The 66360-nt window shown below is 59.8% G+C and overlaps 6 protein-coding genes across 9 annotated transcripts; 2 read left to right on the forward strand and 4 right to left on the reverse strand.

The window, feature by feature from the left end:
• Window positions 1–672: 672 nt before the first annotated feature.
• LOC123034909 (fetal and adult testis-expressed transcript protein homolog) lies at window positions 673–14161 on the reverse strand. 3 transcript variants are annotated; one of them, XM_044452679.1, is made up of 6 exons: window positions 14025–14161; window positions 7261–7524; window positions 6424–6593; window positions 5766–5851; window positions 2146–2224; window positions 673–1973 (listed from the first exon to the last, which is right to left on the reverse strand). In XM_044452679.1, the coding sequence occupies exons 2-6, from the start codon at window positions 7457–7459 to the stop codon at window positions 1842–1844; spliced, it is 666 nt and encodes a 221-aa protein (XP_044308614.1). In that variant the 5' UTR covers window positions 7460–7524; window positions 14025–14161; the 3' UTR covers window positions 673–1841. The 3 variants fall into 3 exon arrangements, with proteins under 3 accessions (XP_044308614.1, XP_044308613.1, XP_044308615.1); XM_044452678.1 differs by having other exon boundaries at window positions 673–1979; XM_044452680.1 differs by lacking the exons at window positions 673–1973; window positions 2146–2224 and adding an exon at window positions 4400–4682.
• A 3951-nt stretch (window positions 14162–18112) lies between these two features.
• PRRG3 (proline rich and Gla domain 3) lies at window positions 18113–19742 on the reverse strand. Its single transcript, XM_044452706.1, has 2 exons — window positions 19467–19742; window positions 18113–18652 (listed from the first exon to the last, which is right to left on the reverse strand). The coding sequence occupies exons 1-2, from the start codon at window positions 19740–19742 to the stop codon at window positions 18113–18115; spliced, it is 816 nt and encodes a 271-aa protein (XP_044308641.1).
• A 13448-nt stretch (window positions 19743–33190) lies between these two features.
• On the forward strand, window positions 33191–34004 carry CLDN2 (claudin 2). Its single transcript, XM_044452677.1, has one exon. The coding sequence runs from the start codon at window positions 33288–33290 to the stop codon at window positions 33990–33992; it is 705 nt and encodes a 234-aa protein (XP_044308612.1). The 5' UTR covers window positions 33191–33287; the 3' UTR covers window positions 33993–34004.
• Window positions 34005–39055: 5051 nt separating this feature from the next.
• On the reverse strand, window positions 39056–44534 carry RBM41 (RNA binding motif protein 41). 2 transcript variants are annotated; one of them, XM_044452666.1, is made up of 7 exons: window positions 44492–44534; window positions 43489–43605; window positions 42782–42974; window positions 41575–41779; window positions 41132–41448; window positions 40433–40580; window positions 39056–40264 (listed from the first exon to the last, which is right to left on the reverse strand). In XM_044452666.1, exons 1-7 carry the CDS (start codon window positions 44497–44499, stop codon window positions 40131–40133), a joined length of 1122 nt encoding a protein of 373 aa, XP_044308601.1. In that variant the 5' UTR covers window positions 44500–44534; the 3' UTR covers window positions 39056–40130. The 2 variants fall into 2 exon arrangements, with proteins under 2 accessions (XP_044308601.1, XP_044308600.1); XM_044452665.1 differs by lacking the exon at window positions 44492–44534 and adding an exon at window positions 43838–44127.
• Window positions 44535–45208: 674 nt separating this feature from the next.
• On the reverse strand, window positions 45209–53986 carry NUP62CL (nucleoporin 62 C-terminal like). Its single transcript, XM_044452664.1, has 13 exons — window positions 53966–53986; window positions 52789–53116; window positions 51950–52332; window positions 51459–51557; window positions 50600–50731; window positions 50201–50299; window positions 49324–49426; window positions 49007–49151; window positions 48652–48701; window positions 47357–47491; window positions 46716–46827; window positions 45699–45765; window positions 45209–45370 (listed from the first exon to the last, which is right to left on the reverse strand). Exons 2-13 carry the CDS (start codon window positions 53100–53102, stop codon window positions 45279–45281), a joined length of 1731 nt encoding a protein of 576 aa, XP_044308599.1. The 5' UTR covers window positions 53103–53116; window positions 53966–53986; the 3' UTR covers window positions 45209–45278.
• DNAAF6 (dynein axonemal assembly factor 6) lies at window positions 53444–60736 on the forward strand. Its single transcript, XM_044452685.1, has 6 exons — window positions 53444–53696; window positions 54799–54868; window positions 57920–58025; window positions 59162–59258; window positions 59835–59920; window positions 60281–60736. Exons 2-6 carry the CDS (start codon window positions 54799–54801, stop codon window positions 60408–60410), a joined length of 489 nt encoding a protein of 162 aa, XP_044308620.1. The 5' UTR covers window positions 53444–53696; the 3' UTR covers window positions 60411–60736.
• The last annotated feature ends 5624 nt before the right edge of the window (window positions 60737–66360 follow it).

A 66360-nucleotide genomic window follows, 5' to 3' on the forward strand; every position in this document is an offset into this window, starting at 1 on the left:
CCCCCCGCCTGCACGTGCTCAGCCGCCAGCCACTCCTCGCCCCACGTGGGGACAGCGGGGGTGGGGGCGCGGTCGTCCCCCGCTCCCATACTGGATGCCCGAAAGGGCTGCTCCGGGAAGCGGCCTGGTGGAAGATCCCGGACAAACCACGGGAAGGACTTCTTCACGCAGCCACAGAATTCACCCCCAGGAGGTGGGGGCAGGAGGCCACCGAAGCCACGTCCCGGGAGGACAGACCCAGGAGGTGCTGGCGCAGTCCCGTCCTGGCACTGGGCTCCCTGTGGGCATTTGGTTAGCCTCCGTGGGAAATGGTGGCCTGCTGAGGCCTGTGGCAGGACCAGTCGGGACTCTTCGGACGCCCGTCTGGGAGGCCCTCTCCACCCCCCCGCGGACAGCCTCCCCAGGCAAGCTGTGCCCTGCTTCCCCTCGAGGCAGAGTGCGGGGAGCGGAGACGGGCTGACGGGGCGTCCGGCAACAGCAGGGGTCGGCCTCGATGGCCTTCATGGCTACGCCACGATTCTGTGAGGACTTGCTGCTGCTCCCCCGCTGAAGCCACGGGGCAGCGCGCATGTGGTGCTGCGCCCAAGTGAGCTGGGGAACAGGCGGACACACGCTCCCATGCACCCCTGGACTCTGCCCTGCATTTGTGGCAGGCCAACACACACCGGCTGCTTGGGTTAGCAGACATTTATTTTGTTTCCGGACACTCTGGAGTGATCGAACACTGAAAGGCACACAGGACACAACAGCCGCAACCGTGAGGAGGACTTCGCTTGCATTTAGGGCTCATGGGAGCGCCAACAAGATGCAAGTCCGTGGGCTAACGGGGCAGGGAGAAATCTAACGATCAAACAAGCGTGGGGGCCACCTGGCCCTCGCAGCGTCTGGTCCAGGCACAAAGGCTCCCGGGAGATGCTCTAACAGGGAGCCCCCGAGGCACTCCGAACCCACGTGCTTCACTACGGCACCACAGCAGTCTCCTCTCTTGGCCGAACACCTGCTGGCAAGTTGCATGCCAAACCCCCCACAAGCGTGACCGCTCTGGGCAGCCCAGCCCCATCTCTACTGCTGCAGAGGCTGCCAGCCCGGCCATGGCCACCCAAGCCAAACCGCCTCATGGTCTTTCCAAAAGCAGGGGCTGCGGACAGATGGCACACGCAGGCTTCCATCCTAGGCGGAGGCGAGCCCACCGTGGCATCCCTGCTCCCAGGGTTTCTCTGGAGGAGCCCGGCTTTGCTCACTCAGGTCTGCCTGGCACGGCCACTGCCCCAAATGGCCTTTGGCCAAGTCCCGAGTGAAGCAGGTGGCGCCCCTGAAGACCCCTGAAGTTCTGGCTAGTGATGGCATCCACGGCCACGGGAGGTGGCGATGGCCGCCAGTCTGGAAGGTGGGGCAGACTCCTGAGGGAGGGGGCCGCCTGGGGCTCCTGGCCTGGCTGGCCGTGGGCTCCCTCCTTCACCAGAGGTGGCCTGCTGGCACACCCCAGCCGCTGAGGGGCTCGGGCAGGAGGCGGCCTTGCACCCCGCCCGCCGGAGGGCTCCTGGGGGCAGCTGCTTTGCCGCCGGGAGCACGGAGTCCCGGAAGAGTGGAGCTGGAAGGGGCCGCGGGGTCCAGCCGCCTGCTGTTCTAGCCTAGACGGACCTTGAGGCTGAGCGGCGTGGCTTTTCTCGCATTCTTACATCCCTTCCTGCCCAGCCCACCTCCTCTTGTGCTACTGCGAAAGCAGCTATGTCCGTGGGCATCTAAGCAGGGGTCAACGGAGGCCAAAGGCCACGAGCAGGGAGGCCGCAACAGCACCGCTGCCCATGCGGCCTGTCCGGCGGTTGGGCAGGTCGGCTTCCTCATCTCCTCAGCCAAAGCCATGTGCTGAGCAGGCAGGTGGAGAGCAAGGCCGAGTAGAGCAGCAGCTCCTTCTGGTGCCAGGCCACGCGCTGCTCCTCCAGCACCTGCAGCCGCCCAGAAATTCTCGTCAGCTGCACCTCGGAGGAGGGAAAAGCAAGGGGGCAAGTCCGGTGGAGGAAGGAGGACAGACCCCAACCCAGCCCCCTCCCCGCCACCCACTCCCCATGCGCACAGGTGCAGCGCAGCCTCTGCAGGGGAAGGGCTAGGAGGCGGCGCCTCGCGCGGGGTTCTCCTCCTCCCTACCTGCTTCCTCATCACCAAAATCTCTGCCGCACCCAAGTCCTCCAGGGAGCTTCCCAGGGCCGGGCTGGCCTCCCAGGCGCTGACGGGAGAAAGGAAAGGGAGGGGGCTCGGCGTGAGCAGGCACCGCACGGGCAGGGCCTGCAGGAGCCGCAGGCAGGGAAGGGCGGGTGGGAAGGTGGCACTTCACAGCCTGAGGCTAAAGCCCCAGCCCCGTTCCGCGCTCGGAAGCCCCCTGGGTTGGCCGCCGAACCTGCGGGCAGCCTGGCAGTGGCATCGCCACGGAGCACGGCAGGCTAAGCGGGCCCTGCAGGCTGCCCCCCATGCCCACGAGGGCCGCCATGCAGCGGTGCAATGCCAGCGCATGCCAAGCCACCGCTGCATCCGCTGCGCACGGGCTGTGCAGCCGGAGACACCGCCCAGCTCCCCAGACACAAGCAGCGGGCCAGCCAGAGCGGCATGCAGGTGACCCCGGGGCAGCCCCCGCTCGGAGGGGGCAGCCACCCTGTGCCCACCTGGCCACCCCTCCTGCGGAGCAATCGGGCTCAGCCCGTGGGGAACAAGCCCAGCCACTGCAGCCGGGATCCCGCGTCCATCCTTTCCCCAGAGGCTTCCTCCAGACACCAAGTAGACCCAAATTCTGCTACTTTGGGACATAGGAGCCCACACTGGGAAGGAGTCGGAGGGAGGTGCTGCTGCTGGAGAAAAGCAGAAACACATGTTCCACTGAAACGCCGAGACCTCAGCCCATCCTCAGACTTCCAGCCCTGGTGTGCTGATGGCCCGAATTCTTCTGTGTTCACCTGCAAATATCTTCCTTCCACCACTACTGCACACTGATTTCAAAGCAACCTCTTTAAACCAAATGAACTGAAAAAATTAAAAATCAACACATTTTAGAAGCTGTGAGGCCCTAGACATCCAATATATGTGCCAACATGACGTTTTGGTCTTGTTCAAGACACTACCCGAATCTCCTTGGCAGTCTCACTCACCTGCACCCCAGATGGCCAGAGAAATGTATGCAAATGTATGCACTGCACATCAATTCCCACCTTTCCTCACATTGCCAAGGGGAAAGGAAGTCCTGGTCCTCTTTCTTTGCTCTCTGTCTGCCATGTACAAATCTGGAGGGTGAACTTGTTCCATTCTACATTCACCACTAAGGGTTGAGAGGAGCACAGAAGGGGCAACCCAAATGCATGCAGCTGAGAGACGGCGTTGGCACGAGGAGGCGCACCTCATCCAAAGTGGGTCCTCACACTTTCTGCTCAGGAAAAACACCCCTTTCCATTCCAGAGGTCAACAGAGCTCCTCAGCACTTCACAAGCCAGATGAGACGGAAAGGTACATCTTCATATTCTATTTTATTCTTAGCTGTCTCTACTCCAACTATTACCTTTTTCTGCTTTTTCCTTAACATTCCACCCCGTTTCAACTGCCAGAAACTTAAACTTTTGAGCCCCTGTTGCTCTTTAAGGCCTGTCTGTGCACTTTCTTCCAAACCCTGCATTTGCCCTCATTCCTTTCTCCAAACGTTCCTGTCCCACATTCAAATTGTATCAGGCTGAAATGTTAGCCTGTCCCCTCATCTTCTCCTTTACCAGCCACACACACACCTTGCTATGAGCTAAAACTGTGAGGCAAGGTGTCACGCCAATCATCTTCTTTTTGTTGTGAACATGCACACACCAGAAACCGAAACTGTCCTCTTTTGAACGCACACACCTCCTTTTCTGTGCCACTGGCTGCAGGTCGCCTTGCTGTCCTCCTCTGTCTCTGTCTTGCATTAATGTCCTACCAGAGGGTGGACATCACCGTGGCTCAACATCTTTCAAGTTGGTCACTCTAAGCAAAGGTTTGCCTGGGCACCCAAAGTTTAGCATCAAAAGATCCCTCACGATTGTGTTTGGTTGAAGTGTATGTCATATGCATGTCCATGTGAATTACAGCCCATGGCATAGCGTGCTGCGCAGGTGGAACCGTGGCAAATCGGCCTGATGGCACCAGGCAGGCCGAGCTGACATTCAGGAGCAGTGCGTTCCTAGCGATCACCACGCAGAAGCCAGCCAACCCAGCTCTCAGACGCCTGGCACATTTCCCCGATTTCAGGTGGGACCCAGAGCAGAACAGTGGGGCAGGCAAAACTCTCCCGCTTTGGGGGGGGGGGCGCCCAGGGAGTCTGCCCTGCAAGCAAATCCACCACGTGGCAAAAGCGGAGCTGCAAACCTGCTGATGAGCACAGCCAGTGGGGATGGGGGGCGGGGGCGGGGCTGAGCCCAGAGGCTGCCCCAGCACGGCAAGCTGGCACACACACCCGCTGGCAGGAGGGCCTGCGCCGGCCGAGCAAAGCCGAACGGAGTCACCTGAGTCGGGCTGGGCCGGGCTTCCAGAGCAGCTGGCAGAGCTGGTGCCCCAGGAGGCGCAGGGCTCGGAGGACATTCTGCGGGGAGTAGATCCTGCCCTCCGACGGGAATGGAGGGAACTGAGGCGGGGGGCCTGCTCGGCTCCAGCCAGCCAGGGGCACACTGGGCCCCAGCCTGCAGGACACATGGATACAACCTGGAGCCTTGGCACGAGAGGCGGCACGAGCGCTCGCTGGCGTGTTCTGAAAGCCTCTCAGGAAACTATCTTTTCAAAAGCAGTCACAAATCCACCAGACAAATCTTTTGAAGACAAAGCATCCTTTAAAAGGTGAGTGTGCTTTGGCCTGGAGACACAGAAGGCTCCAGCAGACCAGCTGCAGTTTGAAATCGAAGCCGCTTGACCCGGGAGGGAGCCCTCCCCATGGGGAGCCTGCCCCTGTGCGGCAACGCAGGCTGGAAGGACCCTCGGAGGCTGGGCTCCAGGCAGGCCCTGCAGGCCAAGATGCTGCCTCGGCGTCCCTGGGGAGCCCCCAAGCCTCCACCTGCATCTCCAGCAGCAGCAGGCATGCCTCCTCCTATGGCAACCTGGGGCGGGAGCCAAGGACCACCAAGCCACACGGGACCCCTCCCTGCATCCAGACCACCCCCTGCTGATTCTGAAAATCTGCGGCTGCCTGCCTCTCGTGACCCCAGACCTCAGGCGAAGAAGCATCGCTGCTGTTCCTGCACTGAATGCCTGTGTGAGCCAGAAGCTCTTCAGAACCTTTGAAATTGGACCCACTGGCTCCGGCACTGCCCTCTGGAGCGACGGAGAGCGCCCCTGCTCCATCATCCACGCGATGGCTCTTGGGTTCTTGTGTGGCTCCGGGCGGCCCCCAGGGGCCTCGTGCCCCGCTCCCTCTCCCATGCAGCTGCCGATTCCAAGGCCCAGCCCTCTGCCCCAGCACCTGTTCAACCCCAGTGCGGCCAGCCCAGGAACCGCGGCCCGGAACCGCAGTGCAGCTCTCATGGCCAGGCAGGCAGGCGCGGCAGAGCCAGCAGCGCAGGTGGGGCTGGGGCGGGACGTGTTGGCGGGGTCAGCCCTGAGTGAGCAGGCAAGCAGCAACGGAGGGCGCAAGGCCCTTATCCAGCCTGGTACTTCCCACAGAGGCATTGTTTCCTCCTCGTGTGCAAGAAGCTTGCCTTCTGTGGCCCAGGATCCTTTCCACTCGCCTCTTTCTCCTCGCCCCCCAGGAGATTTCAGGCCGCTTCTCTTACCATCCTTGCCTCTGCCTGACTCGGCCCGTGGCCAGCTGAGTGCTCTCCAGCAGCACGCCCTCCTTCTGGGCACCAACTCGGAGTTCCTGCGGGGAGCAAGAGGCAGAGACGGGCTGGCGGGAGGGAGGGCGGGAGCGGGCTCTGCAGGCAGCTCGTGTGTGGGACTCCGAGGCAGCTGGCTTGGGCCCTCTGGAGAAAGGGCTGCTTCCAGCAGGAGCCGGCCGACAGCTGCAAAGAGCCTGCCGGCGTGGGAAGGGCTGAGGCAGGAGGCCGGTAGCCTCACCTGCAAGTTTGCTGCTACCGAGCTGGTCAGCTTTGGGAAAGGAAACTGTTGCGATGCAGGGGCTGTTGCTGGCATGGAGGGCTCACCGCCACTTCTTATTCTAATGCCATGATGCTCTTCCTCCTGCGCCCAGCAAGATGGCCTGCTCCTCTCCCAGAGGATACAACTGGCATTAACTCGGGACTGATTTGCCATGAGAAGATCGTACCCCTGCTGTGCAGAGCATGTCTCTCCTGGGAACCCAACCTCAGTCTGCCCATCTGCGTCTGAGCCCTCTGGCCCCCCCCCCCGCCCGCCTCTGGTGCGGAGAAACAGCTGCCACCACCCCTCCTCTGCCTCCTTCGTCCTGATGCGACGACCCGGGTGACACCATACCGGCAGCTGGTTGCTTCGGTGGGATCCCGAGCAGGGCACAAAGCTCAGGAACGGATGTGCCCCATAAACGGCAGTCTGGGCAGCCGGCTCTAGCGGAGGCTCGCTGACATCCGGCCAGGGCTGCCGGAGCTGGTTCCCCAAGAGAGGGCGGAGCGCGGCGTCCGGCATTTCTGCAGAGGGCAGGTAGGGAAGAGAAGGGTGAGGCGGAGCACGTCCCCGCCAGCCCCACACGAGGAACGGGAAAGGACGGGGCCAGCAGGACTCTCACAGTCACACCTGAAGGGGCTCCTCCAGAACCCAGCTCTGGCACGCCCCTCCTCGGCCCCCCCCCCCACCACTGTGACCTGCCAGAGATTTTGCTGGCAGGCAGAGGATCTGCCCTGCCCTCGAGCCACCAGGCTGGGCCTGACGGCGCCCTCGGACCAGACCTGCACTTCTTGGCTCTCTAGGCAGGATCCGCTCTTGGTGCCGCTCCCCCTTGGCATGAATGCAGAGGCTGCAAACCCACAAGCTGCAGCCCGGCAAAGCGCCGGGCCCCAGTGCCGCTCCCTTGCAGTCCACCTGGCCCAGCTGCGCACCTCGTGTGGGCAGCTCTGTGGAGGCAGCCATGCCCACATGGAGGGCGCGCACCCTCCGGCTGGAGAGGCACCCGCCCGCACGGCCCACAGGAAACCAGAGCCGTGCTGGGCCGGCCACCTCTGCATCCACACTTTGGGGGTGATGAAAGAGTGTCTGCTGCCAGACCTTGCTGCAGGCAGCATCCCCAAAACCTGATGCCGCGTGGAGAACTCAGCTGCCCATCACACCCCGCAAGCCATGCTGGGAACGGCGCTTTACCCGCCAGCAGCAGCCTGTCAGGAACGTGCATCTGAAGGGACGGGCAGAAGTCCTCCAGCATCCTTTCCGCTGGGCCGCCCGCACCAGAGTCCTCTGCCGCCCTCAGCCGCTGGGGGACTCGCATGCCCCTGTCGATGGCCTCGGTGAAGTCCGCACTGCAGGGGGCCTCCTCCAGCAGCGGGCGCCCTGCAGGCCACATGGCCGTCTCTCCCCAAGCCTCAGCAGCAGTGGTGGCAGGAGCCAGGGAAAAACACCTCTTCCTTTCTGCTGGGAAAAGAAGGCACCATCATCATTTTGCTCTCCCTCAGGTGTGCGCGTGTGCTGGGGAGGCAACTCGCCCTTATGGTCTTCACCCCACCTTTCTTCAGCAAAGAAGATGCAGTTCAGCCATCACATCAGAGCGCGGCTACGGCACACGGGGACCAGGATGGGGCCGCTGATGCTTCCGCTCCACTCCACTGGATGGAAACATGGCCCGTGACCGAGCTCTCTCAACCTGCTGGAGGTCGCCTGGCAGGGCTGGGGTTCCCCTCCCGCCATTTCCTTCCTTCCTGGTCCACATGACCAACAGACGGTCAGGCCAGAGCGCAAAGACTCCCAAGCCCTCAGAAGGCCTTCTTCTGAAACGGCAACATGTGCCAAGGCCTCGCATGTCGAACAGGATCAAGCGAGAAGAGTCAGAGCATTGGCGGGGGTGGGGAGGGGGGCTGCTGGGTAGGCAAGCCACAAAACCCATCAGCCTTTGCTTGGTTCATCAGGTAAAAGAAGCAGATACGCAGAGTGGTTCTCCTATGGTTCTCCAGATGGCGGACGACGGCAATCAAAATGGTGCCTGAGCTCTTTTCTGTTCCTTGGGGGAATGGAAGGACTGACTGAGGACCCTCCTCCTCACCCTCCTGCAAGGCATCCTCTCCCGTGGGCCCCTGCTGCAGGTCCAGTGACGCTGGAAGGGGCTGAACATCTTCTGGGTCTTTGTGCAGGACACAGGAAATTATTCTGGTCCAGTGGTACCCCGGCTCACGAACGCCTCAGTTCACAACCAAATCGGGTCATGAGCAGAAATTTCATAAAAATTTTGCCGTAGGTCACGAACTCTGCATTGGGTGGTGAGCGCGCCCGCCTTCCCTGCAGGGATGCGATCACAGTTGTGCTGGGGGGCGGGGGGTAGAGGGCCGTGATTGCGCCCATGCTCCCTGCACAAGCGCGCCTGCACCCGCCTCCCCCCCAGCGCAGCCGCAATTGCGCCTGTCTCCCCGCCCTGCACGATCGCTGGGGGGAGATGGCCGCGATCTTTGTTGTTCTTTGTCACTTCGCTTCATTTTTGTGAGTAAAAAAAACAGTTGCAGAACAGATTAACCTTCTTTACATTGAACCTTATGGGGAAATTGGACTTGGCTCACGACCAGTTTGGGTCACGACCAGAGTCCTGGAACGGATGAAGTTCGTGAGCCGAGGTACCACTGCACCAAGGGCCCCTGGCGCCCTCTGCTGGGCAGATCAGAGGCCACCAAGAGTGGGACGCAGCTAGCGGCAAGGAAGGGGAGCACCCAAGAGCAGCCCACACACCAGCAGCAGCAGGGGCACGAGGACCCCTCCCGAGGCTGCCCTGCACTAGGAACCTGCAAGGAGCCCCCAGGTGGCCACACCTGCGAGGGCTGCCTGCATTACAGGTGGGTGCCAGAAAGTGGAGGCACCCTGTCATTTCTGCCACCAAACACAGCTTGATTCGTGTGTTTTCAGCTGAGACTTTGTGCGGAAGCAGACCATTCTGCAATCTGAAGGCAGACGGCCCCCATGGGCCAAAGGGGCTTCTCTTGGGACAGCTGCACGCTCCAGCAGCGGCAAAGCTGCCACTGTTCATGGGGCTGTCCATGGTGCTAAGCCTGGGTGAGGCCGGGCCCCAGACTATGCACAGTGCCTTAAAGTATGGTGCGGGGTCTGCAGCTGCTCCCACATTGCCACCAGCTCCCCGGGGACTCCCTTCAGCAGACCCTGCAAGAGCCTGGCAGCCGCTGCGGGGAGCCCCGGGGCCACGGCCGGCTCCCTCCAGCCTGGCAACACAGGAGTTCGCCGCTGGTGATCCTCAGCCCCACTGGGGACGAGTGGACTGGAGCGCCCCCTGGCGAAAGCTCTGCGACCGCCAGCCCCCACCTTTGCTCTCCCGAAGGCTCGCGGGCGCCCACTGCCCAGGGACGGCCCTCCCGGCCTCTGTCTGCAGGCCGGACGCAGCCTGGCCCAGCAAAGCCACCAGACTGTGGCAGGGCGGCCTCACCAGGCCACAGAAAGCTGGGTGGAGGGGGACACAAGCCCCCAGGGGAGCAGCAGCTGCAGCTGTGGGACGTGGGCTGGGACCGAGCAGGGAGCAGGACGCCTCTGTCCCTGGCCGATGAATGCCTGCCTCGAACTTCAAGCGGCACAATTCGTTCTTTGCTCCAATTAACTCACTTGTGACATTTTAGGGCCTTCAGATTAATCAAAACTGAAGGGTGGGTGTACCAAGAAAGAAATTCTGATTTGGCAATCCTCTGGCTGGCAGGAAACAAAGACTGGGGTGACAAGAAAAATAACTCTGCATCTCAGAAAGCTGGAAAGGCTTTGAAAAGCAGTGGGGGAGAGCCAAAGAGCAGAGGTGTCTGCCCCTTTGTAGCCTAGGTAGGATGCCGCTGCCCCGTTTTTCAAGCCCTTTTCTGAGCAATTCTCCCTTTTAGCTTCCCCACGTCCTCTTAAGCAGAACGTGTGGTCTCCCCTCATGCACTTCCAAATCCCCCGACTGGGCACCACTCTTTGAGTCCAGCACTTTTCCCAAGCAGAACACGAAATATGCTCGCATGCACTTGGGTCATGGGCACGCAGTGCAGAAAGCAATGACGGCTGTGCGATGCGCTGTCAGCAAGCACATGGCCCGCCAGGACTGGGTGAAGCAGGCTTTGCTGGCAAGGCGGAATCAGTCTGCCATGGCTTGGGATGTGTTGCTCATGGACACCTGGAGATCTCCGGGGAGGGTGAGATGTAATTGCTTGTTTTACCATAATATTTATATGTTGCCCTATTCCCATAGGCTCTGGGCAGTTTACAAGAAATTAAACCAACAGTGAGCAATATTGATAAGGACAACATATCAAATAAAGCAGACCCGAGAACTAATCTGGAAAAGCCTGTTGGAAAAATATATGATTTTAACTCCCTCTTAAAGGTGGGACTTTGGGAATCTGATGCATCTCCCCTGGCAGACCATTCCTCAGCACAGGGGCAACACTGACACCGTGCTCTGAGTAGCTACGGAAGGAGGCTTCGGAAGATTATCCCCAGAGGACCTCAGCCGGGGAGGTGGAATGCATGGGCAAAGGCACTCCTGACAGTATTTTGGACATAAGCTAAGAAGGGCTTTAAAGGTAATTGCCAGCACCTTGGACTGTATCTGGAAATGCCCTGGCAGGCAGTACAAGACAGGTGAGCATCTCCATGATGTCCCGGAGACCAGCCTGGCTGCCCTATTGAGGCAAGCTGCGGCTTCTGGAGCAGGCACTCCGCTAGCCCCAAGCAGCACACAGTGGGAATTACACCTGGAAGTTGCCAGCGCATGCACGGCTGTTTCCAGGCCATTCTCCTCCAGGAAGAGGCACGAAGGACAAATCAGCCGAAACTGACAGCAGGCACTCTTGCCCACAGCTTCTGTCTGAGCTTAATGTCTGAAGGGCCAGGTCAAGTAGCACCCCCAAAGTGCAAACACAGCTTTTCAGCAGAAGTGTGACCCCCACTGGAACAAAGAAACAGAGCAAGTCAGAAGGGGCCTCCCGGGCCATCTAGTCTGACCCCCAGCTCCAGCCAGCTCCGCTCACGACATGCCCACCATGTGCATGTCCAGCCTGTGCTTGAACACCCTCACCAATGGGGCCACCACCTCCCATGGAAGCCCCTTCCATGCCCTTGGGGTCCTGACTGTCAGGAAGTGCTTCCTGGCATCCAAATGGAACCTTGGTTCCTTGAGCTTGGCTCTGTTGGAGCATGTCCTGCCCTTCTCTGCAGGGGAGAACAGGTCTCTACCCACCTCCGTGCGACACCCCTCACAGCCCTATATGATACCAAAAGATCCCGTCTGAGTCTCCTCTTCTCAAGGATGAAAAGACCCACCTCCCTCAGTCTCGCTTCATACAGCTTCCCCTGCAAACCAGCCACCAACCTTGTGGCCCTACACTGCACTGACTCTAACCTAGCTATATCCTTTCTGTAATGAGGGGCCCAAAACTGAGCACAATACTCCAGTTGCGGGTGCACCAGAGTCATACAGAGTGGTAGTAATACCTCCCTCAATCTAGAAGCCACACTTCTGGCTATGCAACCACGGGTGGCATTCGCCCTCTTGACCACCGCATCACACCACTGACTCATGTTTAGCCTGCAGTCAACCAGCACCCCGAGGTCCCTTTCACAAGTGCTGCTCTCCAGCCACTTGTCACCTAACCTGTCTTTATGACCCCCATTCCTGTGCCCCAAATGCAAGACTTTGCACTTTTCCACATTGAACGCCATCCTGTTGTCTCCTGCCCACTTCCATAGTCTGTCCAGATCCTTTTGGATCTAGAGTACCTGCTCCTCAGTTGTGGCCACTGCCCCGGTTTTAGTATCGTCTGCGAATTTGATCAGCAGACTGTTCACCCCTTCTTCCATGTCATTGAGGAAAAGATTAAACAGGATTGGCCTCAGGACAAAGCCCTGGGGGACCCCGCTTGTCACTGACCGCCATCCCAATGATTCTCCACTAATGGTTACCCTCTGCTTTCCGTCAGCCAACCATGCCCTAATCCACCGGACAGTGCATTGGTCTATCCCAAAACTCCTCAATTTCTCAACCGGGATACCATGGGGCACTTTGTCAAAGGCCTTGCTGAAATTCAGGTAAACCACATCCACTGCATCCCCTCCATCTAGCCATCTCGAAACCTTGTCATAGAATCCCACAAGGTTTGTCTGGCAGGTCCTGTTTTTGCGGAAGCCGTGTTGTGTGGCTGCCAGCCTCCCTTCCCTATCTAGCACCGCTAGATCTCTCCCTATAATGAGCCTTTCCATTGTTTTTCCTACAATGGACGTGAGGCTAACCGGTCTGTAATTCCCCATGTCCCTTCTACTACCCTGTTTGAAAATTAGGACCACTGACGCCACCCTCCAGTCCTCTGGAACCTCACCCGTTCTCCACGAGGCCTCAAAAATGGAGGCCAGCGGGCGTGAGAGAACCCCTGCCAACTCTCGAAGTCCTCGGGTGTAACCCGTCAGGGCCTGGTGGCTTTGTAACGTCCAATGCCCTGAGGAGCCCCTTGACTCCTAGGGGGGTGACTCTAATCTGTGCCCCTAAGTCCCTGGAACTGGCTGACACACCTCTAATCCTGGATTTGGAACCTTAACAGGAAACACCTCCATTTCATCTGGATTCAGCTTCAGTTTGTTCTTCCTCATCCAGCCCTTCGCCAACCCCAGGCAGTCATGCAGAGAGGAGACAGGACCCCTAGAAGCCACAGCAGTTGATGAGAGCCAGTGTGGTGTAGTGGTTAAGAGCCTGGGACTGGGACTCAGATGATCTGGGTTCGAGTCCCTGCTCAGCCATGGAGCCAACTGGGTGACTTTGGGCCAGTCACAGACTCTCAGCCCAACCTACCTCACAGGGTGGCTGTTGTGGGGATAAGATGGAGGAGGAGATGTAAGCTGCTTTGAGCCCTTTGTAGGAAAAAGGCAGGATATAAATCGAAATAATAAATAATAATGAGGAGAAGTCGCTCTGGGTGTCATCGGAGGATGTCAAGCACCACTGGCAAGAGCCCGGATCCTTGTGGAACACTGCAGGTACCCTCCTTTTTGGAAGAACAATGGTCTCCATCTGGAACCGACCTAACCACTGCAAAGCACTGCCTCCAATTCCCAACCTTCTCAGACCGTCCAGAAGGATACTATGGTCAGCAGTATCAAAGGCTGCTGAGAACCAACGGGGCACGTGCCCTGTTGGGGCCAGGACCTGCCCAGCCCTGCCAGCGTCTGCGGAACCAAATACGCCTTTGCAGACATTTGCAGGGAGCAGCCGCAGCATAAAAGCCCTCTCGGCACTGCTGCTCTCTGGCACAGCCAGCGACTTGAACCTCTCTCCTGCCTCTCCTGCCCATCCGTTTCCCCTGCTGCCCCTCCTCCCGGGCCCACCTCCTCCCAAACAAGGCTGTCCTTCCAGGACTCGACTCCTGGACTATTTTCATGAACTGGGCTACCCTTCTGTGAAACACTGGACTGTTGTCGGCCCTGACTGTCACCCCAGTCTCGTCTCTACGCCCTGCCTGGGACCAGCGCCTTGGTCCCAGCATTCTGCCCATCCAAGCCTGCCGCCCAGGCCCAGACCTTACACTCCCCCGACAATTCTGAGTTGAAAACTGCCCACCTGGGCAGCCAGAACAGTCTCAGCTCCATGCCCTGCTCTGATGCCAGTTTCAAATGGGTCCAGAAAATCAGGACCACCTAGAGGGGGAGAGATACTGCCTTCCAGATCACCTTGCAGAGAAGGGGCAACTTGGAGACTGGTCTGCAGTAGTTAAGGTCTAGGGCGCTCAGATTAGGTTTCTTAGCCCCCTTCAGGCAGGCAGGGCCCCGCCCTCTCCGAAGGGGACATTCCGCTAAGCCGTAATAGCGCCGAGCTTGCACCCGCGGACTCCCAGCCAAGGGCATGGATGGAAAGGGCGGGTGGTGTTCCTGGCCAGCTCAAGCAGCCTGTCAACGCCATCAGGACTTACAAATTGAAATTGATCCAGGATAATCTGATTCATGGAGCTGCTGGACACCTCTGTGTCGGTCTCGACCTCCACGATTGCATCAAGCTCGGCTCCTATCCAGGAATTTTCATCTGCAAACAAATCTGCAAATGGTTGTTAAAAGCATCCCAGTGAGCAACAGATGGCGCTAAAGCTCGGCAGGGGGCCCTGGGCTTGCGCCAAATCCCACGCGCCCCGAAACAGCTCGGCGGAGCGCGGTTTTGCAGCCGCCAGGCAGCGGGCAGGGGGCGGCGCTGCCGCAAGGCGCCCGCCCGCGGAACTGGGCCCTTCCCGAGGCACGGTCCCTCTCGGCGCCGCAGACACCCGGGGAAGGGCGTCCCTTGCCGGCCGGCGAGCAACCGAGGTCGTCCCGCTGCCGGGCTCCACGCGGCTCAGCAGCAGGCGGCGGCCTCGGTCCGAGGCGGGGTCGGGCGCCGCTGCCTCCGGCGGTGCGGGAAACGGCGGGAGCGGCGCGGCGGCCCTGCTCCGACAGGTGCAGCGCCCCCAAAAGCCGGGCCTGCGCCGGGCGGGGCAGCGGGCGCCGGGGACCGCGCCCCCCCCCCCGCACGGCACGCGCGGGCTCGCGGCGCTCGCTCCCGGAGCGCGCCCCCCCCCCGAACGGGGCTTCTGCACGCACCCGTCAACCGCCACCAGCCGCTCCCGCCCGTGACGTCACCGGGGCCGCCTGTGCCCCCATTGGCCGCCGGCTGCCCCGCCCGCGCTCCCGGGCCCCGCCCTTCGCCGGGCTGGGTTGCTGCGCCGAGCGATTGTGCGCGCAACCCGCGCTGGGCCGCGAAAGGGCATTTCGAAGCCGCGGGGAAAGGGGCCGCCGCCTCTGTAAGCCACTCGCAGGGCTTCGAGGCCGAAATGCGCCATTTAGGCCGGGGCGCAGCTCGGGCCAGCAACCGGGCGCCTCCCAAAGGACCTCCTCCAGAGCGACGGCCTATGGGGCAGAGCCTGCGCCCGAGGCGAAGCTGACACACTGAAACCGTTTGGGTCAGGGGGCTTCTAAAGTACCAGCAACGTGGAGGAAACGTTCCATATGTGACCCACAGCTGAATGCACGGGGCTTTCCAAAATCCAGCTCCTGCCGCAGAATGGCAAATACTTGACTGGATAACTAGAATTAACTTGGGCTGAATAAAAGTCATGCCAAGGAATGAAGAGTTTGGCCACCCCTTTTCCTTGCTTAAGAAAATCAACAGCGATTAAAGCTACCCTGGACATATCTGAGAGTGTCTTGTGTTTTTTTTTAATAAAATGTGTTTTTCACAGAAACAGACCAGATTGTACAGAATAGAAACAATGGGGGGAGCATGAAAACTGAAGACCTGAAGGCCTTTCTGCACCAGTTTTTGGGTGAGCCGTTCATTGCTCACCTTGCTACAGTCAAGGCCTAGTCAGGTAGCAAGGAGGCAGTGGGGATGAAAGGGGAGGGCAGAAACACAGGAGGAAAGGCCAGAGTGCAGCGGCCACAGCGAAGGGGCTGGAGCTGGAAGGGTGCAGCTGAGGGGGCTATGGGAAAGGAACAGCAGGGGCCAGCGGGCATTTGGGAGGTCAGTGGGCTGGGGCCCACTGGAAGGGGAAGGGAGCTGTTTGCTTCCTCTTACTGGCCCCCGGGCCAGCATGGAGGGTGATTAATGCCCGCAGGCGCTCTGGGCAGCTATCCTGCTGCAAAACACGGTGGATCTGTCAGGAGGAGCAAAAGCTGAGGCCCAGCGGAGCAGAGCCATCACTGACAGACTGGGCTGCGCATCTGGGGACCGTGGCATCCCATTTGGAGCCAGTGGGGCGGAGCAGCTCCGTGAGCATCTCCCAGCCGGAGAAAGCCTCTCCCCAGCACTGCCCCATGTCTGTGGTGCCTTCATGAGAGGCTCACCGGGATCATGTCGACGGACTTCCCGTCAAAAATGTCTTAGAACTGTGCCCCACAGGACAGCAGGGGGCTTGGTAAACCTCAAAAAGTGGAGCAAGATCAGCACAGAACATTAGACGGCACAATTCACATTTACAGTCAAACCAGCCCAACCTCTTCCATGGGGAGAGGGCCCACCCTCGCCCACCCTCCCAGCTCAAATACTGGGGAGATCTAGGATTAATCCCACTGCTAGACTGGCTAGACTGGTCTCATGTTTGGATTTGGGAGAAGCTTTGGAAGAATGGAGAGAGCACAAACTGCTGTCTTTGGTTGTTCTCATCTGCTGCTGTTCTGCCCAAAAGGAAAGAAACAAAAGTAACCTGGAGGTGGATATTGAGGCACCGGTGTGCCCTGAAACAGACTGGAGGAGAACTACATGGAGCCTCGAGAGCGTATCTGATGCAGCCCGCTAGAAGAATGGCTGGAAACCCCCTTTCTCACCGGCGCCCGGCATCAGGCATGCTCACGCCCCATCCTCAGTGCCTGCAGACCAAGCGGCTGTCCTCAGGAGCTCTGTGCAGGAGTCTGGGTGACTCCTCGGGGCGGGGGGGGGGGGGGGGATTTCCTCGGTCTTTCCCCTTCCTCCCCTGCTTCTTTATTCAGTGATTTCTTTGTGCTAGTTTTGTGCACTGCCCCCATACCCCCCCCCCCCGTGTTACACGCCGTCTCTTTTGGTTTCAACAAAATGTAGCGATGCGGTAAAGCGGCGCGCACATACACACAGAGGGTGCCTGGCTCTGCTGAAGCACCAGTGAGACACCGGGGGCACACGCTGTGCGGATGGGGGGGGTCCGGGGTGAGCCCTCGATTGCACCAAATCTGCAGCGGCAGCTCCTGCCTGCAGAGGCCCTGCCTGGGGCAAAGGCGCCTCATCTGCGGGCCGGAAAGAATCATCCGCCCGCTGGGCCACGGTCGCGAGGCTCCGGCCCCGCATTCTCGGAACGAGGCCAGCGACCGCGGGGGCATGCCCAGAGCGCGCCAAGGCGGCACGTCGCAGCCGACAAGAGGAGGCAGGTGTGGCGATCTTCCCCTCAGCTAGGAGGCTGCAGGGGGCACTCTGCACGCAGTGGGAGGCGGGGTGGGGGCCCAGCTGCAGCCCAGGCAAGAGCCCCTTCGCCAGAGAAGCCAGTCTGCTCGGGAGCAAAGGGGAAGGCTGCCCATGGGGCAGGCGAGCCGCAGGGGCCTCCAGGCCTCTCTGCCAGCTCCCTTCCGCAGCCGCCTCAGCGCAGGGAGCAGAAGTGCCAGGGGCCCTGCAGGCGAGACCCGGAACATGCAGGGACTTCTAGGCAGAACAGTGGCGGGAAGGACAAGACGTCCTTCCCAAACAGCAAGGCAGAAAGGGGAATGGGCCCATCCAGCAGACCAACTGAGGCAGAGAAGAGCCGATGCCGTCAAGGTCCCACGACCTCCCAGGGCGGCTTCGCTCAATGGACGGCTCAGCCACCGGCAGGGCAGGGCAAAGGTTTCTGGGGGGAGCTTCTGTCTCCCCTGGGGCTGCTTCCAGGCAAATGGCAGCTTTTTGGGGAGGGATGGGCACCCCTGCTGGGGAGCCTTACAGGGGGCTTCCATAGGCACAGCAAGGGAAGGAGGTCTTTCCTGCCTGCTTGTGGAGAGCACTGGAGGAAAGGGGGCTTGGATGGCACCTGCAGCAGCAGGCGGGCAGGGAACAGACGGCCTCATGCTGCTGCAGGTGGCAGCCCACTCCCTTCCTGCCAGGTCAGACCCTCCAGGGAGGCCCGGGCTTCCAGCTCCACCGGAGCACCCTGGGCTCTCAGCCAGAGCAGGTCTGACGTCTGGCAATCAGCCCTCCTGGAGGACACACCCAGGAAGCCCCAGCCACTGAGGTTGCTCATCGCATGGGCAGAGGCGCCCCCTCCTGCCCAGCAGAGCTGCACCCCCTGCTTCCCACAGGCGTCCCAGGGAGGGAGGCCAGGGGTGCCCCCAGGCCCAATCTGCCCGGGCCGGCTGCATCGCCCCATGGGAGGAGAGCGCCAGCTCCCAGTGCCGGTGCCTGGGTGGCCCCGCAGCCTCCCAGCAGGTGGCGGGAGCGGCATCCACAGCGGTTCTCAGGATGTTGGTGAGCGTGGAAAATAAGGCTTCTCTGTGGTGGCCTTGGCTGGCCAAGAGGAAAGTGGGCAGCAGCACCAGACAGCTACTTCGCGGGGGCGGCCGCCGCAGCCGCAATCTCCTCATACACGGGCGGCGAGTCGCTGTAGGAGACGGTGGCCTCTTCCCCACTGCTGCTGCCGCAGTCAGAGTGCCCCGTCACCTCCTCATAGGATGGGGGCGGGGTGGCGCTGGACAGCCTGGACAGGGCCAAGGCAGCATGCTCGGAGGGACAGAGGGCCCAGTCCACCTGGCCCGCGGGCCCCGGGCCCCCCCGGCCCCCCCGGGCCCCTCTGCTGCCAGAGTCCCGCCGGCAGGGAGCCTCGGCCCGGCTGGGCGAGGCCTCGTGGCACACCATCACGCGGGACAGGCTGCAGCCGGCCCTGCTGGCCAGGTAGCGGCTCTGGCCGTAGGAGGGCCGGTGCCGCGTGGCCTTCTGCAGCTGGCACCGCCAGATGATGAACAGGGCGATGATGACCAGCAGTGCCACGCCCAGCAGTGGCACCACCATGTACATGGCGTCAGAGCGGCCCGTGCTGTCGGCCGGGTCCTTGACGGAGTAGGCGTAGCCCTTCCAGAACTCCATCTGCGGGTGGAAGAGAAGAACCGTCAGCCAGGACTGCCCCCCTCTCCGCAGGGCCACAGCCCTTCCGGCCGGGAGGGACGGGGCACCGGGGGCTGCCGCAAATGGCCAAGCGAGGCAAAGCTCTCAGCCAAGCCCGTGCAGCTGCAGCTGCTCCCCGAGGTGCCCCTAGGCCAGAAACGGTGGCGTCACCTCGGCCAAGCGAACAAGTATGCCACCCAAACCCCTCCCCACTGAAAAGCAGCAGCAAGAAGCCAAATCGCCAAACAAAAAACCAGGCGGCCTGCCTTTCCCCCACAGCTAAAAACAGCCCCTCCTGGCCTTTCCGTCTTGGTGTCAGCTCCTTTTTCTTACCAGTCCTCTGGGAATTCCAGTGATCTATCTGTCTGTCTGTCCTTCCGTCCATCCGTCTTTCCTTCCTTCCCTCCTTCCTTCCTTCTGTCTTTCCTAGCTTCTGCAAATCTTCAGCTTCTCCCTAACTGCTCCCTCCTCCTTCCGCATCATGCGGGCAATGGAGCCACCTTTCTATTTCCGCCCAGCACCTGGTCCGTACTGGGCCCATAGCAGAAGTGGGGAGAGTGAACCATGTGGCTCCACACACACAACGAGGAGCCCTGGAACGGAGCCTCGGCCGGCCTCTCGCTGCCAGGCTGCCGCTTTGCTCGCCCAGTGAAGGGGCCGCACCGCTGCCTGGGCACGGCCACTGCAGAGGCCCGGGGGGAAGGGTCGGCCACGGCAGGCCTGATTTTGGGGCGGGGGAGGCATGCTGTGCTCGCTTCCTCCTTGCCTGCTGCCGCTGCCCGGGAATGCCACCTACCGTCTTCTCCTTATTCTCAAACACCTCCTTGACCTCCTCGTAGCTGCAAATCTCCTCCACACACTCCTGCTCGATGGTGCCCTGCCGGAATTCCTCCAGGAAGCCATTGGCTCGAGGGAAGCGCTTCAGCACCGCGTGGGCCTTCTGGGCGGCCAGGAAGGCTGGAACACAGGAACACGCGGCTACCGACAGGCCTCCCCACAGAGGCCGGCGCAGAGCTGGGCTGCCCCAGCAGAGGCCTGTGGAGCCCCTCTGTCTCCCGGGCCTGCTCTCCATGATCTCCTCTCTGCCCAATTCCAGGCCCACCCACCACACCTCGCAGTTAAGCCCACCATGTCAGCCTTAATAAGCCATCCCCAAGTTTACACATAGGGGGAAAGGGGCGTGCCTTCTCAGCTCAAGCCCAGTCAACAAAGTGTGACTGATTTATAGCATCGATTCATCTTCTTACGTTCTCAGTTGCATCTGTTTCTGGCTGGCCACCGACCTGCTTCAAGAGCCTGCCTTTCCTGCCCACAAACTGCTGAGTTCTGAAATTTAGGGAGCCTTGGTGGCCATTTGCCAGAGGCTCCTGCTTCATCCTCAGCCCGCCTTAGAATCCTTTTTCTTCTGCCCCCTGGAAGGGCAAGAAACTTGCTCCTAAAAGGTCGGGACCAGGTGGGGGAATCACTTACTCGCCATGTTATGCCTTCACCCAGTCACTTGAGGATCGCAGCCACCTGTTGGGAAAGGAGCAAGTCAGTCACAGACTCACGACCGATGAAAAGCGCCCCGTTTCTCTTTGATCTCCTTACATGCACACCCCAGTAAGGGCCTCAAGAGCCCAGGCGCCTGCCCCACACTGCTGGCCTGGCAACCTCCTTCCGACTCATGGAAAGCAAAGCAACACCCCAGCCAGCTCTTTGCTCCTCACAACTACTGCAACTGAGAAGCTGCGGTGGCCTGAGTGACTGCCCTTGACATGCCCCAGAGCTCAGCCTTCCCTGGCTGGCACGCAGGAAGAGCGGCCTGCTTTTCGGCCTGGAACTCCAGGCTTTGCCCCACAGATGGTGCCTCTTGCCTCCCTGAGCCCTGGCTGTGTCTTCTGCCGTGCTGCACAGCAGAGGCAAAACTGGGAGTGCGGTCAGGGGCCTCGCAGACGCTTCCATCCAAATGCATGCATACCACAAAAGTCCCCAGCCGGCCCTTGCTCTGCCTCCTGTATCCCCGCTGGTCCCGCAGGAGCAGCCAGCAGCTCAAGATCTTCCCAGCCAGGGGCACTTTCCGAACAGCAGCGCCTGGCCGTGTCTGGCAGCAGCTGTGTGAGCGCCAGAGGCAGACCTGTCCAGTGGCAGGGAGCACACGGACTGCTTCCCGCTGTGCATGATGAGGGCAGCTGCAACGGGAGCGCAGCCAGGGCGTGGAGATCCCCCAAGCCAGCAGAGTGGGCAACACAGCACGACACGGAGAGAGTCGCAGGCACACTCACTCACACCCATCCTTTGCACACACAACGCGGCACCAGCACCATGCCAGCAGTTGGGGAGCGATCGCCCCCCCCCCCACACCTCTCCCTGGCGCTGCCCTTGCAAAAGGGGACCCGCTGCGCCCCACCCACGGCTGGACTCCTGGAGGACCCCCGCGTGCGCCCCCACCACAGGAGCGCCTTCCTCCACCTCCAAAGACACCGCCGCTGCCCCGGGAACGGGTTGCCATGGCAACAGCGAGGCAGGCGTGAGGGATGCAGCGATGGCGAGGCTGCTGACGTCACCCGTCCCACATGCAAAACTGTGGTACCCACTGGCGGCGGGCGGGCGCCCCCCGGGGCACGCGACCCCCCGCGTTGTGAGCCCGGAGAGGGATCCTGGGCGAGCCCCCCACTCCGCGAGGCTCGCGAGACCCCGAGGGGCGCCGAGCGCCGGCGCCAGGGAGGGATTCCCGGGCATCCCGTCGGCCGCGCCCGCGCCGGGCAATCCTGGGAGCGCGTCCGCCGCCGCCCAGCGCCTGCCAGGCAGCAGCGGCCGCGGGAGGTGCCCGGGAGCCCCGGCGGGCCCGCGGCGGGGGCGGAGTGCGCCGCCCCGTGCCCCTTCGGCTCCCGGTAGCAGCCGCCGCCGCAGCCGCCGCCGCAGCCCCGCCAGCACGAGGGCAGCCCGACGGGCACGGCCCCTGCTCGGCGCCCTCACCCTGCCGCCGGGTCCGCTCCGCGATCCTCGTGGCTGCCGGGCAGGTCGGCGCAGTCTCGCCGAAGGGCCGCGCCGAGCGGCGCCCGCCCAAGCCCAAGCCCAAGCCCAAGCCCAAGCCCAGGCTCGGCTCGGCGAAGCAGCCGCCGCCGCCGCCGCCGCGGAAGCCCAGGGGCGGCCGAGCCGCGCGCCCTGCGCGATCACGCCCCTGCTTCATGCCCAATCTCGGAGACAAAGGTGGAGAGGAGGCGGGCCTCCGGCTCGGCATCCAACCTGGGGAGGCGGCGTGCCTCCATCGGCCTCCCTTGCTACCACGTCTTCTGGGGGCTGTAGTGCAGGGCTTGGGGGTCGCCCAGATGAATGCCTCATTCCTAGCTTTCCACGGAAACTGTGGCTGGGTCCACTCGACAAGCCAACTCACACTCAAGGTTGAGAGCGGGTTAAGTGAGGTTCTTGGACTGTGTGAACCCACAAAGAGAACTAACTCATTGCTGGGTTAGGAACCGTGGCTTGTTTGTGATCGACAAACCACGGTTTGCTAGTTCAGTTGGGTTCACACAATGCAAGAACCCACATTTTGGCAACAACTCAGCCCATGCCCAGCCTACACTGAGCCCTGTCTATGTTGTGTCATGTTGTGTGCAGTCACCCATTGTAAAAAGATGTGCAAACGGCTATTTCCGCTAAAACAATGTCAAAAAAATCCACCACCGAGGACTATTTCCCCTAGAAAGAAGGGCATGTGGAAAAGATTCTTGGCCTGGGCGGGGCGGGGCGGGGCGGGGCGGGGGGGGGGGCAGAAGTTTCCAGGCCAACCCCAACCCTTTGAACTCTGTGATTCTGTAATTCCCATCACACCGAAATCCGCAATTCAGGCTCAGATGGTCAGTTTCCTGCAAGGGCGATGAGGTTTATTCACAATTCAACGCATGGATCCACGGGTGCCGAAGACAGAGACCCAGTGCTAGTTCCCTTGGGGTTACACAGAATGCGCAAAAGGGGAGGGAATACAATACTCAGGAGGGCGATTTGGATAGGAAAGCGACTGCATACACGTCACAGCGCCATAAAGAAAAGTTACATTCCACTCTAATTAGATGCCTTTGACAGGCCTTCTAATTTAAAGTTACCTTGAACAGGCTGGCCAAGTTAGGTAAACAGAAAGGTTACGTGTGTGACTGTACAGGGTTAGGGAGGCACTTTGGCAAGCCTGTAAAACACAGCGATGGCACTTTGACGGTTCCCCACTAATGGAGTGGGGCCATTTGGTCTTCACCACCGGACACCGAGGTGTCTTTTGATGTGTTTATGGCAAGGCAGGGGGGCAGGATGGCAAAATCTGTTTTTCTGAGTGCAGCTTTCCCCCCGTTTCTCCATCCCGCCAAACTGCTAAGTGTAACGTGACTCTGCCTGCATCGGAGCCACGCAGTCAGGTAAAGCCACGGCGCGGCCCACTGAAGGCCGCCCCCTCCAGGTGCTTCGTCCACAGGGGCTGCCATCGTGTGAGCACGCCGTGTAACTGACTGAATACTGCAAGGCAGCATAAGGATGGCCACCACACCACTCATGGCAACAGCATCTCTTTCCACGGTGCCTGACCAAAAATGTTATCCCAGCAGTGCATGGGTATAACCGTGGTGCTTTTACTAGGTGGCCTCCTCTGGCCAACCCGTCTTGAGGTGTCTTGGGGCGCCGCGACTGGCAAAAGCTTCCAGCAAGAGATTCCCCTGATGGGGGAGAGAGGCTGCCAGGCCTTTGCAGCGTTGCCCTGGAGGTGCAGACGGCCTGTGCAGGTGAGGGCCATTTGAGCGGAGAAACACAGAAGCAGAGCGAGTCAGAAGGGACCTCCCGGGGCAACCAGTCTGACCCCCGGCTCCAGCCAGCTCTGTTCGTGGCATGCCTACCTGTGCACGTCTGAGAAAGACTAGAATAATTGCTGGCAAGCCCTGCCAGTAACAGCCTCAGTTGGAGAAGCAAGAAAACAATCAAGCCACTTTTACCAGAGTGGAAAGCAAATTATAAAGCATTGAGCTTTTAAAAGTGATGCTCTAAAGAAACAGGTTTGTCTTCTGCAAGTGTTGCAAACCCTGTCCTGGCTTGCCAGCAATGCAATGCCTAACAACTTTGTATGGCAAGTTTCTGTGGTTGAGTGTTGCATGTCTGAAATGCATCAGCTGTTTCACTAAAAACATTGAATACAGATGCTAGCACTCGAATGTCAGGGTGATTTGAGAAAACCCCAACTGGTGGAAGGATGGCACAGAGAAATGAATACCCTACCCCCCTTTTTTGACAATGTCTTCCACCACTGTTTGAACTACTTCTCTGCAGTTGGGCAAGCGCCCTTGGGGAATTCTGTAGTAATTCAGAGATTGGGGACACGGTATCCAGTGCCCTATCCTTCTGTAGGGAAAGCCACGAAAGCCTTCTGGCTAACTCTATAGGTCCCATGGGTGGTTAGAAGGCAAACCTATGTTGTGAAACTGAGTCCAGAGACGCCCTGTAGAGGGTTTTCTCCTGTGGGGTTTTGTATTTGCCAATGTGAGCCATTGAGCTGGGCATATTTGCTGACTTCCATCTTTTGGCCAGCACCAAGTTGTCTTGTACCCATAGTGTGTATTCCAGGCTGTGCCAAGTTGCACTTACCAGCCCCATTTGTGTGAATGATGCACAGCAGTCAGCATCCATATGTGGTTGCCCATCCAGCTGCAGGCCAGGGCCTTTCCAGCTTAGCAAAAACAAAGCCACATGCTAGCCACTGCACCAAACTCTCTCTCTCTCTCTCTCTCTCTCTCTCTCTCTCTCTCTCTCTCTCTCTCTCTCTCTCACACACACACACACACACACACACACACACACACAGAGGGAACCTATTCCAGCTTGTGCCAATTGGCCGTAAGGATGTTGCTAGTCCACCATCATCACCCCAAGTGGTAGAGTGCTTTCAGTGGTGCTTACCTGTAGTGGCTTCACATGGAAATTGTTTTCCCTAGGGACCTGTGGAATCATTTTTAAAAATAAATATGATTTCTTTCCTTTTACTCTCCTTTAGCTGATCTGAGACAGCATGTGCCTGCCCTTCTGTAATCTGCATGTCTGTTTTACCTGGTCCTGGATGGGAATCCAGACCACATCCAGCTTATCTTGATTCATAGATATTACATTCCAGGTTCCTGTGGAGCATAGATCTTTACAGCATCGGACTCTCCTTTCACCACCAGATACATCGGCAACTGAGTGTCCTTTCGGCTTTGACCCAGTCGCCTCATTCTTTCTGGCGCTACTTTCTGGCCAGGGCGGCTTATTTATATTTTATATTGTATAGTTGTATTTTATTTTAATGTATATATTTTAATTGTTACTTTGATGACCTAATTTACTGTTGTAAGCCGCCCCGAGGCTTCGGCGAATGGGGCGGCATAAAAATGTTTTAATAAATACTAGTACTAGCCCTCCGCTCTTCCCCAGTAGCATATTGGACACCTTCCCACCCGAGGGGCTCATCTTCCAGCGTCATATCTTCTTGCCTTTCGGAATTGTCCATGGGGTTTTCATGGCAAGGGTACTGGAGTGGGTTGCCATTTCCTTCTCCAGTGGATCACCTTTTGTGAGAGCTCTCTACTATGGCCTGTCCGTCTTGGGCGGCCCTGCGCGGCGTAGCTCAGAGCTTCACTGAGCTCCGCGAGCCCCTTCGCCACATGATTCCTCAGCCCACCAGATGGCACTATTGCAATATTGTTGACATGCCGCCTTGAGCCAATCAAATGGGTTGGGGAACAGAGGCCACCCCCTGCAGGCACTGGGCCTGTGGGGGGGGGCAGGGGGGCAGGTGGTCATGGAGGGGGTGCCCTCGGTCCTTTGCACCCTCTTTTCAACGTGTTGCCCTCCTCCCTGCCGCTTGGAGTTTGCTGCTCAACAGGGGGGTTTCCGTGGCGTGCACACCCACATTGGGTTGCCTTTGGGCTTGGACTGTCCCTCGCAGGCCTCAACAGTCTTTGTCCTCCCAGCCTTTGTGATGGGCACCCAGACGCTGCTGGGGCAGGAGAGGAAGGAGGGGAGGGGGGCTTCCCTGCCGTGAACCCTGGACCCTGTGCCTGAAGGCCTTCCCTCCCCTCCTCTAGTCATGGGATGCCTTGGAAGAGCCATCGCTCTGTGGGGGACCTAAGGCAGGTTGCGGCTCCTGGGAGACCAGCCCTGGCACCTGGGCCAAGGGACCGCTCCAGCTTTGGGGCCTCCACCTCCGCCTCCCCCCCCCCTCTGCTGTCACTGCCTGGCACCCGGAGGGATCGCTGAGGCTGGCAGTCACCTGCGCTGGAAAGTCCTTCCACAGCTTCTCACCCTCTGCATGCAGGTAGTCAAAGGATTTGGATCTGGGCCAGCAGAGCCTCCAGAGAAGTGCTGAGCCAGGCCGAGCCTCCCCTTCCTGAGGCAGCTGCTGCACAGAGGCAGATGCAGAGGAGCGACAGTGGCAGGGACTCACAGTGGGAGCCCAGGGCTGGGGCCGGGCACGGAGCACCAGCGAGTCAGCCCTGGCTGATGTCAAGAAGTCACTGGGAGATGCATCAGAAGCAAAGAGCAGCTCAGCGTGAGCAGAACTCACAGAAACAGAGCGAGTCAGAAGGGCCCCCCGGGCTGTCTGCTTGGACCCCCGGCTCCAGCCAGCTCCACTCAGGTCATCCCCGGCATGCGCTTGTCCGATCCTTCCTTGAATGCCTCACTGATCTGGCGCCCACCATCTCCCCTGGAATCCCATTCCATCTCCGAAGAGTCCTGACTGCCTGTACTTCCTGACATCCAACCTGAAGCCCAGTTCCTTGAGCTTTGCCTCACTGGACCGCATCCTTTCCTCCATCACAGGAAGAACAGGTCACAGCCCCCTTCTGTGTGACACCCCTTCACATACCTGCATGTTGCAACAGGTTCCCCTGAAAGTCTCCTCTTCTCCAGGCTGAAAATGCCCAGCGCCCTCAAACTCATCACTTGGGACATCCCCCCAGTGCCGCCTCCGTCTTGGTGACCCCACGGCCGGACTGATTCTAGGTTAGCTGACATGAGCTCTGACTTGCAAACAAATTTGACTTAGGGACATTCTCAGGAACGGAACTCGTCTGCACCCCAGGCTGATGCGTGCAGGGGAAGCCTTCGGGTCTTTCTGGCGTGCCCCCACCTGCGGCCTCTGCTCCGTCCCCACACCTTTGCAGGGAAATAACAGGGCCAGGCCAGGCCAGGCCAGGATCCAACTGTGTCAAGAAAATCCTTTTCCTACATTGCAGTCTTGAAAAAACGAAGAAGGGCACAGCTTTGTTTAAATAAATCGTGGTTGAAGTCAATGTGTCACTGAAAGAATTGCAGCCGGGAACATGGGGGGGGGTACAGGTCTCCCACCCACCTCCCTTTTTTCTGTTGAAGGGGGCCCCTGAGACTCGAGAAGAGACTCGAGCTTTGACCCGAGCATTTCTAGCAATGGCTTGAGCCGTGGCGTCAGGGACTTGGACTCCTCACTGCTTGCTCCCGGGCGACTGCCAGCGACAGGACGCTGCCGGAGCCAGCCCAGGTGTATCCCGACATTCGCAACCGAGCGACGCTATGAGGGCAACCTGCACATGCTCGGGGTCTTGCTCCGGAGCAGGATCAGCCAGCAGCTCTGCCGCCGGGGTTCCGTGCGGACGGGCCGGGAGGAGCGCAGCCGCGGCAGCCCGCCGCCCCCGCCCGCCCTGCCGCGCCCCGCCGCGCCGCAGCTCCCGTTCTGGCACCTTCCGAGCCGCCGGCACGAAGCGCGCCCTTTGCCCCCGGCCGCGGCTTCTGTGCAGCGGCGCGCCCGGCGGCGGCCTCTGCAAGCGGCCCCGCGCCAGTCCCGCCCGCGCCGCGAGGAATGCGGCCCGCCGGCCGGGAACAAGCGCCCTTTCAGCCCGGCCGCCTGGCACGGGCGGCGCCGCGGGGCCCAGGGCTCTGGCCGACGGCTCCCCGCGCCGCCTGGAGAGGCCCCGGCGAGCGGGGGTGGGCCCGCCGCGGGCCATCCAGCATCGGGGCGGCATCGCAGGCCTGCCCGTCGCGGGGTCTCCCCAGGCGCCCCATCCCCCGACCTCGCTGCCCTCCCCCCCCCCCCCCCGCGGCGGAAGCGCGCCCGGCCGGCCCCTCCAGCGGGGTCTCCTCGCACCTGCCCTCGCCCGGGCGGCCCCGTGGCCCTGCGCTAGCCAGGTGGGCGGCAGGGCCGCCTGGCAAGGTTCCGGGGAGCCCTCCCGGGCTGGGCGACCCAGCGCTCCGGGCTGTGCTGCATGCAGCCGCCAAGGCAGCCAAGCTTCTGGCCCATTCGTGCCCTGCTGCTCTCGGAGGAGCCAAAGCTCTGGAGCTTCTCCTACCCCCCCCCCGTACCCCCCCCAGCGCAGCTGAGGGGCCTGGGCCAGAGCAGGGGTGCGGTCTCCCTGTCTCAAGCCCTCTGGGCACCCTCTCACCCTGGCTGGCCTTTATAGCAGCCCCCCCTCCTGGGGTGCCCCACTTGAGCTGGGAAGGCACCCCATCTGAATAAGCAGTGGGGCCATGGGGACACCTGGCCAGGCACAGAAGGAGAAGGCCCTTTCTTTGTGAGAAAAGACCAGGGAGGCACGGGGCGGGGGGGGGGGGCTCCAGCGGTGGGATAGTGTGTGGGGAGTGGGTGCACAATCTGGGAAGGTGCTGGGGCACTTGATAGTCCTTCTCACAAAGCTGGGTTACAGAGGAACATTCCTCTGCAACAGCCACCCCCCCCCCGCCAGGAAGAACCCGCTGCTCCCTGCAGATCCAGCCATCGGAGAAGCTGCCCCTGCCCCTGCCCCTGCCCCTGCCCCTGGCCTTTGCGGGGCGCGGGATGTTCAGGAGGCCTCTGTGGCTCACCAGGCTCTTGCTGTGCAGCATAATGAATGTTCACCAAGGGCAGCTCGTGTGCCGGGGGGAGGGGGCTGGTTGAGCTCTGGAACAAACATCAGGGGCAGGCATCTGTGGGGCAAAGAGGAGGTTGGTGAGCTGGGAACCCACTGGTAGGAAGCATCCCAAAGGGGAGCCCTATGGCTAAGGTGGTGGGATAAAAATCCAATAAATAAAAAAGTAGCTAAACAAACACAAGTCCCACACCCCACTTCCTGTCGGCTGGCGCCGCGATCAAGCACGGCGATCACAGCGCGCTCGGCTTTGTGTCTTGCTGATTTTCACTGAGAGCAGGAGCTTGGCCTGACTGAAGCGTCCAGAAATGCCACCCTGGCGTTCTCAGCCCCGCTTCTTGCCAGGGCCTTGAGCACTCTGGAAGCCAGGGCAGTGTGGACCGTGAGGGCCCCTCCTTCCTCAGGGCCACCGCCTGCCCCCTTCCTGAGGGCAACGGCCCACAGGAGCTCCCCTTCCATGTCTCTGCTCCAGCGTTGCCGGAATCCACACCCGTCCTTTGGCGTCATGCTTTGCAGGGCCCAGGTTCCCGTGTCTCTAAAGCAGGCAAATTACAGCAGGTGACATCAGTCCCATGAGAAAGATGGGAGCTGGTGTGGTGCAGCCCTCGCAGTCTTGGGCAGGACCGGGAGGGCCTGCTCCCGGTCGCTGGCAGCCTCAGAGCCCGAGGAGCCCCTGTCCTCCACCCAGGCCTCCTCACGGGGTTGCTCTGGGGATGAAATGGAGAGGAGGAAGAGGGCCGCGGGAGCAACCTTGGATTCCTTGCAGGAAGAGAACAAAGTATTTCATGTAATAAAGAAGTTAATGATAAACACATCAAACCAAGGGCAACAAGAAGTATCCAAAGAGCCAGAACATGCTGTTATAAAAACTGAAGCAGAAATGTTCATATAATGAAAGGTGAGAGTGCCTCTGAGCATGTTGCAAGCCCAGGGCTTGGTTTTCGGTACTGGGGAGCTTCTGCAGAATGGGCTCGGATCCAAATCCAAAGGCTTTTCCTTCTCCGGGGATTATCGGCCACTGGGAAAAAGACCAAAGTGGTGGAGAAATGTGGCAAGTGCACTGAGGCAGGAGACTTTCTCTGCAAGTGCCTCTGTGGGGCCCCTGGGGGCCACGCGGGGGGCAGGCAGCCTCCCTGCCAGCCTCTGGGACGCGCCCAGCCAGCACGGTGTGCCCAGGCATTTGGATCCCTGCGAGCCCGCGGCGCCTTCCGGTCCGCAAGGGAGCTGGCCTGCCTGCATGGAGCCCTGGCTGGAGGGAGGCCCGCGAGGAGGGGCGGCCGTGCAGGGCTTCCTCTCCTTCCCTCGAAACAGCCTGTCCAGCTCCCATCGTTCCGCCCCGTCCCCCATTGCCCTGCGAGTGGCTGCGGCCCCCCAGCACGGAGGCGCGCGCAGGGACTGACTGGAGGCTTCAGCATGCACCACCCTAGCGTGCCACACAGCCACGGCCTCTCCCCGGCTCCATCTTGGTCCGATGGCCGGCCACTGCGGAGGGTCTTTGCCCTGGAAGTGGTTTGCCCCTGCCCGGCACAGGGGGCAGATGCCGAGCCCTCAAAGCACACCGTGGCCCTTCACCCCCCCCCCGAAGCTGCTCTCCTGGCCGGGCGAGTGTGCATGCCGTGCGCACGCGCATGGATGGGCCAGGAGAGGGCTGTTCTGGGACAAAGCTCCTGGCGCAGCCCTCCGAGCCTCCGCCGAGGGGCCTCCCCTGTGCCCGGCCGGGCGCTCAGCGTCCTTCCCTTGCTCCAGGGAAGCCAGAGGAGCCGCCCTCCCTTGCTGGCCACCCACCCCTCCTGCTCAGCCGGGCAGAGTTTCCTGCCACTGCAACACTTCCATGATGCGGGGGGAGCGCTAGGAAAAGGCACCCTAGATCCTCAATCTTTTATAGCCCTTAAAGGGTTTAATTCTGATCTGGACTAAGCCTCTGAACCAAGCAATGATTTGCGGTTGGATTTGGCAAAGCTGCCATGAACGATCAGCAAGCCTGCAGCCCTCGGGGCCAGCCCTCCCCCTGGGGAGGCGCCCTCATCTGCCGCTCCTGGATGCCGGACCCACACAGCCAAGAGCCCGACAGACACCGCCCTGGGGCCACACGGTAAGCATCCTCGGTATGCCATGGCGCCCCAGCTTCTTGTCTGCCCCCCTGCCACCCCTGCCTTGCCCCACCTCCACGGCACCGTTTCCTGGGCTGAAGGCTGGTGGGGCAGTTGACCAGCTGCGCCTGACCCAGCCGAGTGCTGCCTTGCACGGGGCTTTCAGACACGCCAGATGGAGTTCTCCCTCCTGCTTCTGCTTCTCTGCCTGGGGGTCACCTCCTGCCCCCGGCAGGAATTGAGCCGCGTGGCAACACCGACCCAAGGCGTGCCACCGGCCCTCCTTGACCGCAGTTGGAAGGCAGCAGGGGATGGAGGAGGAGGGGACCCCTGGCTTTTGGCCAGCACAGCCCGGTGGAGCCTCCATGCTCAGAGGCGGCAGCTCTGAACACCAGTCGAGGAGGAGGAGGAGGTGTTGCCAAGGAGGGCAGGGGCCCGGCCTGGCTCCTTTCTGCGCCTCCCAGCCTTGCTCTGCCCAGGCAGTGGCGGCGCTGTGGAGGGGGGCCTCTGGGCTCTCTGCCCGTCAGGCAGTGGGCTGGAGGAAGCACAGCCAGCTGCTGTGAGGGAGGCGGCTGGCTCAGAGGAGGGTCCGCAGAGGTTCCTGCTGCACCTTGGCATCTCAGAGCCCTGGACCACACTGCTTTCAGCAGAACACAGCTTCTGCCCCAGCTGGGGGAAGCAAGCTGCTCCCGCCCTTCATCTCCTGCGCCCGGCAGCGCGGGCTGGCCTGAGCAGGGACGGCTTGGCAGGGCAGGCGCTCTGGAGCGCCCGGCCTGGGCCCGGGAGCAGGGCACACGCCCCCTTTGGCCAGTCACCGTTCCTGGCACCCGCATCCTCGGCAGGGCCTCTTCTCCAGGAGCCACGTGAACGAGGGCAGCTGGTGGCCAGCAAAAGGGCCTCTCCGCTGCAGCAGCACACCAAAGACCGTCCCTTCCCCAGGCCTTCCCCACGGCTGGGTTCAGAGGCCAGGTGCCCTGCCTCGCGGAGGAGAGAGCTGGCAGGAGGCAGGCCTCTCTCGGAGGAGCAGTCCAGTCACGGGCTGTTTCAGCGCGCAGAGCGCACAGCCGGGAAGGCGGGCAGGGCTCGGGAGCCATCCCGCTCTCAGCAGGAGCCCGCACAGCTGCCCAGGCGCATGGCTGCCCAGGAGGGTGCGATGCAAGCGGTTTCTAGCTGAAGTGCAGCAATTATTTCGGAACTGGTACCTAGACATATTCACGGGCACATGCACATTGCCAGCCTGTCGCGGGCATCACCGTGTTTGGCAATATCTCAGTGGCTACTGAGATTTCTCTTGTAATGTTTTTCTACTATTATCATTCAGATTTCATCTTTCCCAAGGGATCAAAACACATTAATGAAATCTCAGCATAAAAATACTCAAAAGGAAAATTGCTCAGAATGTTGAGAAACACGGTGAGTCAGAAGCGGTCTCCCAGGCCTCCCAGTCGGACCGCTGGCTCCAGCTGGCTCCGCTCCTGTAATCCCCAACAGGTGGCTGCCCAGTCTTTCCTTGCGCACCCTCACTGATGCCCCCCATGGAAGCCCAGGGTTCAGGGTGCCCCCGCTGCATGGCCAGCAGAACTCCCAGGTCCTGTCCCTGGTGGGAGCCTCTGGCTGCAGGAGCCAGAGGTCGCCTCGGCCTCGGCCTGCACCGCATGGCCCAGACTGGAGGCTCTGGTCCAAAGCTGCATGTGCAGCTCAAGAGAACCTCCACCTGGCCCCAGGAAGATGGCCTGGAGCATCTCAAGAGCAGCTCAGAGATGGCACTTTTGCTCAGAATGCAGCACGGGGGGCAGCCCCCCACTCCTCACCTGACCTGCATTCGCATTCCCGTGTCACATCTAGCTTGGTCTACCCCAGGTCAAGATCTGACGCTAGCGCATCCCGCTGGAATCATGGAGACCAGCCCCGCTGGGAGTGCTGGAACCCGGGACATGGCCCGAGCCCAAGTCGAGCCCCAGGCACATCAAGCCCAGCAATGCTTACCCTCCACCCCTGCCGGAATCTTCCCCAGGGAGGGCCACTGCCAGCCTCCCTGGGAGCAAAGCAAGGCCCTTCCTCGTGCAAGGCCTCTTGCCCAGGGCCCTTCCCCACCCTCTAAGGGGGGCTCATGGGACGGAGCCGCTGGCCGGGCCATGAGGCCAGCATGGCAGTCAGACCTGTGTCCATCACAGGCCTTCTCAGCTCAGCCCTCTCCCTCCCCAGCAGGAGCCAAGGGGCCAGGGCTGAGAACAAGCCAGGGAGGGCTGCGCTCGTGAGCCACCCCCCCCCCCCCAGCCCTGGGCAGCCCCTTGCCCCTCCTTGGTCCAAGACGGCTTCTTTCCCCCCCTTCCCCTTTTTTTGACTTGGGGGGGTTTTATAAATTTTGGCGGGGCGCTTTAGAAAAAAAGGGGGGGGGGGGGGGGTAAAGGGCACTTGGCAGTTATTGGAAATCATCTGTCAATAATTAATCTAGGAGGCTTCCTCCCTCCCACTCGGTCAGTCAAATAACCTCTTCTCCCCCTCATGCCAGCCTACATAAGGACCAGCCGCAAGGGCCCGAGACAGCCAAGGACGCAGGAGGAGAGCGAGACGCTCCTTGTGAGAGAGACAGGTGTCCCGGCTAGGAGGGGGGCCACTGGCCAGGGCGCAGGTGGGAGAGAGCCCCCAGGGAGGAACATGGCCTCGCTCGGCCTGCAGCTCGTCGGCTACCTGCTGGGCTTGCTGGGCTTGCTGGGGACGCTGGTGGCTACGCTGCTGCCCAGGTGGAGGACCAGCTCCTACGTCGGCTCCAGCATCATCACGGCAGTCGGCTTCTCCAAGGGCCTCTGGATGGAGTGTGCCTCCTACAGCACCGGCATCACCCAGTGCGACATTTACAGCTCCCTGCTCAACCTGCCAGCTGACCTGCAAGCCGCCCAAGGGCTGATGTCCGCCTCTGTCGCCGTCTCCCTGCTGGCCGCCGCCGTCTCCGTGGTGGGTATGCGGTGCACCGTCTTCTCGCAGGGCTCCGCCGCCAAGGACAGGCTGGCCGTGCTGGGAGGGGCGGCCTTTGTCCTGGGCGGGCTGCTGTGCTTTGTCCCCGTGGCCTGGAACATCCACGTGGTGCTCCGGGACTTCTACAACCCCGTTGTCCTGGACAGCATGAAGTTTGAACTTGGGGAGGCCTTGTACCTGGGCCTTCTCTCCGCCCTGCTCTCCCTCACCGGGGGCTGCATCCTCTGCACCTCCTGCCCACCCCGGGACCCCCAGGCGGCCTACTACAGCCCTTATCAGGCCCGAGCTGTGGGGAGAAAGGGGGCCCCATCAGCAGCGGCGGCACCTGCCGCCTCTCTGAAGGCCAAGAGTGAGTTCAGCGCCTACAACCTGACCGGCTACGTGTGAGCCCTGCTGGGCTGCCAGAGCGGGCAAGGGAGGTCTGGCTCGCCGGCTACGTGCAGCAGGCAGGCAGGCAGCAGCGCCGTTCCCCAGCCACGCACTCCTGGATCCTTTCCTCGGCCAGCTCCTCAAGCCCCCGTTTCTCCCCCACCTCCAGATAATGCCTCCCGGGCACCACTTGCCGGGCATCTGCCTGGCAACAGCTTCTTCCTGGACCGCTGAGCCACATCCCTCTGACAAATGTGTCCCCCCTCTGGAAGGATGCGCCAAGGCACTTGCCGCCACCTCGTCGTGTGGGTCTGTGGGGGGGGGGCGTGTTTCCTGCCACAACACACAAGACACTGAACACTGAACTTGATGGAGGCCAGCAGGATGCTGCGAAGAGCTGAGCCGAGCCGAGCAGAGCTGGCAGGGCAGAGCTGTGCCTATATGGGGACCCAGTCAAAAAGTGCCAGTCACTGCCAGACTGATCGGGCAACAGAAAACCAGCACCGGGGGGGGGGGGAGGCAGGACCGGGCAGGGCAGGACCTCCTTAACAGTCCCTCGCAGCGCCTGGCAGATGATGCCCAGTCAGGCACCCTCCAGCTGCTGCCAGCCTGTTGGGCCGCGTCCTCCCGGCTTCTCCCAGGGAGAGGAGCCCAGGCAGATGCCCGCCCACCCACCTGGTGCCCAGCAGGCTCCTGGCTTTGAAGAGCAGCACTCGGGGGAGCCAGGCGTGGGCATGCGCTGGCCCTGGCGGATGGAAGCACTCCAAAGAGGGCGCCTGGTGGGGACAGGCAGCCCAGGTGCTCTGCGGAGGTACAAAGAGGCCGCCTCAGGCAAGCGTGCTTGCCGTGGGCTTCAAAGGGGCCCCGAGGGCTGTTGGCCTGGCAGCGCCAGCCTGGAGGGGCGGACAAACCGGAGGGGGCCAAATCTGGGAACTCCGCGGCCTTGCTCAGTGGTGTGAGCCGAGCACAGAACTGGACGCGCTGCCTGCGCCGGCAGGACAGGAGCAGAGCTGCCACAACAGGCGCTTGGAGGCCTGGGGGCGGAAATGCCAGGATGAGGCCAGGCAGTCGGCCGGGTGGGGGACCTGTTCTGCGACCACGACATTTCCTGCCCCCAGTCAAGCAGCCAGCTCTTCACATGGGAGGGTGCAGTGGCATGAAGTCCTGGAGTGGCCACACGTTTCCCCTGAAAGAGGACAGTCCTTTATTTGGAGGGCTGTCCAGTCCCAGTTGGCTTTCAAAATAAATAACCTTTGGGAAGAGGAGCAGGGTGGGTTCTGTCTGTGGCTGCCCCCTGGCCATGGCTCCTGGGCATGCTGGTCACAGGATCACAGGGCTCTGTGCTGCGAGGGATGAACCGTGTTCCCATTTAGATGATAATTCCTAAAATTGCATCAATAGTTATAAAGCAGCCTCTGCACATTAACTGCCAGCCAGTGTCCTCTCTTTCGCATGCTCTGTCAGTGGCCACTTGAACCTTACCTGAAAGTCCTGTTGCCTCTTGTGTATTTACCCCCCACAGGAAATGATTTTGAGTGAACTTCAGCTGGGGCAGGGCAGGCTGAGAGTACAAGCTTTCTAAGGTTTCTCAGCTGTGGAGGAGAGCGGCTTAGCTAGTTGGCAGCTGAGAGGGAGAGGAGAGGGAGAGCAGCTTGGCGCAGGGAAAACGGCCGTTTGAATGGAACTCCTTGGTGCTTAATCTGGGAGTTCACCTCCCCAAAAGAAGGGAGGAGGAGGAAGCTGAGCCGACTGCTTAGGCCTCTGCAGGAGTCCCTCCTTGCAGATCTGCCCAGACAAGGAACTAGATGGCTTTCTGAGCGCTGGGGCTGAACTGGGATTCCCTAAGAAAGCAAACTGGGGCAAGGCACAAAACGGGTAGGGGAAACTACCCTCCCGGGCCTCAGCCTCGCAAGCCAGTTCTACGCTCAGCCATCCAGAGGCTGGGTTGGCGGTCAGCACTGGAGACCCCCGTGCCACCCAGGCGGTCCCGCTTTTCCTTCTGGTTCGCCTGGCTTGGCTCGAGTACCTCGGCGGGCACTCTCACCATCCATCCATCTCCAGCAGGTGCCGCGGCCATGCGAGGCCTTCGCCAGCAACCACGGCACAGGGGCACACGGCATCTTAAATGCCAGACCAATGTATTGTGGCAGAACCTTTCGTGGGCTACAGTCCACACCACCAGCCTCGTAAAGTAGCACCCAGAGCTGCAGGGCCAGGGGAGACCTGGCTCCAGACCCCGCCGCCAATCGCTGACCTCAGCCCGACCTACTTGGCAGGGTTCTTTTGCAGACACGACAAAGAAAGCACGGCAAGCGGCCTTGGGTTCCTTGCAACCGGGAAGAACGGGTGTGGCGGACACGCTGCTGGCAGTGGGGTCAGGGGAGTGGAGGAAAGGCAGGAAGCAAGACGGCACAAATGACGGCCCGGTGCCCGAGTCCAGCTGCGGCACAGCAGGGACGGCACTGAAACGCTGCCGTTTGCTAAGCTGTTAACAGACCAGGCTGAGACGAAGACACGTCAAGAGTGTTGACAATTAAAACATGCTTGGGATTTGGATGATCCATCTGAATTCGTCAGACTGATGCACAGAGGCATTGGTGATGGTGATGGTGATGTCCATCTTTCCAAAGAGGGATTATCAAGTGAAAGAAGAATCGGAGATGAAGCCAATCCAAGTCAAAACATTACTAGAGTGCACCTGGTGCCCGGGAGATGCTTCACCCATGGAGTCTGGTGTGATTTAAGTAGCCCCAGTCCTGCCTCGCCCATGGATGGGGTCGGGGAAAGGCATGGCACACATCTGCTGGCAGAACAAATCGAGCCCAGCTGAGCGAAGGGGAGGCCCGGTGCCGGAAGGGAGGCTGTGGTCAGGGAAGGGCACGGCTTGTGGCCCCAGAGGCAGAGGGCTGGGGGGGGGGCGCCCAGGGAGGGAGGGGCAGCTGCAGGAGCAGTGAAATTGACCTCCACCGGCCGCAGAGGTCAGGCACCTTGCCCGGGGCCACCGCCCGGAGCCCCAGGGCTATGTGGGGCAGCCAGCCAGCGGCCATGGCCACCGATTCCTCTGACTGTGAGCAAGAGCAGCTCCCGCTGCGGAGCCCCCGCCCAGCCCCCCTGAACACCGCCTGGGCGATGCAGGCCCCACGCGCTGTGGGAGGCAGCCCTGGCAGCCCTCTGGGGCACAGGCAGGCAGGGGCCAGCAGCAATCTGAGGCACAGCTGCCAGGCGTGCGAGGCCTGGGGAAGGAGGAGCGGCCCACGGCAATGCAGCGGGCCCCACGCCCCAGGAGCAGCAGTGGCTCCCAACCAGAGCCAGCGATCCTGGGTGGAAGCTCAGGGGCACGGGCAGCCGCAGGGGCCACGGGTCAGGCCAGGCGCATCACACCAGCGGCAGGTGCCCGGCCCGAAGGGCAGTGCCGTCCTAACGGTGGCCTTGGCAAGTGTGGCGCGTCAGGGCCGGAAGGCGGCGCAGCCCAACCTGGGCTTCAGCCAAGGGCCCACCAGAGTGTTGGCCAGAGCTGGGCCGGCCCTGCCCGATGTGGCACTGAGAGGGGGCAAAGCTTGGGAGCTGGCAAAGTGCCCCCCGGTGGCGAGCTCTGTGTGCTGCATGGCATGTGCGCAGGGAGGGCCTGGGCCGTGCAGCCTTGGTGCCACGGGAGCGTCCCAGGGAGGGCCTCTGCCCCAGGATGGCTTGTGCCGGGCGCACCCCCCATTCATGCCGGGGGGGCTGGCAGGGCAGGGCGACAAAGCCAGCTTGCCGCTTGGCACAGTGCCGTCCGTTTGCCCGTCGGATGCCTGCGTGACGTGGGGCTCACAGAGCACCCCAATGAGCGGAACCTCCCTGACAACGCCAGCAGCAGGCAGGGCTGCTGGAGAACGGGGGAAGCCACGGTGCGGCACCGTGCGGAGCCCCTTCCAGACATGCACCGCTCACGCGGGCCTGGCTGCAGCCCTTGATGGCTCTGGGGCAGCAGGAGAGCGGGCGCTGCCAGCATCTGGGGCGACGTCGCTGCCGCAAGGGGGCAGGAAGGGACAACCGGCAAGCAAGCTGCTTCCCCAGGAAAAGCAGCCCTGGCAACCTGAGGGCAGACCTGCTCCTGCCCACTTTGCGCAAAGGGCCGGGCTGGGCCGGGCCGGGCCAGCGGCGGGGGGGGGGGGGAGGAACCACTCTCAGCTCCCCTGGCCCTCCGCTGCCCTCCCCCGCGGGTTCAGTGGGGGACAGCAAAGCCATCAGCGGGAACTGTAATTAAAGCAGGCGGGCGGGCAATCCCTTAATCAGCACACGCGCTGCTCCCTCTCAGAGGCTAAGCGAAAGTTTGCCGGCTGAAGTTAAAAAAGGAAAGTGGAGGAAGGCAGGCCTGGCCAGCTCTGCTTAATCAGATTGGTGGCCCAGCTCCTCTCGCTGCCTCCCCACCGCCGGAAGCCGCTGCTGCAGGAGCAGCGACAGCCCAAGCAGGGCGCAGTCCAGCACCACCAGTCGGACCCGCTGGGGGTTGCAAGGCTCCGGCAGGCAGCACTCATCCTCGGGGCCGGGCCATCCCTGCCCCAGACCCTTTGGGGAGACCCACGGCCCCACTTGGCAGGCAGAGATCTTCAGCAAGGAAGCGGTGCCTGGTCTGAGGCCGAGAGGGGAGGCTGCTCCTCCAGCAAGCAGCAGGCGGCACTTCCTTCGGGGGGACGAACGGGATCCCGGCCCCTCGGCCTGTCCCGGTAGCGACTCTGGCCGTGCCGCCACAGGGGGCCTGGCTGACACTGGCTACTAAGGCCACCAGTGGCTCCAAACAGCCTCCACCTGCCCCCAGGAGCGAGCGGGCCGCTCCCCTCTCCCCAGAGGCAGCTGGAGAACTGCGCCCTAGCAGGCCACCACAGCCCGAGGACGCGGGTTGGCCACTTTGCTAGTGGCCAGCTGCTTCCCATGGCGCATCTCGGGGCCCCTAGGGTGGCGCCGAAGCTCCACACGCCCCTGCCTGGCATCCCCCGTGGCAACCCCGGGTAGCTTGCAAAGGCCTGCCTGAGAGGGGCCGTCGGAAGGGGCTCGGTGGCCCATGAAGAACGCAGCTGTAGCTTTGGCAGTGGCAAAACAACTCATGAGAAGCCCCTCAAACTGCTCCAAGCCACCTAGAGGGGAACATTTTATTCTCGCCACGCAGAACCAGCCCCATTGCAAAGGAAGGTTTCAGCTGTGGCCACGCCAGGAACCCAGCAAACCACCCTTCCCATATCACGCTGTGCAAGCCCTGGTGCAGGGGCCCCAAGCCTCTGCCCAGTTTCACCCTGAACCAGCAGGAGAGTTTATCTGCCCAAACCCTTGAGCCTCACCTAGGAAGAGGCAAAATGAAAAATCTGTGGAGTGAAAAAGCGCAGAAAAGCACCCTCCCAGCCAGTTTCCCTGTTTGGTTCCCTCCTATGCAGTGAAGGTGTCCTGAAAGCAGCCTCAGTCCAGTCCATGTTGACATTTCCCGCATATTCCACTCAAAACGGACCCCCTGAGCTAGAGCCCTGTGCCCCGGGGGAGGCGCCCCAGCTGCAGGCAACAGGACGAAAAGGGCTCCGTGGACATCCATCAGGCACCGTGAAACGGCTCCTCTGGAGTGAGAAGAGTCTGTGGCAGGAGGGCCGGGCTGGCGGCACGAGGCACTGCCCAGAGGAGGGGCAGGTGCGGCAGCTCCCCCTGCACAGGGGTCTGGACGGGCTGCCTCCAAAGCAGGACTGGGGCGTTAGCGCCGCAAAGGGGAACTGCCCGTATCTGCAGCAAGGAAATGTGGGGTCTTTGGGAAAGACACTGACTCAAGACACTGACAGAGCCTCTGCTTGATGAACAAACTGCTCTCAAGGGGAGCGGGGTGACCAGCCGGGCAGGCCAGGGCCGCAGGGCCCCTTCTGCAGCCGCCCACGGCACAAGCAGGATGAGCAGCCCTGGGCCTCCACAGGAGGGGGCGCCCTGGGCTGTCCCCAGCCTCCTCTCGTGGAAGGGCTGAAACAGCCTTCCCAGCAGGGGCCGTTCCCCCTCCCGGGGGTCTGCCTCACAAAGCCACCCTGTGGCTCTCTCTGACCCGAACTCGCAGCCTGCCACTCTGCGCCCGGCTCCCACCAGCCAGGGGGCGCCCGCTGAACCGCGCCTGCTGCTACGGGCCGGCTGCTCCCTGGAGTGCAGTGGAGATCACAGAAGCAGGGCAGGGTCTGCTTCAGCACCGCCAGCCGGCTGCTTGCTCCTCCCGAACTCGATCACAAGAGGTTTCCCCATCAGGAGGAACCCGTTTGCCAGTTCCAGGGCCGCCCGAGCCGTTGCGATACCTGGAAGCAAGCAGAGAAGGGGCCTCAGCCCGGGGCTTGGCCGCGGGAGGGCAGGGCGAAGGAGCCCGGGAGACACGCCTGGGCCCTTCACACTCCAGCCCTGCCCGCAGCAGGAGCGGCCAGTGGGGCCAGGGCTTGGCCATCGGGGACCCTCGGGTGGCCACTCACTGGGGAACGTCAGGAAGGCTTGGCCCCGCATGCGCCCACTCAGCAAGCGGAAGCGGATCTGCGGGCCACCGCACTCCTGGAACCTGGCAAACAAGGAGAGCAGGTCTCGCACCGTCACGTGGCAGCTGAGGTTCTTCAGGTACAGCACCTAACGCACACCAGAGAACACAACGGTCGCCAGGGCCCTCCGTGGGAAGTTGCACCACCAGCCCACTCCCTGACGGTCTGTGCCCCGCAGCCCTCTGTGGCCTCCCCGAGCCGGGTGGCAACAGAGAGAGACGTGGGAAGGAGAGGCCTCACTCTGCCCAAGAGGAGCAGACCTGGTCACCTGGGCTTGGAGGGCCGGCCCATGGCCGCCCAACCCAGGACAGCAGCAGCCCCTCGGCCTTGCGGCGGCGAGTCACCCCACCCGGCACCTCCTTGCAAGCCCCACCGAGAGGAAGGAACGGTCACGCTGGTCTTGCTGCCCTGGAGGCACGTGCAGCAACGGCTCCCAGGGGACTGCAGCCCTTGGGAACCCCCCCAGCCGCTTATCCGCACGCACGCGCCCCGCTCGCGGGACTCCTCCCAGCGGGGTGGCTGCGCCTGCCGCACAGCGCATGAGGTGCAGCAGAAAGGCAGCTCCACGGGCCTGGAGGAAGCCGGCCCACCTCGCGCATCAGCACTCCCAAGACAGTCCAAGAGAGGCGAGGGAGTCACCTGACTTGGCTCTCCGGGGCTGTAGGAGGAAAACCTGGGGATCCTGCGGATTTCCTCCTCCGAGAGGCGGTTCTTGCAGATCTCCTCTTCTGGGACAAATTCCACAGGCTCTGTCACCATCACAGGCCCCAAGGCGGGCGGCTGGGCTGGGTTCTGAGCTGCCGGCGAGCTGCTCCCGCCCCCCCGGGTGGAGGGGCAAAAGCCATGGTCGTGTGGATGGCGGGACTCCGGCATCTCTTGGCTCAGCAGGTCTTGGTACACAGTCTCCAGCTGAGCCACTGGGCCCGTCTCGTGGGCAGTGCTCAGCCTGGTCTCATCTGGGTCACAAAGGAAGCAGAGGGCCCCACTGCAGGTAAGGCGGACCACGCACAAGCCTCCCTTAGCGTCCTCTGGGCCCTGCAGACAATCCCAGGACAACCCTAGGACTCAAGCAGGTCACCTACCCCGGTGATAAAGCATCCTGAGGAAGGAGTGGCGATCTGTGCCCTGGAAGAGTGCATTCTCTATCTCCATTTCACGACGGCTCAGCTGCTTGCTGCCCGCAAAACGCTGCGGCAAGGCAAGGATGCGCTGGCGCTCGGCAATCTTCTCCCGTATGACCTGGATCCTGTCTTGAGTCGCTTCGGGGGCTGCGCCAAGGCCCGAGCTCTGGAGAGAAGCCATGGGAACAGGCCAGCTGCCCACCTGCTGCTGGCATACCCCAGCAAGAGGGGCTATAACCAGAAGCCGCACTCCCTCCCCTCCAGGTGTGCCCTCCAGCTGAAGTTGCACCTGATCAGTTCTTGCTAGAACAGGCACAGACAACACGGAGTCTCCCATAGCCCGGTTTGCTGCCCCCGCTACCTCCTGTTATTGTTCCCCACAGTGGCAGCAGCAAAATTTGTGCCCGGTTTTCAGAGGAGCACAATTGCCTGTGGCAGAGCTGTCTTTCCAGAAGCACAATCCTGCTTGCGAGGACTCCAGGCACCTCAGTCACCTCCAGCATTGTAGCTTCCCCTCGGCTTTCACGCCTCCAGTTCCCTGCATCTTTGGCAGTTACAGGAAGGGTTGGCTCCAGGCCCCCAGTGCCCAGAAATTGCCCACCCCGATCAGTGCCATCCCTCCTCCTCCTCCTTCTTGGGACTGAAGCACATACAATCACCACCATGGACTGGAAAAGCTCTGGGGCCACGTGAAGCTGCACCGCAACCATTTCTACTAAGCTGGCCCAGAGGACAAGCTTTGGGGCTGAGGGGCCCTTCCGGGGCTGCTTGGGCATGCTTCTAGTCCTTGGGCACCAAACTCCAGGTGGGGTCTTGCCCTGGACCAGGTTGTCCAAGCTTCAGGGCTGAGGCTCCAAAAACTGAACTGGAGGCGCCCACCTCACAGGACAGCCTGTAACAGTATTTCTGTGACCAGAATCCCTGCAAGTCCCCAGAATTTGGAGACAACACTCCCACAAGGCCCCCCATCCAGGTCAGCTCCACAGGAACCTTCCTGGTCTGCCATCTCCCCTACACTGCCCTCCATCTCCCCGGCAGCATTTGTTCTTCCAGGCACTTCACACAGCAAGCTCTGCCTGCAGCTGCAATTCACACAGCTCCCCCAGTCAGGCCCCCAGTGAGTTCGGTGGACCTGCCCGCTGGACCTGGCAGCCTCCCGCAGACTCACCTTCTCTGGCATGGCACGGCTCCTCCAGAGGTGGATCTCGGCGTCTGTGAGGCCCAGATCCCGGAGGGCAGCCATCTCCTTGCTGCTCTCCTGCAGCGCCTGGAACTGAGGCAAGCTGCGAGCACCAGCAGCCTCTTCCCCAAAGGGCTTGTACACGGTGGCAGGGGCAAAGCAGCGGCGCTTGGACACACATCTAAACGCAAGGCAAAGCGGCATCAGAACAGAGAACGGAAGCAAGGATCCGGGCAGGAGAACCTCAGCACACGAAGAGGCTCCTGTGCCGAACACCAGAGAGCCATCGCTGCCAGCCAGAGTCAGTCCTGGGCTGGGCAGACTGGGGCCGCCTCAGAGCAAAGCAGTCTCATCCCAGGTCACCAGAGATAGGTGCGAAGAATGCTTCCAGGTGGCTTTCACTGTAGGGACCCCCAAGATGGCTGAGCGCTGGCACGGTGCCTCGGAGCATTCCCAGCCTCTCAGCTTCAGCACCTCCCACTGCTTTACACAAGGGATCACGGAGCGCCAAGAAGGGAAGTGGGGCCGCCCCACCAGCCTAGCTGGAGCACCGTGCAATTTCCCTCTTCCAGCCCCCACGCTTCCTCCTTGCATGCCATGTCTCTTGGGATGCTAAGCCTAGCGGGGGCTGTAAGCGGCTTGGGGAGCCTCTCTGGCTGAAAGGCAAAACAGGAGGCGCAGTCACCAGCACTCACTGCTCAATGGAGACGGATGTGTCAAGCTGATGGTGCAGGAGGCTCTTGAGCTGCCTCTCCCCTTCGGTCTCCAGATCCTCCAGGAGCAGATCATCTGCGCTGAGGCTGCTGCTGACCCTGCAAAGAGCACAAGGGGGAAGGAGGCTGCAGCGGCAGAGCACCTGGAAATGGTCCCCAGGTCCTGGGGGACACCTGCTAGGGTGCTGGTGGGAGTCCTGGGATGCAGGAGAGCAAGGTGGTCTTTCAGCCTGAACCGGGGGGAGCTGCACCTCCTCAGGAATCAAGGCGACCTGTCCTTTTTACACCCACCTTGAAGCCCCCTCCCTGCAGTCTTAACTGCCACCTGTACCTGGAGTGGCTGGCCCACAGTGGCCCCCCAGCTGCGCCATACACTGAGCCCATCTGCCCTGCGACTTGAAAAGGAAATCCCTTCCGCGTCCTCTGGCACTCACGCCACGGCCCCTAAGGACGCAGTCCTATGCAAGTTTAGACATCAGGCCAGCACGAGGTGCCCGACATCCCCCCCGTAGCTGGCTAGGAGTGCCGTAGACCCGCCTGCCTGTCTGGCGTTGCCTGGACTGCTCCTTTGCTTTCGGGACATGCAGGCATTTCTGGGGCAAAAACGTGAGGCTGAAACATGCTTGGAACAGGCAGGGCCACACGCACGACGGCTGGGATGCCGCTGCAGGACGCGCCGGCCGGCCAGCCAGGTGTGCGCCCGGCGGGCCCCGGGAAGCGAGCTCTCGAGCGAGCCCCGCGAATCGCGGCGCCCGAGGCGGGCGGGGCGGAAGGCTCGGGCGGCGACCCGCGCGAGGCCGGCCTCCCCCGCAGCCGCCAGCCGCGCGGGCAGGGTCGCGACGGGCCAAGTGCGCCCGACTCCTCCCCGCGCGCGGCCTGGCCGCCACCGTGCCCAGGGGCTTCCGAAGCGATGCGGGGTCCGCGGTCCCTGACCGGCCCCGCTCCGGCGACTAGCGGGGCAACCTCGCCGCCGCGACCGACTCACCTTCTCATGGCCGTCGCTGCCGCCCCGCCAGACTACACTTCCCTGCACGCTCCGCGCGGCGGCAACGTAGCAGCGGGGTGCGCGAGGGCTGCCGGGAGATGTAGTGCCGGCAGAGGCCCGTGGGGTGCGCGAGGTCTGCTGGGAAGTGTAGTGCTGCACGAGGCCAGCGGCGGAAGCTTGTCCAGGAGCTGGAGGAGTAGCACTTGCGGAGCTCTGGCCCATCCGCGATGGGAGGCCGCAGCCCTTGAAAGCTGGGACTGCAGCAGGGGCACCCTTGTTCCCTCGCAGGGGGGAAAGATGCTCTGTGGTGTGGGCAAGAGCACCCTCCACCCTGCTGTTGCAGGAAGGTCAAGGAAAGGCAAATGCGCACACAGGCAGGGGCTTGTGAGGAATGGGGGAAACCGAAGACCCAATACCTTTTGTGGGAGGGAAGGTTAGGTAGGGGAGAGGCCTGCAAGGGGCCACTGCCACTGGGGCTGCTTAGGTAGAGCAGACACGCAGCTGTCCCATCTCCCAGTGTCTGACGAACCAATTGGGCCAAACCACTTAAACACCAAAAGCAGGACTGCCTGCCTCAAGAGATGAGGGAGCCATGGCGCCCAGGAGAGGGCACAGCCCTGCCTGAACACGAACTCTGCAACACAGCTCTGGACGGGATTGCAAAAAACACTCAGCCCTTTATTTTACTATGTAAAAGGAGGCAATGTGTTACAACTGTTGCCATATATTTGCACATCAACATGTTTATTTTTAGAATTGAGGTGTGGTTAACTTCAGGTGGTCAGCCTTAGTCAAAAGTAATCCGGAAGCTGCGCTCTTGTTCTTTGCGCCGGCTTTCACAAACTTTGGTCACTTCCTCGACCTTCCTCTGCAGCAGAGCTAAAGGCAAAACCCAAGGACAGCGTCAAAGACACAGGCCTGATGAGCCCAGCGACACACAGCTCTGGCGCGAGGAGAGCTTGCCAGGAGATGCTGCCTTGCTTCCGACCCTCGCTGCAGCGCAACAGACGCGCACCATCCTCCATCCGCAGAAGCCTCCCGCAGCCCAACGCCCACACAAGGCGGGCTGCTGCTTTACCCACTGCTTCCCCACTGACTGCAGGGCCATCAAGGCTGATTGGGCTGGCCCCAGGGTCGCGTTTTCTTCAAGCCGCCCCCTCCAAATTGCTGGAAGCAACACACAGGAACAACGCGCAGTGACTAATACCTGAATTCTGATCAATCCACTGGAGGGAGTCCATGTGTGCATTCAGAATTTTGCAGATCTGCTGAAGCTGTGTGCAAAGGGGAAAGGGTCTCATGAGTCCCCAGCACTGGCAACTGCTCCACACTGTTGTTGCTGCCTTCAAGCCTCAGGAGGCGCCTCCAGTACAGTGCAGTGCTGCTCCCAGACCCCTTGCACTGCACTCTAAAATTCATGCTCGCTCGCTCGCTCGCTCGCTCTCTCTCTATTTAGCCGACTTATATGCCACCCCATTCGCCTAAGCCTCGGGGCGGCGTAGGGTTAGGGTCAGGAAAAGCTCACACCTGGATGTACGGAATGCACACGGTGATGTGGCAGCAAGAAACTGGCCAGGAGCCAACTGCTTCGGGGTGTACCAGGTCAGGGCTCTCTGAAGAAGCAGTCGAACTACTCCCAGCACCACGAACAACAGGAGAGCACGTGAAGTACCAGGTAGCTGGAGTGTGGAACTAGTCTGGGCAGGCTTGGCACAGTACTCCCTCTCCTCCTCAAAGCCACTGAAGGCACAGTGGCCCTTCCTGACTCAAGGGCCAGCTGAGATGGGCATGGGAGGCAATCAAGTGGTGGAAGGGGAGGGAGGTGCCCGGCAGGCCAGGTCAACGAGCACCGCAGGCCAGGTCAACGAGCACCGCAACCTCCTCGCCCCTTCGGGAACATGTGGAAACCAAGCATGGAGCAAGCACAGTGCAGACAGGCACCTTCCTCGAGCTCCTGAGGTCGCCAGAACTGCCCGTGGCCACAGGCCCAGGCCGAAGGGTGGGGGTGTGGCTAGACCAGCAGCTGGAGCTGAGGTCCCCCCTTGCTTCCTGTGAGCAAAGCAGGCCGGCAATGCAGGGGCCGACTCCCGGGGCCAGGGAAGTCTTCCGTGACAGAACTGCTGGAGGAGGACACAGCGGCAAAGAGCTACCTCTCGGGAGAAAGGCGGGCGGGGGGAGGCCTGTTCGGAAGGAAAGTGCGACACAGCCCACAGGCTGGACTCACAGGGTCACTCGTGTCAGCAGGGCCACCAGATGTATTCAGGTGCTCGATGATATCTTTCAGGTCTTGGGCCATGCGCTTCAGCTGTGCATCAATGTTTTCAGCTAGCTTGTACCTGAGACACAGGATCAACAAGGCCCATGAATGCCAGCCAGGCCGGCCTGTCAGTCCTGCCTTCCAAGGACCCAAGCAAAGGGGAGCCGTGCAGCCCCACAAGGGCACCTTCCACCCTCTTCCACGGAGAGGGCAGAAAGTGGCTGGGCCTCTGAGCCGAGACACGGTCCAATTTGAAAAGAAAGGGAAGCATCGCAATACCCTGCCTGCATGAAGGACTGAGGAGGCCCACCTTTAGGAGGCATCACGCGTAGCTCAGACAGACCTGTGTATGTCAGAGCACCAAGGCCGAAGGGCCTACGGCAGCCCAAGCTCAGGTGCAATACCTGCCCCTCCCATATCCCAAAGCTGCCTTCCATCAGTCTCCGAAGTCTGCTTTCCCTTCAGAGCAGCACCATGAAGCAAGCCATGTTTCCCAGCCACCAGTACACGGCCCCAGACTTTGCTAAGGGTGGCAGCCCGCCCGGGCAAGAAGAACGCCCTTCCTCCATCTTTGTCACCAGGCCTGGCCTGTTCAATCATCCGCTTACGTCTTCTCCCGCTCCTCATCAGCATGCTGCAAGTAGATGGTGCCGCTCTGTTCCTTCACAGACTCCTCCAAAGGGACCAGCAGGTCTTCCAGCTCCTTTTGCTGGGACAAAATAAAATCCAGTTCTTGGTCTAGCCTGCAGGGAAAGGAGGGAGTCAAGCTGGGAAGGGCAGCCCTGGCACACCTGCCTCTCTGCCAGCCAGATGAAGCAGGCAGTTACATTTGGGGCTTCCCAGAAGAACTTCATGGCCTGCATCAAACAAGACCCATTCCACCCCACAGGATCACAAGAACGAAGATGCAGAACAAATTCAAGCCAGACAGAATTCCCCGGAAGTAGAAATCCCAGGAAGCCCAATTAGAATTCCCTGGAGGTTTATTTATTTATTATCGTGAGCCGCCCCGAGGCTTCAGCAAATGGGACGGCATAGAAGCTTCCTAAATAAATAAAAAATAAATAAATAAATAAAGGCTTTGCATCACATCCAGGGCACATGGTTCACGGGGGCTCAAACCCTCATACAACTAAAGGGAGCTCTGGAGCCGACAGCGGAAACAAAAGGCCACTCGGTGCTCTGTCGGCTTTCCAAGGCCAAGTCTGAGCACTGTGCACGTCTTGCTACAGAAAGAGCAGCCAGCTCGCCTTCCCCACTCCAGCACACCAGGCACGAACCACTGAGTGCTCCAGAGATGGAGGGCAGCGCTTCAGTGATGCTCAACTGGCCACTGCACCCGCCGGGCATCTCACTCCAGGCCTCACCCTAAAGCAGCTGCCTGACGGCAGTTGCAGCCTTGGCCGAGGCCGGCTCCTTGGCACAGCCAGCCCTACTTCAGAGAGGCTGTTTCAGCCAGAGCACACAGAGACCCCAGCCAGGCTGGTCAAGCTGAGTCCACCACCCCACCAAGCAGGAGCTGATGCTTCCCGAGGGCAACCCTGGAGAAATCAGGCTCATGTGGGATCAACAGGTCCCAGCCCATGCATCGGAGTGCTATTTTGTCCTGGCCAGTCTCTTTCGGGAAGAGAATTTTTCATGAACAGAGAATTTAGGAGCTGGGGATGGGAAGGTGCCTTTTAATGTCACAGCCTTGGGGGGAAATTGGTCAAGAGCAGCCTACCAGCAGAGGGCCACATCCCTCCCTCCTTCCCACCGCCACTCGCACGCACGCGTGTACACAGGCTTCCCTGTGCCCCGCTCCACGCCTTGCCGCTCAGCAGGACAAGAGGGGCACGAACTGCGAGACACAGGTAGGCAGCAAGGCCACCCATCCACCAAAGGCACGGGCCGTCCCCCTTACCTCTTCTGATCCAACTTCACTTTCTCCACTTCTCGATGCAGAGATGTGATCTGCAAGACAGAGGCAGGGCCATCTCCTCACTGCCAGCGTAAGGGAAAAGGCAGCGTGATCCAGGCAGGTCCCAGCAACAAAAGGGGCCCAGGGAGAAGCAGCAGAAGCAGGGGCTGGGTGTCTTGTAACGGCACAATGCGGCACCTGCTTTTTGACTTGCTGTCAACGCACGTGACCGGAGCACTGACCCCACACAGGCCTGGGTGCAGCTGAGAAACCCGCAAGCTTTGATCCTCACAAGCCATGGTCGCTGCCACTCGGCCCCCAGGACAGGCAGCCCTGCCCCTCGGTCTTCACGGCATACCTTCTCCCCATTCTCGATCAGAGTCCTGTCCCAAGCGTTGACCTGGGTGGCCTGCTGCAGGAAATGCTTCTCCTGGTCCTCCAGCTCCAAGCTCCACTTGTTAATGAGGCTCTCCAGCTGGGCATAGGTCATCACCGGTGGGGCCCTTTAACACAGAGGGGAAGAGGGGGCTGGGCAGGGCAGGGCAGGGCAGGGGTCGCAGCTCCGCCCCGCCATCACCGCCCTCGCCTGAAGAGGCACCTCCAGAGCACTGCTCCCCCTGGCTGCCCTGCACTGAACACGGAAGTTCACGTCACACACAGATACAAAGAACATACGCGACGGTGCTAGTTGGCACCGTGGATGTGGCAGCCACAGTGCCAGTCGTGGTCAGGGGCTTCAGGCTCAGCATGAATCCCGCACTGGGTGCTGCAGCAACACCTGGAAAGAGAAGACTCTTTGCTGAGGAGCTAGACTGGAAGGCCAACAGCAGCTGGGATGTACGGGGTCCCCCCCAGCCTGCAGACCGGCTACAAGCAGGAATGCCTCAGCATGCGCGCCCAGGGGGTCTCCCAGCTGGCAGGTAGTGGGCCAAGACGACTGCTGGAGCCCGCTCTGCCGCTCAGGCCCGGGGCGGGGGCATTTTGTTTCACCTGCACTACTGTCCATTCATTTCTGGCCACATGCAAAGCACGCTTTTTTCTTAATGAGCCCAAGTGGGTTGGGATTAGGATAGTTCAACTCCCAGCTCCTCCCCATCCCACCTCTTCCCCATGGAAGGCCCTGCTGTTCATCTCACCAAACCATATCTGTTGGGGTGGAGGCATCCAGGTTGTGAGAATTTCCCTGAAGCATTTTGCCTGACATGTTGCCCTTTAAGCTTTAAGGCAAGTGGCTTAGCACATTTTATTTCAGGATAATAAAAAATTTATAACACCGTTTTTAAAAATATTTTATCCAGTATTGTTTTAGTTTCATTCTGCTTTTATTGTATCAAATTGATTTTAGTAACTAGAACATTTTACTATATTTTACATATGCCCTGAACTTTCTTATACACTCTTTTAAGTTGGATTTCTAACAGAAAGCTGTGCTCCAGCTTTCAAAACCTGGAAGCCCTGACACAAGTCTACCCGGAGCACCCCCACCCACGAGGGCTGGTCACTCCAAGAGGCTACTTCCCTCCTACGCCCCAGGTTGCCTTCTGATCCTTACTGGTCGTAGGCGCAGCGGCTGCTGTCGTCGTTCCAGGGGCTTTGGAGCCAAACCCCAGCGTGGCGCTGGCAGGGGCTGTCCCAGTCGAGGTGACACCAACTGCAGGGAAGAGTAAGTGCCAGCAGCCCCTAAGCAGTATGGCTAGCTCTGGCCAGCAGAGGCATCAAAAGCAGGCCCTGTTAAAGTTCTGGGCCACAAGCCTAAAAAAGGTTCCAAATTTTTTGGGGCAAATTCAGGCAAAGCATGCAAAATCCTGAGCTGAGGTGGAAAGATTGCCAGAGTAATCCAGCAGGAGGCAGAATCGCCCACCCCCACCTCCCATCCTCCTGCCCTCCCAAATCCCCAGAGGAAAGGCTTTCAGGGAGCCGCACCCACCGGCTGCAGCCCCCACCCCCTTACGCGAGAGGCCACCAGCACTGGAGGAAGCTGGTGCTGAGGAGCTTGCAATGGAGGCAAAGAGCGTAGGCCCAGGCAAGCCAAGGAGGGTATTTGTGGTTGTGGTGGCAGGTGCAGTAGAGCTGGCAGCTGTACCTGTGAAGGGGAGAGACACATGTATGGGGGCTCAGGAAGCTCCCAGGAAAAGCACAAGCTGAACCCCCTCTGACACTTTCTGCATGCACCTTGCCGGAAGTTAAGGCAGGCAAGCAGTGGCTTTCTCGGTAGCAGCTGCCTTCTGGCTCCTGTTCGTGCATGGCTTCGCACACAAAAAAGCACAAGCCTCCTTCAACTGAAATACCCAAGCGCACATTTCTGCCATTGAGCCAAGACAGCTGGAAACCCTGCAGCATCCCCTCTTCCAACCTAAGGAAGAAAGCTACTCCTGCACAGCTATTCCAATCTAGAACATCCCAGATGAAAGTACAAGGAGAGAGTTTGCTTCAAAAAGGAACTGGGATACAAGTTAAGTAGCAGCAGAAAATCCCAAGCAAGAAGGAAAAAGGATAGGTCAGGACTGTCCAGAGCAGCACTTGCAGAAAAAATTATTCAAGGAACTGATGGTGAGATAGAAACAGCAACTCAAGCTATGGGGATTTGATAGATGAGAAGCAGAACATGGGACCATAAAGATGAGCAAGAACAGAGAGCAGAGAGGCTCACATGTGAGGATTAGTTTCTTGGGATTGATGGCAACTGATGGAAAAGGCCAGTCACTTTAATGCTACTTAAGAAGAAGGCTGGCAGGGACTAAAGGGATCCCAGCATGGATGCCTGCTCCCCTCCCCCATTAGAAAGCCCTACTCTTTTCTGACCAACTCACCTCCAAGTTTAGTTCCAAAGGACAAGGCAGGCCCCTGGTTTTGTGTTCCTGTAGGGGCTGAGTTAGCAGCAGATGAAGCCAACAAGCTAAAGCCAGTACCTGAAAAAAGAATCAGGGACAGTAAGAGAAACAGCCCACTACCAGCGGTTGACTCCCTTTCTAATCCGTCTGCACGCAATCAGGGCCACAACCCCTGGCCCCTATGTAGTTGCTGCACTCTGAGGCAACGGAGCCCCTGCCTGCATGGTACAACCTGCCCCTCTGCACTAGTTTCCCCCTAGTTTGAAGATGGCCCAATCCTATTGCATCAGGATAGCCACAAAAAGGGGGATGCCATCATGTGGGAAGCTGACTGCAGTCGGGGATTAAAAGTGGAAGTGAGGAGCACACTTGCTCCCGCGCTTGCGTGCTCCTTTAGGACAGTGTCACTCGACTCGACATCATTTCTGCATTATTGCTGACATGCCTGCATTCAGAGAACAGCCTCTCACCTGTGGGCTGGGTCCCAAGGCTGAACGCCGTAGCAGGCTGCGATGCGGCCGTGGTGCTTGTGGCGGTGCTGGCTGCCGCCGGAGCAATGCCGAATGTCAGCCCAGTGGATGCTGCTTGCTGAGTTGAGCTCCCCACGGAGGTGAGGCTAAAGCTGGGAGTTCCAATCTGGGCTGTTCCAAAGCTGAAGCCCCCTGTGGTGGCAGGCTGCGTGACAGTGGTGGGTCCAAACATAAAGCCTGAAGGAGCCGCTGGCTGGGTGGCAGGCACACTGCTCGGGACAGAGCTGCCCAGCCCACCGCTGTTTCCAAGCCCAAAGCCCCCTGTCATGCCAGGAGCTTGTGTTGTGCTGGTGCTACCCAAGTTCAACTTGGGGGCATTTCCCCTAAACAAAGAACAAGTGGGGGGTTCAGATTACCTTGCATGGAGTAGCAGCAGATGAAGCCCTTCTGTGTCCCAACCCAGCCATTAAGGCTTCCCCAGAAGGCCATGTGCCTCTTTCCACCATCCCCTCTCAATCACTGGGTGGTTTCCCATCTTTGCTACATCAGCCCCCTCATCCTGCTGAAATCTAAAAGATTTGAAATACATCTCCTAGTTTTGTCTCCTACAATTTGCCCTGCTCTCTTTAACCTTTGGCCCTGCACATGACAGGAATGCAACAGCCTCGCTGAAATGCAATGCGGCCCTTTATCTGAAAGACACTCTGCACTCCTGAGGCAGTTCCCATGGCAAAGAATCCGGAATTTAACAAACGGAAGGAAAATTAATGTAATATTGCAGCAAAAGTGATTCTTATGTATATCTCACTGCAACACATCCAGCCCTCCTATGTCCTTACCCCAGTGTGAAGACATTTCCAGCAGGAGCTGCTGCAGATGTGGCAGGTGTGCTGGGTGTACCAAAGCTGAACCCAGCTGCTGAGGTCTGTGCTGCTGTTGTTGGAGTAGCAAAAGAGAACAGGCCTGTAGACTGGCTGCTTGTAGGATTTTGAGCAGGTGTCCCAAAACTGAAGCTTCCTCCTGTTCCTCCTCCCGAAGTGGCTGAAGTGAATGAGAACCCTGTGGGGGCTGTACTAGCTGCTGCCTTTGGGGTCCCAAAGCTGAAGCCTCCTCCAGCAGCACTACCTGTGCCACCAAAATTGAACTGACTCATGGTGCCTTCTGCTCCTGCAGAAAAGCAAAAGGAAAAACAAAAAGCCAAAGGACCACACTGTTACTTCCACAAGCACGGCATCTTCGCAGTACCTGGGAAACAACCAATCCTCAGTATGCTCAAATGCAACATCACCCTTGTGGCGTTGCTCTGAGACTACCGTGGTGATACCCTGTGAAGCTGCCAGTGATAACACTGCAGAGCTGGAAGCAGCTGATAAAGCTATCGGATCCAACCCGCTGCTCAATGCAAGATTCCAAGTCAAAGACTCCCTAACAGACTGCTGTCCAGCTGCAGCATGAACACCCTTTGGAGATGGTCGTGTCAGCAAGCTCACGACCTCCTAAGTCACTGGTTCCAGTAATAGGTTGACGTTCTGGAGGCCACAGAGGGCGCAAAGGAACCTGCCAGCGCGCGGCGTGTGCGAAGGCAAGAGCTCCCCCGTGAAGGACCGACACGAGGGGACCAGCTACAGGTGGCAGACGCGGCAGTCCTGGGGGTCTCGCCCCGTCCAGGCGCCACAGCCAGCCCCTCCGCCTCCGGAAGTCGCGCTGAACGGCCCGGCGCCCCACGCAACGAGCACCACGAGGCTGGGTACAGGTGGCCGCTCGCCCGGGAAAGTCGTCCTCCCCGCGCGGCGCTCCGGGCGGAGCCCCCGGGAGGCAGCAGCGCGGGGCCCCTTCTTGCGAGGCCGGCCGGAGCGGCGCGGAGGGCTACGCCGGAGCCCGGGGTGGGGCGCGCTTCGCGGCAGAGGACGCCGAAGCTTCGTGGGGCTCCGCAGCCGGGCGCGGAAGGGGCCAGGCCCAGAGGGCGCCCCCTCGACAGCCCCGCGGGTCCCCGGAGCGCGAGAGCGGACACCTCACCTCCCCTCGCCGCCGCCGCCGCGCACCGTATGACGCCGCCGCGCGCGACAACGCCACGGACGCCGGCGGCGCGCGGCAGTCGCAAAAGCGGCCTCCGCCAATCAGCTCGCGCTTCTGCCACGGCGCTCGGGCGGGCGGCGCGAGCTCGGCGGTTGTCGTGGCGACGCAGGGGACGCTACTCCGGGCAGCATGGCGTCCGCGAGCTTCGAGCCCGGCCTGGCGACCTCTTTGCTGGCCGATTTGCTTCGCACGCCGCCGGCAGAGGAAGGCGGCGGCGACGACGACGGCGTGGATGATGTAGGCCTCGGGATCAGCCCGCTCCGTTCCCGCTGCGGCGCGGCTGCTGCCCCGTTGCCCCGCCATGCGCTCTCCCGTCCTCCGCAGCCCTTGCGAAGGGCGCCCGTGCGGCGCCGAGCCCTTAGACCGAGCGTGCAGGGAACTGCTGCTGCCTCCAGCGTGGGCCATCGCGGGCTACCGGGAGCCTTCCCCGCCACCCTCTGCCCCCAGGCCTCTGCTTGTGCCCGTGGGTCTTCCTGGGCAAGGAGCAGTGAACGGTTCTGCCTGCCCCGTTACCTTCAGCTTCCCCTCTCAAAATGCCCTGGCGCACCGCAGCAGAGTGCTGCCAAATCCCTCCCCCCCCGCCCCCCCAGCATGCTCCACAGCCTGTAGCAAAGCATCTCATTCAGATTGCAGTTTCCCTACCGCTGACAGCACCGGAAGCAGAGCAACAATGCACAAATGTTGGTCTCTGCTTTGCAGGGAACAAGTGTTCCTTTAGTGCAGGCGAACACATCACACAAGCCAGGGTAGGACTGTGTGTGCTTTTTCTGCAGATGCCATCTTCTTCAGTGAACAACATGGGGCCAGGGAGCATTGGACCCCCAAAGGCAGCAGTGCAGAAGGGTAAGTCAGACTGCCTCACACTGCAGTCCCAGCCCACCTCTCTCAGCAAACAATAATTAAACCATGCTGGACCCACTTGGAGATGGACAGTGATGCCACCAGCAGCTGAGCCATCCAGAGACTCAGTGTGATTGGATGGCCTAAAAATACCCCAGATAAATAAATAAATAAATACTGCCATCCTGTACTCACCCATGAAACAGGAGAGGAGAGAAGTCCTCTGCAAGCACAGTTGTCCTCAACCTGGCCTGGATGGCAACAGATGAACACCTAATCCTATATAGAGCAGCCCAGGGGCTGTAGGAGGAGCCTTGTATTGGAGAAAACAGCCCACAGGCTAACCTCAGGTGGTTACAGTGTCATACCAAAGAAGATGGAGAGGGAGTTCACATTGGGTATCCCTGAGCCAGTCTGAGCAAGCCCTGCACAGACAAAGAGCCTAGACTCTAGCCTTCTGGAACCCTTCTCCCCTTGGCAACCCATGGGACCAAACCCCAGCTTTGCCGGCTCAAGCAGCCCAGCACACCTCCCTCTGCTGACGGACCACCTGAAGTGTTGTGGTGGCAGCGTTCATCCTGGAAGGCTAGCCTGCTCCTGCAGTTCAGGGAACCGGAGTGAACGAAAGAGGAGACACTATTGGCACCAGGCTGTCCAGCCTCATGGAGTCCCATCCTGAGGCCAGCTGAAGTCCAGTCATACAGACCCAATGGATCCAGATGCTCCAGGAGAGCTCCCAGGCATCAGGCAGTGGTTAAGTGCAGGGTCCCTGATGGCCCCAGCTGCCATATTACACATATCTTCCTTTGTTGCATAATGGCCAGGTGGTCGCAGGTAACGTATGCCGCAGGGAAACCGTTGAGAGTGCTGTTGGTGCAAAACAAGGGGGAGATGGCACCAAGGCACTAAGGAGAGCAGCCAAAGGAAAGCAAGGGCAGAAACAGGCAGAAAGCAGTGAGCAATAATCAGCAGCTGGAGCCCATCATCCCCGAATCTGCTGGCAGAGAAGGGGTTTCGGAAGAGCTAGTAGGAGAGGGAGCAGTGCCACGTGACTGCTCAGGCTTTGGCTGCAAGGAGACACAGATTGCAGTGCCTGTGATCATAGCCACTCCCCTTTGGAGAAAAGAGATTATGGGAGTTTAGTCCCACAGACCTGCAGGCTACTGGCTTGGATGGGGGAACTGTGTCTTCGGTCTCCTCCTCACAGGCCGTGATCCTTCAGAGCGAACATCATGCCGAGGAGCGTTTGGTCAGAAGGGGCAATGGTTTCCATGGGGTCCCTGGCCTTTTTCCATACAGAATGGATTTGCATGCAGGAAGGGGGGCTTCCCCTGGGTGGGGGACTCTCTTTCCAGCTGTGAAAGGATTTGTGAAAGTTGCAGAAAGAGGTGATGCTCATTGTTCTCCAAGTCTCAAGCTGCCAAACTGCACTGAGATTCAGTTCTAAGGGGCACATCGAAGAAATGCTGGAGAAGGAACAGCTTCAGTTGGACAGGATGGCTAGAAACCAGACTGGAGAATGAAATGCAGTGGTAGCAAGTAGGTGCAGAGCATTTGCTCAAGGCAAATGGGAAGTGAGAAATGAATGGGTAGTGGGGGCTGGGAGGGAGGATTTCTGATTAGCGGAGGATGGAGCCTGCTTAAAACCTGCAAAGAAAGCCACCTGCTTCAGGGAGTCCTCTTAAGAGTACGTTGCATGGTGCAGAAATGCCAGTCCGTTGTGATGTTCCCCAGGAACCACCTTTAGAAAAAGTGAAGAAGGTGGCCTCAAGGGAAAGGCCTTCTTGACTGTGGAGTCCCAACTATGGAACCAGCTCCCCAGGGCAGTATGCCTGGTGCTGACTTTAATAACGTTTTGGCTCCAAGTTAAAACCCTTTTATTCTCCTGTTATTTTAACTGCTGAATATGATAATTTGATTTATATTGGTTTTTATGTATATTATCATTTGTACATAGAAACAGAGCGAGTCAGAAGGGGCCTCCCAGGCCATCTAGTCCAACCCCCTGCTCCAGCTGGCTCCGCTCACAACATGCCCACCATGTGCATGTCCAGCCTATCCTTGAACACCCTCACCAGTGGGGCCTCACCCACCTCCCGTGGAAGCCCATTCCACACCCTCGGGGTCCTGACTGCCAGGAAGTGCTTCCTGGCATCCAAATGGAGCCTTGGCTCCCTGAGCTTGGCTCCATTGGAGCGCATCCTGCCTTCCTCTGCAGGGGAGAACAGGTCTTTACCCACCTCCATGTGACACCCCCTCACATACCTGTATGTCCCCAACATATCCCCTCGGAGACTCCTCCAGGCTGAAGAGGCCCAGTTCCCTCAGTCTCGCTTCATATGGCATCCCCTACAAACCGGCCACCAACCTTGTGGCCCTACGCTGCACTGACTCTAACCTGGCTATATCCTTCCTGTAATGAGGGGCCCAAAACTGAGCACAATACTCCAGTTGCGAGCGCACCAGAGTCGTGTAGAGTGGTAGTAATACCTCTCTCGATCTAGAAGCCACACTTCTGGCTATGCAACCAAGGGTGGCGTTCGCCCTCTTGACCACCGCATCACACTGCTGACCCATGTTCAGCCTGCAGTCAACCAGCACTCCAACTACATGTGGATTAGTTGTTAAATTATTGTTATGTATTATTTATAATAATTGTTTATGCTGTTTGAATTTTGTTGGTTGTGTAGATGTTCTATTGACATCAAGTTATTTGTTGATATTTATATTGTTTTATATGATTTTATTGTACACCATTCTGAGAGCTCCTTTGCTAGTGAACAGTCTATTAGAGCTTAAATAAAATAAAATAAATATTTCTTATAGCTAGTTTCTGACACATTACTTGGCTTCTATAGGTTCATTCTTACAGAGCCTTGCTGCTTTAGGGACCCTGCAGTTTAGTTGCTCCGCAGTGCCTTCATGGCTGCGTCGTGGGTTGGGGCAGCCCACTGCTCTGCAAGAATCAGCACGTCATTCCCTGGTGCCAGTCATGGATCAGATTGCTGTGCACTCTGCAAAGGCAGGTAAACAGTGTGATTTCCTTCCTTCCAGCTGCCATGCAGGTGAAATCTGGAGACCACAAGGACATCTGGTGCATGGAGGAGGTGGCAGAGGGCTCGGAGTACGAGGATGCCTGGGACACCAGGGAGCAGCCTGAGTGAGCACTTGCAAGCTGTGCACCGTGGCGGGAGCGTCTGGCGACCCAACAGAGCACTTTCCCACTGACCTCCCGCACAGCTTCCTCAGAGCAGGGCTCTGTGCTTGCGCTCTGGTGGCTGGCGCTGTGACAGATTTGGGGCATGATGACCAACAAGCGAGACCCACAACGAGCAATGTTGCACATCAGCTTGGGTTGGACAGAGTCAGGAGGGACACCTGAATAAAGCCCTTTTCGGCAATGGGTTTGCCACAGGCCCACATGATCCACAGACTGCCCCAGAAACACTTCAGGTGTTGATTTTGTTTTTCAGTTACAGTCTTACAGGAGTAAGTTTTCCAGCCATCCTTGGTCAAATTTTATTACCCTCTTGACACTTGTTGAGGAAAAGCAAGTGTCAAGAGTGACTCAGTGGCCAAAGTCTTCTGGCACAGAGAGATCTTTGCACTGGTTTCCCAAGCTAAATCAGGGAAGTTTTCCCAACAGAAGGCCAAGAGCTTGAGGAGCAGCTATGGAGAAGCCGACGGGCAGGCCTCCTGCAGGCAGCTGGGGAGACCGCGGGAGTCCTGTGCTCGGAGGTCTACCAAACCTGTAGACAAAAGTTCTGGTTTCCGCACAGCACTTTCAGTGATTCGGGGATATAACTCAATTAGTTTTGCTCAATTTTGTAGGCATATTACAACCATCAGTCCTGTTTTTTCTCTTTGTAACAATCAGCAGAAAGAGAACAGGCAGTTCCAAAACTTGCTGTATTCTGAATTAGGCAAACTGGCTTAGAGGGGAAGGAAAAATCAATGGGAGCCAAGCAGAGCATAATTGGTGAGAAAAACTCATGGCACCCAGGCTCCTAGAAGGCATTGTTACGCCTCAGGAGGGGGTGGAGGAGAGGCGCACGGCTAGCAGCCGCTTGCTGAGTAACTGCTGGGCAGCCTCCTGGCAGAGAGCCCCCCTGCAGGAGGGCAGCCCCAGCCCTGCCTTCCTGCACCAGCAGTCTGGCATTCCAGCAGCTTGGAGCTACTGGAGGCAGTGGAGTCTCTGCCTGAAGAGCATGGAGGCTGCCCAGCCACAGACAGTGGCTAAAAGGAAGTGGTTCTCTGAGCTGCCTCCAGTTTGCTCTCTCCTGTTCTCTCGCTCAGGTACGAAATCCTGTTCAGACAGCAAGTAGGAACTGAGGATATGTTCCTGGGGATGACCAGGAAGGACCCTTCCACTGCCTGCTGTGAGGACATGCTGGTAAGAAATAGGTGCTCATGTTCTCTGTTCTCTCTGGGCTGCCAGCTCCTCTCCCCTTTGGGCCGCTTCCTAGTGGGAGCCACATGGCCTGACCATTCACCTCCACAGATTTCTCATGGACATCTGGTCCCACTGCCCTTTTCAAGGATGTGGGATGTTGCAAACATCCCTGCTTCACCCCCACCACAGCCTCTGATGCGGTTTTGTATCTCTTGGACTGGTGTGTGTAGAAGCGGGGAGCAAACAGCCAGTGTGTCCCTTCTGGGCCCAGAGTTGAATGGGGGTGAAGACAGGTGCTTCCTTCTTGGCCAAGGCTGCTCCTGTCCTTTGCCAGATGCCACGCCCTACAGTGACTCCAGAACATCCCAATTTGGCATGGTGCTATGGGGGTGGATAACAGAGGGCCAGTTCTTACCGTTCCTCCAAAGGAAGGCCAGAACCCACTGTGGGATCCTATAGCATTAGCCTAGGTCATTTCATGTTCTGATATCAAAAGCATCTCTCCAGAATTCCTGTAAGCCACCCCAATTCACCGTGACAGCTTTTCTAATGGGCCGTCTTTGTTTTTCATTTCAGATTAAAATCAAACTCCCCGACACAAAAGTTTCAGATGTTACTCTTGATGTTCAGGAAAAGGTTCTTGATCTTCGAAGCCCCCAGAAGTAAGTTTAGGGTGGGATGCGCCATTTTCCTCCTCCTCCAGCTGTTCCTTGTTTGTGCAAAATCTTCTACATGTAGAAGGTTCCCCCTTAATTAGGAAACCAAGCCAGGGCAGCAGGAGGCGAGTCCCCTGGGCAGCATGGCCAGCTTGGCAGCTGCTTGCATGTCCTGGGGTCCCACTTCAGGGCTCAGGCGGGAGCCTCCAAGCTTCTCTCACTTTTCTGGGAACTCTGTCCTGTGCTTCTCCCATCAGCACAGAGCCAGCTATGCTATCCTGGGGGGGGCCAGCGCAGCAGTGCAACCAGCATAGCCTCAGCCACACACCACCCTCTGAGTCCTCTCTGAAATTGTCCTTTTGGCAGGAAGCTCCTCTTGCACCTGCCCCATCCTGTGGACAGAAAGAATGGGAAGGCCAGTTTCCTTCCTGAAAAGGGCATCCTGGAAGTCACCTTGCGGATGAAGCGGGAGTTTGATTTCATCAATTTTGCCTGAAGAGGAATGGAGACCTCCCATCTGTCAAGAGGCTATGGAAACCCTGTTGAGGCTTACCAGTTCAGCAGCTGGTCAGGAGGGGTGCAGTCCTGCAGCAGTTTCCATGCAGGTCGCTGCAGTGCCTAGTGAATCATCCCCTGCTGAGCTGGGGGCACTCGGGGGGCTGGGCAGCTGCCCCTCCTCTCTGCTGGGCTCTGAGGTGGAACTCTGCCTTGCCAGCTCTCGGCCTCCTGAACGGTTTCCTTCAGCTCAGTAGCTGTGTCAGTGGGTCTTCACGCTCATCCTGCGTGTGTCAGCAGCAGCACGTGAGGGCGGGCGAGCGGGCACGCACCTCAGAACAGAGGCTGCAGGGAGGGAGGGAGGGAGGGAGGAGGGGGGAGGCTTGTGCACTGATCTGCTTGTTTCTAGGATTTGGTGTCTGTTCAACGGTAATTACACTGCTTTTGCCCTTCCCTTAAACTCCTTTTGAGCTGCTCACATACAAGCAGGGTGTTCCCTGTGATGCGTGCCCATCTCAAGATCACTAAACAGACCTGGCGGTATTCTCCAGCAAGCAGCGCGTCCTCACTGGAGCCATCACTCCCAGGTCCGGAGGTGAGAGCGGATGGCACGAGAGCTTTGGTGGGGCTGAGCCGGCTGTACCAGCGCAGGAACCGTGGTGCTCCTAGAAGGGCGGCATGCTTCCAGGCAAGGACAGGGAGCCCCAGGACCAGGCGGGAAGGAGAGGGCCAACTGGGGTTGGAGGTGCTCCCTGGCCAGCCCAGGGAAGATGTTCCAAGAGAGCCTTGCAGGAAATGCTCCCAGTCTTCTGGACTGGCTCTCCTGAAGGTGCTTCTCCCAAGATTGCAGCTGCAGCAGCGAGGAGCCTGCTGCCTCGGCATGTTCCGCGGAAGCTGCTGCCCAGCTGGCCCAGGCCGGTGCTGGCGGTCACTGGGGCAGCGGTGCTGGTTGCGGGGCGGCCGCGCAAGGGTCCACTCTGCGGGTGCACGAGAGCAAAAGCAGCAGGGAGGCAGCTGAGCGAGGGCTGAGGTTACCGTCATCCCACGCCGTCAGTACCTGTTTTCACGGCTTCAGTGTGTGTTGTGACCTTATTCCAGCCCTGCCCCCCTCACCCCCTTTGTGGAACACCTCCCGAACGCTGTGTGCAGCCTGCCATCTTGGAGAAGAGACCCCGCAGCAGACAGACGGGACAGCTGGTAGCCGTCCTGGTGGTGGCCGGGGAAGCGCGTCAGAGCTCGCAAACTGCTTCAGCCGAAGGTTTGGGAGTTGGCTGCTGGCTGCGTCACTTTTAACTCTTGGCTGGGCTGCCAGCCCATTCAAGGAAGCATGGAACTCACTTATCTCCATTAAGGGTAAGTGGTGCTGAGCACCACCATCCTTGCACTCAGCTCCGTGCTGGGACCAGAGGGAGAATTGCGTGGCCCCCACTTGGCCCCAGAGACTCCGCTCCCATTTGCATATCTCACCTCGCTCCATGCTGGCCCTTCGGTGGAGAGCCGGTCGCCTCAGGCCAGAGAGCTCCCTGCAGAGAGACCGCGTTGAGAGGACGCTGCGAGTTATAACCCCTGCGATGTGCTGCCATCACGTTGTGAAGTCCCCAGGAACAGAATGTGCAGAACTGGAATAATAAGCTGCTCTATCGGTCAGACAAGCTGCTTGGAAATGTTGCCCGCTGCCAGGTGCTCCAGGGCCTTCTTTGGGGCACACAGAAAATGCATGCTTGCCCAGGCGGAGTGTGTTCCCCTGCAGAGAAGAGGGGCTGTCAGTTGATTTGCAGAGTGCACAAGGCTTTGCCCAGCGAGAAGGCCAGGCTCCGGTTTCATCAAGGCCTTCAGAGTCAAAGTAGTAAAGTCACCCACGAGGAGAACAGCTTATGAAATTGACCAGACTTAGTATTTTTCTCAAGCTCATTTCAGAGGTTCCCACTGGCAGGAAACACTGCTGGTCAGGAAAGAGAGGGACTCTGTCCCCACAGGGGTCCCAGGGCAGTTCAGGTCGGGAGTAGGGCAGCACTCCGAGGAGGCTAATTGGCTGGCTAAGTTTGCATCTTTCATGGTTAAAAGCTCTGATTAAATCAAAGCAAGCCCTGAGAAATGCGGCCACTGAGGACTGGAAGTGATGGATTGAAACAGAGAGAAGTGCAAAATTAGTAGCGGCAAGAGAAGACTCGGAATTGGAGCAAAAAGAAGCCAAGATCAGCTTCGGCTGGTGAGAAAATGGAGCCGAGAGGGCCAATTAATGGCCCTTGCTGGGAAGCAGAGCACCCCGAGGGTCCCCTGAAGCTCCTACTGCTAGGTGGATTCACCCTGTCCACAAAAGAACCCCCCCACACACACACACAGCAGGCCAGCGGTGGGAGCAGGGAGGGGGACCGGGCATTCCCCCACATCCTCAGCCCCGGCTTTGCAGAGAACGGGGGCTTTCTGCAGCGGACACAGCAGTGTGTGCAGCTGGGGGAGAGGCTGCGTTTGGCCATCGTTTCTCCACGTGAACCCCCTCAGTGGCTTCTCCGTGAGCAGCCAGCATCTGCTTCTCCTCCCAGCTCCTTTACCATCTCTGCTCAGTGGGACGTTTGCCTGCACCCTGAACTTCCAGGAACATTCATGATTGCAGCGAAGCTGTCCCACCGAGTGGCATGTTCTGTGGTTCAGGTGCTAGGAAAACAGGGTGCCAGAATGGAATGCAGTGATTCCAGCACGATATTGTACCCGCCCCCCTTTCTTCACTCCCTGGAGCTCAGAACAGCTGACATGGGGCTGCCCGAGCTTTATCCTTCCAACATGTTTCTGGCATGGGGAAGGCTAAGAGAGACGCCAGCTCAAGAGCATCCAGAGAGTTTCCCAACGGAGCAGGTCTAGAACACCAAATGAGACCGCAGTCAACCAGCACAATGGCTCTTGGCTTTGTTTGGCTAGACGCTGACCCAGCTCAGGCCTCAGCTCTGTAGAAGCCAGGTGGGTGGTAGGGCCCCTTCTGCTTCCTGGCTCACTCTTTCCATCCCCATCACTTTCCCTCCTTGCCATAGTCTTTGTTTTTTCCTCACCCTCTTCTAGAGGTCTACACTGCCTGCTAAATTGCCTCACTTCACATCATTTCAGTATCGGAGCCCATTTCCGAAGCAGCTGACGAGGAAGATTCGGCAGCACACAAGTGTGCTGAGGAAGGCGCAGCTTTCATGTTCACCCTCAAGGCAAATGAAATTATTTTAAATGTGGAGCAGTGGGGCGGGAGCAGGGGAAGTCAGCCAGCCCTGGTGAGAGGTGGCTCTGCATATGCCTTCCCTGCAGACTGGAAGGGTTCCAGGCAGCAGTCTTTGGTTCAGATGAGCTTTGGTCCCTCTTAGAAAGGTGGAGCGCAGGAGGGGCCCCCTACCTGTGCTGCTTCACCTGGTTCCCCCTTCAAAAGCTGAGGAAATGCGAGGGCATGCAGGGGTCCCCCCTTCATTTCCTAACAGGGCAGCAGCAAAGGAAGGGGTGTCTTCCGGCAACCTCCCGTTGTAAAATGTATGAACCACCCTTTATTCACAAGGGATCAGCAGGCAGCCCACGCAGCATTATAGAGAGACAAGGGCCATGTCGCTGTCGGAAAACCAGAGTAAGAGGCAAAAAACCAGCCAGCCAGCAAAGAAACGGATCAATTAGAACAACAATTAAGATGCCTGTGCAAAAAGAGATCAAGGCTGGTGCCAATCGCATCTCCCGCGGGAAAGGCATCTCGGAGTGCGGGGCCAACACAGGGAGGGCCTGGCTGCACAGAGAATAAAATGCGGTGCAGGCGCGCTCTTTCACGTGCTTGCGTGCACCACAGCTAGTTGCTCTGGACAGGCAAAAGTAGCATGCGTGGGCAAGGGGGCGGGGGGGCTACATGGGTCCGTGCATGGACCAGAGATCAGTGCATTCTACCTGAGGTGACCTCCGGTGACGGGTGCCCCTAGGATCCCTCGCAGGGTGGCAAGGGAAGGGTCAGCAACAACTGCCAGGCCGTGCAAGGCTGTCCTGGACCTGTGGGTGGCTGTTCTTGGGGAGAAGCATCTTGGCGGCCGCCGCACGCCTCTGCAAGTGAGGGCGAAGCATCCCCAGGCCCGGGGTTTGCTCGCAGCGGTGGCTCCAGCGATTCCTCAGCCAGCCGGCCAGGGAGCAGCACAGGACGGACGGACGGACGGACTTTGGCTGCACGTCCAAAATGGCTCTGACGCCTGGCGTGCGTGGTGGCAGGACTAATGGCGTGATTCATTTCAGCTGCGGCCCCACACAACAGATGCCTTGGATAATGGCTCACTTGGCATGACAAATGGGCCTTTCGGGGTGATGCTAATGCTGACTCAGGAGAAGGTGCCAGGGTGGGGGTGGGACCGGCGCTGCCCTGGCGCTGCAGCCCGCCGTTGCCTGCCCCAGCGCACCTCAAGCACCGTGTGCTTTCGCTGGATGCTCCGGGCAACCCCTTCATCCCCACTGCCCAGCCAGATGCAGGCCCTCTGAGTGCCCACGGGGCTCAGAGAGAAAACACCCCTTCTGAGGAGTCTTGAACATTCAAGGCTCAGAGCCAGTGGCTGATGGTTGTAATATCTGAAAACGCTGTTCCCATGCAGTCACGTCGCCATTTCATCCTGAACCAGGCAGCAGCCACTTGCACCGGGGCCCAAGCAGAACCGCCCACTCAACCCGCTTTCACGGGCACCGGCGAGAGGCTGCAGCCACGGCTCTATGCACAGAAGAGCCCAAGGATCCAGAGCCAGCTGCAGAGCCGGAGAACGCGCACGGCTAGAACACCTGTGGGCGGGCCGGAGGCAGCCGGCCCGTCCGGCGCCCCTGCCAGCAGCACCAGGCCCACCTGGTGGTGCCTGCGCTGCTCGCAACGCAGGGGGAACTAGCAGACTTGCAGCAAGGGCGGCGCCCCCAGCCTAGCCCCCGCAGCCCCACACGTGGAGCCTCTGCCAGCCCCACGGCCCACCCAGCAGCAGGTCCCTGACGTGGCCTCGGGGAGGCAGGCAAGGAAGAGCCACTGCTGCCAGTCAGTGGAAGCAGCACTGGCTGGCTGGACCAGGTGCAGGTCTAACTCGGTACGAGGCAGCTTCACAGGCACCCCCATAGCCACTCCTGCTCCTCATAATCCGTTTTGGAGCACAACATGAAGGGGAGGAAGGGCAGGCCATACAACAGCTCAGCATCCATAATACTCCTGCAGGGTCTGCAGAAAGAGCACAAAGCCCCCGACAGCGATGCCCTTACCACTTCCAGGCCCCCATTTAATTGCAAGTGGGGCTTCAGTACAGGAAAATACCCCAAAGGGTCTGTTAAAAACCAGCAATTGAGTCATTGTAAGAAATCTCTCTGCTAGAGCCTGCAGACTGCGGTGCGACAGTCTGAAGCCACAGAACTAATTGGCACGACTGAGCTACTCACACTCACGCACTGCAGCCTGAGAAGGAGCCCTCTCCGGGCTGCGCTTCTCTGCCAAGGGCTTCCTTCCCTCAGAGGTGGGTGGGACCCTCAAGCACCTTGGCCCGAATGCAGGTGCCAAAGGACAAAGCCACAGGAGGGCGCACCGGGGAATGCGTGAGCCCTTCAAGGCTCCTCCAGAGCAGGACATTTGCCAAGCTAGAGATCATAGGAGTCGGAAGGGACCAGGAAGGTCACCAGGTCCAGCCCCCTGCTGTTGCAGGACACCAAGTCGCACCATCCCACTCAGAGGATGCTCCAGTATCTTTCTGGAGGCCTCCAGTGTGGGAGAGCCCACGAACTCTCCAGGCAGCGGGTTCCACCATTGTCTGGCTCTGACAGTTCCATGTCCAATTCTGCAGTTCCTCAACTGTGCAGGAACCAATTAAGGCCTCATCCCTGTTGCTTCTATTAAAAAATGGATTTTTGTTTAATTAGAGGTGCCCAAGGGACACACTCAGGCAAGCAAATTAAAGACAAAGACTAATGTAAAAGGAGAGATGACAAAAACA

This window comes from Varanus komodoensis, unplaced genomic scaffold (assembly GCF_004798865.1).
Source record: "Varanus komodoensis strain SLA01 unplaced genomic scaffold, ASM479886v1 scaffold74, whole genome shotgun sequence".
NCBI classification, from domain to species: domain Eukaryota; kingdom Metazoa; phylum Chordata; class Lepidosauria; order Squamata; family Varanidae; genus Varanus; species Varanus komodoensis.

Coding starts and splice junctions, on each gene's coding strand:
- RBM41 (XM_044452665.1), bottom strand. CDS start 43,890: ATGGGCTCAGTGTATGGCGCAGCTGGGGGGCCACTGTGGGCCAGCCAC. Junction 42,975..43,488: donor ACATCCGTCTCCATTGAGCA/GTGAGTGCTGGT, acceptor CCTTGCGTTTAG/ATGTGTGTCCAAGCGCCGCT. Junction 40,581..41,131: donor GCCCCGGAGAGCCAAGTCAG/GTGACTCCCTCG, acceptor GGTGTGCGTTAG/GTGCTGTACCTGAAGAACCT.
- CLDN2 (XM_044452677.1), top strand. CDS start 33,288: ATGGCCTCGCTCGGCCTGCAGCTCGTCGGCTACCTGCTGGGCTTGCTG.
- LOC123034909 (XM_044452678.1), bottom strand. CDS start 7,459: ATGTGGCCTGCAGGGCGCCCGCTGCTGGAGGAGGCCCCCTGCAGTGCG. Junction 5,852..6,423: donor ACCGAAGCAACCAGCTGCCG/GTATGGTGTCAC, acceptor TGCTCCCCGCAG/GAACTCCGAGTTGGTGCCCA. Junction 2,225..5,765: donor GTCAGGCAGAGGCAAGGATG/GTAAGAGAAGCG, acceptor TTCTCCCGTCAG/CGCCTGGGAGGCCAGCCCGG.
- NUP62CL (XM_044452664.1), bottom strand. CDS start 53,102: ATGAGTCAGTTCAATTTTGGTGGCACAGGTAGTGCTGCTGGAGGAGGC. Junction 51,558..51,949: donor CCTTGGGACCCAGCCCACAG/GTGAGAGGCTGT, acceptor TTCTTTTTTCAG/GTACTGGCTTTAGCTTGTTG. Junction 48,702..49,006: donor TGATCGAGAATGGGGAGAAG/GTATGCCGTGAA, acceptor TCTGTCTTGCAG/ATCACATCTCTGCATCGAGA.
- PRRG3 (XM_044452706.1), bottom strand. CDS start 19,742: ATGGAGAGCAGGCCCGGGAGACAGAGGGGCTCCACAGGCCTCTGCTGG. Junction 18,653..19,466: donor TTGAGAATAAGGAGAAGACG/GTAGGTGGCATT, acceptor TTCCACCCGCAG/ATGGAGTTCTGGAAGGGCTA.
- DNAAF6 (XM_044452685.1), top strand. CDS start 54,799: ATGCCATCTTCTTCAGTGAACAACATGGGGCCAGGGAGCATTGGACCC. Junction 59,259..59,834: donor CCTGCTGTGAGGACATGCTG/GTAAGAAATAGG, acceptor TTTTCATTTCAG/ATTAAAATCAAACTCCCCGA. Junction 59,921..60,280: donor GATCTTCGAAGCCCCCAGAA/GTAAGTTTAGGG, acceptor TCCTTTTGGCAG/GAAGCTCCTCTTGCACCTGC.